At 50.7% G+C, this 69,792-nt stretch overlaps 2 protein-coding genes across 2 annotated transcripts; both read left to right on the forward strand.

Annotated features, from left to right (window-relative positions):
* Positions 1-349: 349 nt before the first annotated feature.
* Positions 350-18,480, forward strand: TSPAN15 (tetraspanin 15). Its single transcript, XM_086616381.1, has 8 exons — positions 350-445; positions 5,845-6,030; positions 8,200-8,274; positions 10,985-11,080; positions 12,644-12,760; positions 15,824-15,871; positions 17,264-17,380; positions 18,328-18,480. The coding sequence occupies exons 1-8, from the start codon at positions 350-352 to the stop codon at positions 18,478-18,480; spliced, it is 888 nt and encodes a 295-aa protein (XP_086472507.1).
* Positions 18,481-32,017: 13,537 nt separating this feature from the next.
* Positions 32,018-32,560, forward strand: NEUROG3 (neurogenin 3). Its single transcript, XM_086616836.1, has one exon. It carries the CDS (start codon positions 32,018-32,020, stop codon positions 32,558-32,560), a length of 543 nt encoding a protein of 180 aa, XP_086472962.1.
* The last annotated feature ends 37,232 nt before the right edge of the window (positions 32,561-69,792 follow it).

Raw genomic sequence — 69,792 nt, forward strand, 5'->3', positions numbered from 1 at the left:
GCAAAAAAAAAAAAAAACTGAAGAAAAGCCGCAGCCGGGAGCTTTTCATTTCGCTTATGACATTTTCTCGTGTCCCCCCCGCCCTCCCCGTGTTATTTGCGTTCCTCCGCCGTGCACCCACTCGCGTAAACCCCCCCCCGCTCCGCCCCCCCCCGCCTCGCCGCGCCGGTCCCGCTGCCGGAAGCGGCGGCGGTGGATGGGGGGGGCGGGTTGGAGGCGGGGGGCACCCCCGGACCCGCCCGGCGGGGCGGCCGCTCCCTGCCGAAGCCACGGGCCGCCGGGAAGCGGAGGGGAGGGGACGGGGAGGGGAGGCGGCCGCGGGCGGCGGCAGGTGCTGCGGGGCGGGAGGATGGCGGCGGGGGACGCGGAGCAAGTGCGGTACTGCGGGCGGCTCTCCTACTTCTGCCTCAAGCTCACCCTCATCACCTACTCCACCACCTTTTGGGTGAGGGGGGCGGCTGCCCACGCGTGGGGGGGGTGGGCTGCTCAGGCGTGGGCAAGCGTGCGGCCGCGCGTCGGCCGTCCCGGGGGCGTGCGGGAGGTCGCGGACCGGAGTCCCGCGTCTTCCCGGGAAGGGGAGTTGGAGGAGGGGGGGTGTGCGGGGGTCCCTCCTGCGCAAGGCGCCGCGGTTTTGCAATAATTAATGCTTCCGCTGCCAAGCCGGCGGCTGGCACACCTGTGTCTGTGGGTGCAGCTCCCCGGCTTTCCCCAGGGACTGACAAACTGGTTTTGGCGGATGGGGACTGGTAAGGGTTGAAAGTTTGGTGGGTAGAAATCGTTTATGCGTGTGATAAAAGTATCGCTTTTTTTCGCCCTAGGGGAGCTGGGCAAATAAAGCCTTTGCCCTGCAAAGTCAGTCGTCATCATAGTCAGAGGGTAGTTCCTGTTCGGAGCCTTGGCTGGGCGGTACGGTGATGCTTTAAAACTTAAAGGTGTGCCACACTCGCTGCCCTCAGCCAGGTGTCGGATAAAACCCATGCCCTGTCTCCTGAAAGTGATAAAAGTCGCAGCTTTTGGGTGCAGACGCCTCAAACGTGGCCAATTCACCCTGACCAGGCACCTCCCGGGCTGGAAGGAGCCATCGGGGCCCGTTGTAAGGACCGGGATTTTAAAAAGTGCTTTTTCAAGCTCTGGGATACTGGGGTACGCTACTTGGCTGTGCTGGCTCCAGCTTGTCCTGATGTATGAGATGCTTAGGCAGGGTTTCTTTCCGGCTCTTTCAGTTTAAACGCTGCTTCAGCTCTGGTTTTGGTGGTCTGCGTTTCTGTCTCAGTAGCCGTGGAATTTACGAGGTGGGAGCGTAAAGCTTTTGGCATGTTTTGTGGGAGAAGAGGTTTAGCTCCACCAGGTTTGATAGTAGGTGCCTGATTAAAGCTATGATTTAAGGACGAACAAAAACTGAAATGCAAAGCGTTTGGGTGTAATTTGGACTTTTTTTGAGATCCTGAATATCTTTTATCTGTCTTAGCAGACAGACTAACCAAGGAAAACTCTTGGGTTGAGACTCCTGAAGTTTCCTGTCTCACTCCACAGGTGTGATTTTCAGAAAACGGAAATTTGTTGCATTGTTTTTCACTCCCCCCTGCACGTCCTTCCCAAAGGACGGTGTGTGTTGTCTGCTCCACATTTTCGGTTGGCCTTGCTGGTGGGATGTAAAAATTAATCTGATCACAGAAGAAGGGCCCCTCTGAAACGTTCCTCTGAGCGTCCCTGGAGGACAAAGCCTCTTTCAAGCAGCCTGAGGATTTTTATTTACTCTTTGTAGTTGCTCGCCCTGGATTTTCGACGCTCTGCCCTTGTTTATAGCCAAGCTCTCCCATCTCGCCGCTCTGTCGAGGAGATGGTTTGCCCTGGGAGGGGGAGGGCGGCAGGCACGACGGGGGCTGCGGGAAGGGGACGGATGGGGGCTGGTGGTGTTTGGAAGGCTGGTGCTGGGCAGCGTGCTCCTGGCGCCCGGGCCCAACACACGCCGTATTGTGTGGGGTACGGCGTGTGGGTTTGTCTCTCCAAATTATCTTTTATTCTGGCTTAGTGAAGCAGATCTCATTAGCTGTAAATATCAGTGGTCTGATTATTTTTTCAGCTGTACTAGTCTTCCTGACTTGTTTTTTGTTTGTTTTTAATTGGTGTAAATGGGAGTAAAGTTTGGCTGTGGAGTATTGGCTTACTTAAATTTTAGGTGATTTGTGTTCTTTAGCTGCTTTTTGGGGCTTTGACATCCGGGATGCTGAGGCCATTCGGTTCCCTCCCTGCTGTTACTGTTCCTCCGGTACATTTGTGAGTGATGAACACCCGGATTCAAGTCCCCAGGGTTGCTTAAAATCAACAAGAACTAAACATCAGCCTTATCCAAAAGCAGAAAGGAAATGAAAGCATCGTGGGAGTGCCAGAGGGGATGTGTGCTACAGCCCTGTCGCTGCGGCGGCTTTCCATGTCACTCGGGGCTTTTTTAAAAAATAGCTATCGGTGTAACTTTTTCAGGCAGCTGGTTTGCTGGTGAACGAGGATGTAATGTAATTTTTCTCACCTGGCCGAAACAACATCCAGCATTTTAAACAGAAGGTGCTGTTGTTGAGCAGATGCTTTATTTAAGAACAAGGATTGTAAATACAGGGTTAAAACCATTACGCTAGAAATAAATGCTTTTCCTTTTTCTGAGGAAAGTAACTTCTGTGTGTGCAAAAGCCCCAAAGAAAGTCCCTGATACTTGCTGGTGGCTACTCATTTAATGCAAGTCAAGGCCAGTTAATTTTTCCTGCGGACACAGTGCGAATCGCCAAATAGGGAGCCGTTGTGAAGGATGCAGGATGTAAACAGTACGTATATTTGTGGGCTACCTACGTAAAAGTGGCATTTCCACCCCTGGTCACAGGAAGGGAGAGCACAGACCCGGAGAAGAGACATGGGTGGGATGATTGCTGAGTTCACACATCTGCTTGGCGTAAATAATTGCTGCGATCCATTTGGCTGTGTTAAAGGTTTAAACGGTTTTTGTTAAATGCTCCAAAAAATAGAAGATAATAAAGTCATAAATGCTGCTTGGAATGAATGAGGATTTTATTTGTGTGTTTAGGTGGGTTTTTTTTCCCCCATACTAGTTTTTTATGCTTCAAAATCTGTATAAAACTTGGAATACGTGAGCGTGTCTACTATACGATAGGTCAATTTGGGTTTGTTTTTTTTTTTTAACTTATTAGCTGATGAAGCCTTCCTGCCTCCCTGCAGCATGTGTCCCCTGCATGCCACGAGCTGCAGAACTCTTACTTTAGGATTGCTTGAAGGAGTTCTATTGTAGAGGTATTTTGTAGTCCTCTTCATTTGAGCGTATCCTGGAGCCTTCCAGAGCAGATGGCTTGGTGTGCTTCTGGAAGAGAGCAGAGGGGTGACGAGGAGCTCCCAGTGGATCACACGATAGCTTTAATCCCGTAATTTGTCTGGGATGTGATATCGGCCACCTTGGTCCTTGGGACGGTAAAAGCTGTAATGGGTGGGAGTTTGGGAGGAAGTGGAATTTTGGGGTTTTTTTTTTGGAGGCCAAGCTGGTTTTGAAAAATGGAAGATGAGACCAAAGCTTCTTATATACTTAAAGTGCCAGAAGTAGTCTTGGAGGTTGCGTGAGCAAAATGCAGATGGAAGGGGACAAAGATACATACATACATAAATATGTCTATATATCTTAAGCTTTTGAAGTGGGAACATATCTTGTATTTCTACTCACAGGCACCTTTGAATCTTTAAAGCTAAAGACCACCTTAAGTTGAATGTTTTGATGAGAAAACTACAGCGAAGAATGACGTTTCAGTAAATGTCTAGTAATTTCAGTAAATTTCTAGTCTTGAAACAACACACTTTGGAAATTCAGATAATCCCCATCAAGTTTTAATGCATATGTTTTATGTCCTATGGGATTTTTTTTTTCATGATTTCTAAACACAAAATCTTCTAGGCAAGCCTTGAGCTTGTTAATGGTGCTTTAGTGTTTGTCCATCTTTAAATTGTATTTTATCTGCTGCTTTCTGAGCAGGGTGAGTGCAGTCTGGATACAAAGGTATCAGGCTTTTAGATTTTGGGTTTTTTAAATATTTTTTAAAAAATAATAATAATAACAATAGAACTCCCAAATCACATATACATGTATAGTCACCGATTTTATAATCTGTAATTGTTTTGTATGGTTCTGAGACTCTTTCCTCATTTGTTAGAGCTGTATTTTAAAATTTCAAACTGATTTGTTTATGTTGTCTTCTGCTTGAAAAGAAATTTATGATTTATTACACAAATCATTGCATTTTTTTAAAGAATAAAGCTGACATTACAAATTGACCATTTAGTAATAAAAAAACTAATTACGGTTTTACAGTAGAAGTGTATAAATGGTGAATTTGGGTACCTGTTATTTGTCCACCTTGTTTTCTCTTTTGCCTTTCTTTAATCAGTACAATTTCTGAGTTTGTCAGAGGGAGGGTTACTCTGAATTCGGTCGTGTAAAATTTTAAGTTGCTTTTTAAATGGCTTCTGTATATTTATTTTTATGGGTGAACCCTTCTGAGATTTTTCTTTTTTGAGTGACAGCTTGGTGGCATTCCTCACATAACGTCCCTTGGGTTTTTTATTCTTGCCTGTAGAAAATCAAGAATTTCCAGTCAGTTGTTACTTATTTTAAGATATCCCATAATTAAAACAAAAAAAATCTTCAACTGTTGGGCTCACAATCTTGCGAAGTTTGTCGTGTGTCTGTGTAGACCTTTGTCTGGGACATACCATGGGAGATAAAGAAGCTTCATATATTTAAGAAACGTGCTGTCCTCATCGTTGGTGTGCAGGGAAAAGACTCGGGGTTCCTGCAGAAACATTGGGTCAGAAAAGGGGAATGCTGTTTATCAGATTGCCAAAACGATTGATTTGAATCTGAGCTCTTCCCTGAGGACGTGTCTGCTTGTTGGAGTTGGCAGTAAAGTTTTTCCACTGCAATTTTCATGATTGTTGTGGGCTTACAACAATAAAAATTTTTTCTGTTTTTTTTTTTTTCAAATTCAACATGATTCAAAGTGACTTGCAGCACGCTGTAGGTTTAATACCAAATGATTTTGACTTAGTAGTAATATCTTTACCTTGTTAAATGAAACGCATCCCTTCTTGTTTCACTTGTCAGCTTTATCTGATAATGCTCAAGCAAGTGGAGTAATTTCAAACTTGCAGGTTTTTAGTTTGGTGTTTTGTGATTGTTGGTTTGTTTTCTTTTTTTTTAATTTGGTGTATTTCTCCCGATGGTAGGAAGAGTGGAGGTATAGGATACACCTGGCCATATTTACTGAGCCTAATAAAATAGGAGGCGATAGGAAGGGATGTATAAGCTGTTGATTGCAGGCTGATTTAGAAATTGTGTTGTGTTAGGGGCATATATATATATACACACACACACACACAGGTGCACGCACACACACACATACATATGCACACAGAGAGGGAAGGACAGACAGACATGTGAAGGAGGGATATTAATGCCATGGCATTTGCTAGTGTATGTAATATATGTGATCTCAGATGAGTAATAAATTACATTTCAACCAGTGACGTATGTTTCAATTTGTTTAACTTCCAGAATGTTAAAACATTGTTAATCATATTTTTGAAAGCACCAAATCTCAGTTTTTTTCTAACTCGGCTTTTTTCTGCTTTAGTCTTGGAGGTGTTTTTTTTTAATCTGTACTTCTGATTTGAGTGTTTCATTGTTTATGATGAATTCTGAAGTGAGTAGTCACAGGTTCACATGTACTTGTGTACACTCATCTCTCTTACTGGGAGAAAGAGTAACGTCTGTGCTCTTCTCTTCTTCTATTGCAGGTGATCGGAGCCCTTGTCCTCGCTGTTGGGATTTATGCAGAAGTTGAAAGACAGAAGTACAAAACTCTAGAAAGTGCCTTTCTAGCCCCAGCAATTATTTTAATACTTTTGGGCATTATAATGTTCCTGGTATCTTTTGTGGGTGTACTGGCTTCTTTAAGAGACAATCTGTGCCTTCTTCAAGCAGTAAGTGGTTGAGGTTTTTTTATCCTTAATTTTTAAGGCTTGTTGCTTTTTTGTTTTCAGTGTCACCTGAATTGAAACCCATTAACTACGTCTGCACTGAAAAACATTTTAATGAAGTTGCTTTTTTGTTTTTAACTGCTGTCTGTGGATGTCCCTCCGTCAGGGAGCAGCAGTATTTCGTCTCGCCAGCGACAGGACAGGCGAGGGTCAGAGCCCGGTGCTGAGTAAACCAGCTTTCCAATAGGAAAATAGGTCTTTAAGGAAAGCAGCTAGGAATGGTATCAGCACGGCGGCGTGGATCTTGTGCAAACTCCACTGTTGACATACCATTTGACGCCAGCCTGGCACCGCGGTGCCCCGGCTCTTTCGCTGGTCCGGCCGTACCGTAGGCACGTGCCCTGCGTAGGCGAACGGTGTTGGAGAAGAGGAAATAGTGCTGCCCCTTGGCCGAAGGAACAGATGAAGTCTGGCTGCAGCTTCTCCCCATTGGTACAGGGGGATTTCCCAAATCAGAGAGATTTCCGATTTCAGATTCTCCGCAGAGACGAGTTGCGGTCTCTGGTGGTTCTCCAAACACTTCTCGTTTCAACCCGGAGGAAGCCACTAGAGAGAGAAACCCCAGCTCAGGCTGAGCATCCGTCAGGCTGCCGGCTGCTGGCATCTGTCTGCCTTTGTCTGGGAAGTGGAACGTGACGGGGGAGATGGAGAAATGTGTGTTGCTGTGTTAGCTGCCTAGCTTCGAGAGAAGAGCCCTAAGGGAGAAATGAGAGGGACAAAGTTTTTCTCTCCAGTGCCTCTGGAAGGGTAAATTTTAGGGAAATTCCTGTATAACGCTGTGGTTGCAGATGGAAGTTGCACATAAGACTAATTAAAAATGAAGCGCGGAAACATAATTTTCACCTGCATGTCAGTTCAGTCTAAAGAAATGCTAAATACGTGATACGTTACGTAGGACAAAGCAAGAAGTAACTGTGGATTTTGAAATTATGCTGGAATTTTACTGAGAGCCTATCCTTAGGCGGTGGTGGCTTCTTTCACTCTGAGCGGGGTGGTGCGTCCTCTTCTGAGGCCAAGGATGTTTTCTGGTCCCATTGTGGTAGCAAACTCGGTAGGAAATTTAGACGAAGAAAGTCTCTGATGTCTGTTTCTCAGGCTGATTCCAGATTTAGCAGGAGAGAAGGTATCTGTCCGGTGAATTCGTGACACTGGTGTTGAGAGCACAGAAATTAAACCAGCTTTTGGGGCGGAGCGTTAGTATTCCAGATTATTTTCAAATGAGAGATCGTATAACTTCTCTCCTGTTGAAGTTCGCTGTTAAGAAGCAAGGTGAAATTCGTGTAACAGCCATCTTTTACGCCTCAAGAATCGTTTGGGTTAGAATAACATTTCAAGTCCTGGCACGTGGCAGTTATCTCGTGGTGTTGCTATGGATTTCTTCGTGTTATTCATATTTTGCATGTGCTTTGATGAGTAGTCACAGATGCATGTGTCGTGGTCGCGTGCGAGTAGCGCGTTTGCGAGCATGGCACGCAACACAAATAAATAAATAGAGAGCTGGCAGATGCCATTTTTCTTGCCACTGGGCATAGTAAGTCTATCCTGTTGGTGCCCATCGTGCAGCATCGTGAGCTGATGCTGTACAGCCCAGTTCCCTCTTCCGAAGCAACACGCCAAAAGCCAGAATTTTGCTTTGATTAACACTGGCAATTCAGTATAAAATGGTTTGAGTTATCTTAAAGCGCTGCTTTACCCAAGAACTGAAAGCTAACAGGTAAGTACTGGTTTTTGTAGGCAGCGTTACACGTGGTGTTCGGTGTGGTTTGTAGCAGTCCGTTACTGTGCTTCCCTGGGATGCTGTTGTGGAGAGAAATATCTTGGCACGATAAATGCATCTATCGGTTTTGAGTCCATTAAAAGTGGAAAAACAACACGTTTGCCAATTGGGCAAAACCCAGAATGACTCAAGTGAGGGGAAAAAAGGCTTTCTTGGGATATGACCAGTTTTATAAGAATAAAACCATAATTTTATATCTTTTCTCTAAAATGACATCTCCTATGCGGAAAGCCAAGTATGTTGGCAATTGAACGTTACGGACATAGGCACACTAATTGAAGGAGTAATTGGAGTTTGTTCTGTTTGAGGTCTCACTTGCAATTGTTTTTCTGCAGTTCATGTACATTCTTGGTATCTGCTTGCTGATTGAGCTGACCGGTGGAGTGGTGGCTCTGATCTTCAGAAACCAGGTGAGCCGCTTGCGTTTAGGCTTTGATCACCGAGAACGTTGCTCACAGTCCATGAGGCTGTGGCTATGCTACTGAGCAAACAAAAGGTGTCAAAATTATCGCCTGAGCACTAATTGACAGAGGTCTGAAGGCAAGTCCAAACTTTTCAGGGCCATTCAGGTTTGGGAATGGGTGGGATTGGCCACCCGTTCTAGAGATAAATTCCAGATTAAAGAATTCTGAGAAAATCTGTTCACTAAGAATGCAAAATACGGACAAAAAAGTTTCCAGCTCTCCATGTATTACAAAGTGCTTTTTTCTCATTTGTTTTCTGGGTCTCAGACAGCTGATTTGGGAAGTTCCAGCTGGATTTGGAGACTTTGTTATTTAGTGGCCAAAATATTTTACTATGAATAAGGGACAGCTCTTGCCTGCCCACATCCATAAGCAGCATAACTGATTTCTGAAGGAGAAGCATCATTTACAAGAATGCTGTTACTATATAAAACCTTAACTTTTCTCAACAGAAAGCAGCAGACTATATTTTTTTCTGTTAGAAATGTTTTAAAACATAAATGTGTTCACTATGACAAGTACTAGATTTCTATGCTTTGATTTTTTATTTTTTCTGATCTGGCAAAACCATGAGCATTGAAAGGAGATGCTGAATAATAAGACCTCTTCCCTCTCCACCTCAATCCTACCAATCTCATTTCCACAAAAAGAAGTCATACGTACTATGTTACATACGTTATTAAAAAAAAAAGGCTTTAAAAAATTTTTTTTAAGAATAACAACAATTTGAAGTAGTATTATGTTTCCCTTGCTTGTGTTTTCTTCTTACTCTGTGCTTGACCAGAGTCATGAACTTGACTTGTGAGAGCAGAGGATGAGTTAACTTCATTTCTAGAAGCCATCGTTAGCTGTTGCCATAGGTGTCGCCTTGACACCGCACAAGGATTTATTCCGAATTGTGGTGGGAGCCCCAGGCTCATCCAGAGGGAGTGGATCAGCCTGCCTGGTGTAGGAGTGTGAACATCACAGGATGCAGAGAATTTGGTCAACAGAAAATTAAGTAGATGCCAAAGATGGTATTTGCTGAGAGGGTGAGGAAGGATTGCTGTTGACTTTCGGACAAAGAAAACGTGTTGTTAGGGTTTGATTCGTAGATTCATAGATTTCTAGGTTGGAAAAGACCTTATAGATCATCGAGTCCAACCATCCCTAATCCCTATTAAACCATATCCTCAAGTAGATCATCCACCCTATTCTTAAACACATCCAGGGATGGGGACTCAACCACCTCCCTGGGCAGCCTATTCCAGTGGCTGACAACCCTTTCAGAGAAGAAATACTTCCTAACATCCAACCTGAATCTCCCCTGACTAAGCTTATGCCCATTTCCTCTTGTCCTATCACCCATCACTAATGTAAAGAGCCCTTCCCCCAAAGGGATGTGCTAAGCCTTTTCCCAGCACGTGTATTGGCTGTCTGAGCAGGACAGCTGTGCTCAGGGGCACGTTGGCTGGTTTGGTTTATGAGGTTAAGGGAGAAGTTTGGGTTAGTATGGGGAGGAGAAGGAAGTATTTAATAAAAGCTTAGGGTAATAGCCTCCATTTAAATGCTGATTGTTTTGCATGTCTCATTGACTTTTCCCATTTCTTTATTTTCTTCTCAAATCTGTCGAGCCTGAGTGAGGTGATGCAGGTGGCGTGAGAGTAGTCAGTATTTGCTGCTGTTCGTTCTTGGCCAGTTAGGATAGTCCTGCAAAATCCCGTGTTATTTCTAATCACAGATGTGGTAATGATTTTTGTTTTGTTTTGAAGTGTTGCATTTTGTAATACCGAGAAAATGTGTAGGTGTATTTCAAGTTTCTTTCTGACCTGCAAGGATTTAGCTTTGATCATTTTAGCAGCTGTGTTGAAAGGGAAGTTGTTATATTCTGGTTATGTTTAGTCTCAATTTTTGCTATGCCATGATGGTCCTGGATGTTGAAAACTAAATACTCCTTTTTTTTTTTTTTTTTTTCCCCTCATCTTCTGAACTTTAAAAGGGTTTTTTTGTTGATTTAATTTCTAATATTCCAAGCTAAGGTGATACCATTTTACATCTGCCACCACTCTGCTGCTGTATTTCTCAAAACTGTGATAGTAAAAGATACAGATATGAGATCTTTTTCTGCTTTTTTCTGCTTGAAGGTGGAATAAAGCTCATTATCTGACAATTATGGACTCCTTGGAAAATAACATGGTGAAAATAAAATTCATGTTAGATGGTGAGCAGGGAGAGAGTCAGCTCTTGTCACCCAGGGGGTAGTGCAGACCCCGGTGCCAAGACTCACCACCCAAACCTGCTGTTCTGTCACCCAAAAGATGTCGGGGATTCCCAGGTCGCAGTGGGAGGGATCCTGCCTTCCCATTCTCAGCCTGGGAGACAGCGAGGCCATCTCTGGGAGACGCTTGGAGAGTCTCGGAAAAGCAGCACCTCGCACTGTTAGCAATTCCCAGCACAAAACCAGCAGTGAGGCTGCTTCTTTAAAAGAGAACGGAGGGTCAGTCCCTGCGGGACTGTGCTGTGCCTGATTTTTAACTGGTATTTGTTTTTTTCTTTAAAAAAAAAATAATTAACCTTCCCTCTTGTGTTCATCAATTACACTTGTTGCTTTAACCTGTTCTTTTATTTTTTTTCAACGTATGTAACCTGTGAATCTTGTTTTACTTCTGCCTTCTAGACAATCAAATTTTTGAACAATAATATAAGAAGAGGAATTGAGAATTACTACGACGATTTAGACTTCAAGAACATCATGGATTCTGTTCAAAAGCGGGTTTGTTGTTGTTTTATTTTTTTTTTCTGGGACTAACTCAGTGCTGAGGTGTGGTAGGGCCTCAGCAGCAGCTTTGAATTTTTTCCAGTGATGGGATAATCAAATTCTTATTGACGAGGGAGACGGGATCTCATGCGTCATCTGTTACGGCATCGCTGCGGTCAGGGCTGCTCCAGCATCCCAGCTGGCATTTGAAGCCCTCTAAATCACTGCAAGAAACGGGGAGCAAAATGGCATCTTTTGCCTTGGCAGGTGTGATTCAGATGCTCCAGGCCAGATCCTGCAAGCATGTAGGCTTACAGGGGCCCTACAGCCAAATTCAGAGAAACTCAGCCTAAATTCCGCCCAAGTTCTTGTGCTCAGCATTTCTGCTGGCTGGTCCAAGACATTCAAAAGCACCTCGTTAACAGGAGGCACTGGATAAAGAGAAATTAGGTGGCAATTAGGCTGTTTGAACCTGGACCGTTCTATTTTCACTCGAAGGCACGTAGCAAGCTCTTTAACAAGGTGGTTATTCAAAAGAAATGCCCGTGGAAGCATATATACCTGTAATTAAAATTCAGAAATTGTGTTGAGCCCAGCTGAGGATTACTTAATGGCACATGTAGTTGACTCATAGCCTTTTTTTTTTAAGCCTAGTGTGTTGAAATGTTTATTGGATTACTGAAGAGCTCTGCCATGCAGTTCAGAGACTATAGAAGAAGCAAAAAGTGTTCAGAAATGTGCTGCCAGGGCCCCTGTGATGTCAGTGACCATGCCAAAATAACGATTAAAAAAAAAAAAAGTTAACTTAGGAAGTGATATGTATATTTTATGACATAGTTATGGAGATGGCAGCTGGCTTTGAAAAACAGAGTTAGCATGGAAAGTCTGTCAAAAGCAAGCCATCCTGAGGAAATTTTGTCATTAAGGCTTCATAATGCTTTACAGTTTCCATGCACTGCCCAGAATTATGTGTATGTACAGCAGATATACATTTTAGTGATTAAATAAACTGTTCGTTTTCCCTTCATTTAAAATATAGAGTGAATATTTGTATTAAGTCAGTGTAGACTTACACTATTTGTTTGCCACATTCCAGTTCTACTAAATTACACCCAAAATGTTTTGGTGAGGTTTTTTTTTTGGTTTTTTTTATGCCTTATAGCAACACTTTTGTCTTTTAGACTTATTTAGAAATGTAGTCAAAATCCTTAAATAATGGAAGGGGTACATTACAGCTCAAGATGGAGTGAAAGTAAAAACATTGCTCAATGATGTCCAGACCTGAAAAGATAGTTTTTCGACTCAGAAAAGTTGGGAGGTGGAACTTAGCGTTAAATACTTTGCTCTGGCACCTTGGGCAATAGCACGATGAGTGACAGGGGAATGCTACTTATATATTTAATTCTTTTCAATTATATCTACCGTAGACATTCCTATATGCCTTGCTAATAAAATGACAGAATTGCTGGGTAACTCAGTGCTAAAATTGCTTTGATATTACTTTGTTTTCTAGTTATTGGAAGAGTTTCCATTAAGAGATGAGAGATCTTTTTTTGTCTTTTGTGTCGTTTTTTCCAGTTTAAGTGCTGCGGTGGGGAAGACTACAAAGATTGGTCGCAAAACGCGTACCACGACTGCGCGGCACCGGGACCGCTGGCCTGCGGGGTGCCCTACACTTGCTGTGTCAGGAATAAGGTAAGTCCCGGCGTCTTGGCATCGCTGCTCTCTGCCAGGTCGCCGGCGCTCGCTTAAAAGGGTGCCTGACTTTAGAAAGTCTAGGGAGTGGCAGCGATGCATACCAGCTGCTGCTTGATCGAAAAACCCAATGGAACGACCCCTGTCATCCAGAAAAATCAAAGCCATCCTTGAAAACTGCCCACCTTGCCACACTGTAAAATCCTCCCTGGAAGGCCACCCTGTCTGGACCAGTTTCTCAGTCTACGATGAACTGGTATTAACTGCTGCTGGCAGCACTAGGAGCAGCTGTTAAGTTCCATACCGATGATTTTGTGCAGACCCCGTGTTTTATATAAATATTAGTGGTTTTAATTCATCGCTCTTCATTTGAGGGGTGAAGGTGATGTTGAATCTGATGAAGAGCCAGTCCTCGGTTTAAAGCCGGAACGGGCCGTCCCTGCCTACCGGCGCCTGTTACGTGCTGCCCTTTCAACGCCTGCCTTGAGCGTGGCTGTTTAATTAACAAAAAGGAAAATAAATGCAACCGTTTTGTCAGTAATCCTGCTAGGTGTTGCTGAGAAATGCGTGTAAGAGGAAGGTGTTTCTTACGTGTGCTTGCAGACTTTTTGTGCGTGAGAGAGAGTCTGTTTAAATCTGCGCTGAGCTTTGATTTATTCTCCGAAATCAAAGCTAAACAGTTACTCTTTGAGTCTTATTAGGTGTTTGAGAATAAGAAGGTCGTGTATATGAAAATTCTATCTGCTGATCCACAGCTGCGCTGAGCGGAAGAGCTCAGGATTTTGCCCTCATTTGATGGTAAAGGAAGATGGAGCTGGCTAGGAAAGAGCAATCTGGCTTTTTCGCGGCTGTTCGGAATACCGCTCGCTTTCCTGTAGCTCTCATTTCTCTGTTGAAGTCTTGTTTTAAAAGTTTGGTTCGTGTGTGTGGAAATCCAGCAGTACTGTGATTAATATGTGATTAATAACGCCAGGCGCCTTTGCAGCTGAAGTAATGGGCGATTAGTAACACCAGGCGCCTTTGCAGCCGTGGCACAAATAATCAAACACGTCGTGGATTGCAGATGCGACCTGTCAGGCAGGAAAGCACTGAAGTAGGAACTTCTCCAGGGAAAACAGGGAGTATATTCTCTGTGTGCTGCGTTGGCCACTGGGGAGGGAGCGATGAGACTACTTGCAGCCTAAAGGTAGCCTGCAAAGTGTTAGGCTTAGGGAAGTTAATTGAATGGAGGGGAGAAGCCCCAAAATAACAAGCAAACGTCTTATTTAAGGATAGGCTGTCCAGCCAGGTGCTGCAGTACTTTAGGGCTTGTGGCTTTGCCACACCGGGATGCCATCCATGTGCCTTGTGAAGTCCAAGCGGCAGGATGACACTAACACCATGGCTGTGTGGTCGGCTGCCTTGGGAAGAAAAAAAAAAACCCCACACAACCAAAAGGTGCATAAATCTTCTATGTTTGACAAATGCTTCCAAATACAGGCTGGTTTCTGTCCTGGAAAGCTACAGATACGGCTTGTGATTACTCACTCGCTTTGTAGTCATGGAAAACTCCTGCTAATGTCGGAGGTTGGATCCTGATCCTCTTAAAGCGCCCTGTGCTAAGACAAGCCAGGCTCATGTTGAGGGGGCTCCGGAGGGATTATTTTCAAGACATTTATTAAAGACTTACGCTAGTGTAGCAGATAAAAATCAGCCCCCAAATGCATATAAACCCCTGTTTCTAATGCGTTTATCTCCGTTGCGTTCGTCTTCTTGTGCCACGATGTCCTGTCAGCGAATGCTGTGTTCAAGATTAAATGATGCGACCGTGTTCCTTGTGGTTGTGTGTCTCGGGGATGGCCGCGCGCTTGTCGGTTAGGCTCAAGCGTTTTGTAAACGTGAAACCACTACAGCAGACACAGCAACGCGGTGGTGCCTGGTGTTGCAGACTTTGGCTTCCAAGAGTATTCATCACCTGTGGTTGACAGATGAGTACCCCTCATGTTTTCCCAACAAATGTGAGAAATAAAGCTTTTTTTTTCTTAGGAACGCACCCAACCTTGTTTGTCAGCCAGTTGCATGTTCAAGGTGAGAGCCCGGCTTTTTGGGGGCTTAAAACACCTGGCTGGTGTTTCTGCCATTTTGTAAAATCCATCTTCCTTCCATCTTTTGCAAACATCGCTCTACCACCTTGGGGAGGTGACCTGGGAACCCCAGCCTACTGCTCAGAGGCCAGCAGCATTTAGAAACCTCATTTCTACATCTCGTTTTAAGTTCTAGGGAGGGTATGTCAATACCGTAGAGTTTGCTCTGCCTGATTTCCCTCATTCACATGTTCTCGTTTTCCTCCATGTCTTTGGCTTCGTCCGTTGCTTCGTTCAATGCTGGCAGCCTTTACATTGGCTGATTTGTAAGGCAGGATGGTATTTTCAGGTTAGCCCTGCCAGGCCAAGTAGAGCTTTAGGACCCATGTGAAATATTAAACGGCTACAGAAAACGTGTTAGTGTCTGTGATGAATGCAAACACTCAGTCTTCTCTTAAATACATGAAATTTATTTTCATATAGATAATGATATATAAAATAGATTATAATAAATCTGGTCTGGTAAAATGTTCATGTAAGCATGCGTAATGTTGGATGTTATTTGGGGTTTAGATATTTCTGAGCTTAAATTCGTCATTGTGATGGCATGATGGCTGTGTTAACCCCCCGTTTCCTTAATCAGATGTGTTAAGTTATTAAAGCCGTAAAATTAAAACCAGCTGTTGGTTCTGCAGAAGCAGCTGTGGCGTACAGCTCTGTTGTAGCTAGCTTTGCTTTCTGATGCCACGCTGGTTTTGCTGGATGGATACAGTTCGAATGTCTTGTGCCATGACACACTGGCAGAGTAATTTCTCTAAAATCATGTAGAGCTCTATTTAAATCTGGCCCTGGGGATGCTGGAAGAAACCGGTGTTGGTCTGCGGAGTAACCCTTTTTGTTCCTTTTATATGAGCTGGGTGAACACAAGAAGAGCAAAAACTACTTTTTTTTTTGTTTGTTTGTTTTCTGCTATAATTTACTTTTGTTGTTTTCTTTTCAGACAGACATTATCAACACTATGTGTGGATACAAAACCATTGACAAAGAGGTAACGTAACCAGTGTCCGCCCTGTCATGGCAAAGGGTGGTGCTTCTCTGCTGCTTTTTTTTTTTTTTGGTCAGTTATAAAATTGTCTTCTGCATGCTTAAATCTACCAGACAGTTAAATCAGCAATTAAAATGATTTTATCTGGAATACCTTTAATATAGAAAAAAAAAATCAATCTTGTTTGATTGTGGTATCTTCCCTTCTTTGTATCTTCCACAATTCCTTGTTTGACGTGCACGGAGCGTTCCTTCCCAAAGCGTGCTCCCTTTATGCTAATCGCACAATTAGTACAAGGAAAGATTCTTCAGTGCTTTTACGTAGTGACTTGAGTGTGGGAAAGCTTTCAATACTTAAAGCCAAAGTTTCTCACTGAGCAAAATCGTTTTTGGTAAAGCCAATTTAGCTGTTTCTAAGTATTTTATATCCCAGTAGTGGGTGTTTTATTTTTAAGCCTCTAATAGTTATTCCTGGAAGAGGAGCGAGACTTCCCAGGTTGTGTTGGCAGCCTGCTTCTCCTTCCAGGAGCGGGATGTGGCCTCCTCCTTTGGTTTTCCTTCTTGGGAATAGCTTCAGTGACTCCAGAGGAGAGGCTGCCTGCTCAAGGCACTAATTGCAGAGTGATTAAGAAGGGAAATCAGTAATTGGATCTGCCGCAAGTTCTCCACTCCTAGCTCTGGAGTGCTGGTGCAGAGGAGGGGCTTGGTCTAAAAAAGCCCCTCTCCCCGGCTCGTTTGAGGCACTTGGCGCACAATGCCAGCTTCAGTTGTTGGTTTTGGGGATTACCAGTTATCTTTACGTGTGACCTGTCTTCATTTAGGTTCATTTGATTTATGGCTTAATCACCTAAATGCCCCAGCCTGGCTCTAACGCCCAAAGCACTTAAGCATATGCTTAACTTTACCCCATTCATCTGCTTAGGACCCTTGGCAGCCTCAAGTGCTTTCTGTATTATGGGTTGGGGTCGCCGTGCAGCACAGCTTGCAGGACTGAATCTGAAATCCTCTTGTTCCTGCCCTTTTTAGAGTCTATTGCAAAGCACTCGGTCCGCAATTTATGTTTTTTCCACTGCTGTACTTTCAACTTGGAAGCGGAGATAAAAGCTAGAGAGAGACTCCTCTGCTTTCCAAGCGGTCTAAAATGAGAATTGGATGCATTTCTTTTAGGAAAGTAGTTGCAAAAAAAAAAAAAAAGTTTAAAAAAATAAAATTACTTGTTCAGGTGTGGAACAACTTAAAAACAGATGGAAGAATTAACAATGAAGTCTCTGTTAATTTCAGTGGATTTAAAGAGACGAGAAGGAGGACCAAATTTGCCTCCCTGAAATTTGAATTATGATGTGTGTCATATGCCCGTGCAACTGCCTGTTTGAACATCTGCTCTGTTTTTTTGCAGCGTTTGAGTATTCAGCATGTTATATATGTCCGCGGATGCACGAATGCGGTGCTTATTTGGTTTTTGGACAACTACAGCATCATGGCCGGCGTGCTGCTTGGCATATTGCTGCCCCAGGTAAGAAGGAGCCAGTGTGTTATCCGTTAAACAGACTGTCTGATTTCTTGCTACGGTGTGCAATATCGCATTTGACTATATTTAATTATCATTTTTTACTTAAATTTAACATAACTGATAAGCTGAGGTGTCATTCTGGTAATTTAGTAGCATTCCTGTGATATATTGCAGGATTCGGTGGGTGAATTTGGTTTTTCTGAGGTTTTATTTGGGTCCTCTTCTCCTGATAGCAGTGTCCAGTGAGACTTTCGAACGCTCCAAGGCACAGGGGTGGTAATTCCGCTGTATTAGCTCTTCAAGAAGGACGATGAGGTGCTGGAGCGGGTTCGGAGAAGAGCAACGAAACTAATGAAGGGTTTAGAGAACTTGTCCTATGAGGAGCAGCTGAGGGAGCTGGGACTGTTTGGTCTGGAGAAGAGGAGGCTCAGGGGGGACCTTATCGCTCTCTACAATTACCTGAAAGGAAGTTGTAGGGAGATGCGGGTCGGTCTCTTCTCCCATGTTATGAATGACAGCACAAGAGGGAATGGCCTCAAGTTACGCCAGGGGAAATTTAGGTTGGATATCAGGAAAAATTTCTTCACAGAGAGGGTTGTGAAGTATTGGAACAGGCTGCCCAGGGAGGTGGTGGAGTCCCCATCCCTGGAGGTGTTTAAAAACCGTGTAGATTTGGCATTGAGGAACATGGTTTAGGGACCCTGACAGTGCAGGGTGAATGGTTGGGCTCGATGATCTTGAGGGTCTCTTCCAACCAGATGATTCTATGATTCACAAAAACAATCCGTTTTTAGTGTATATGCAATGAAGAATAAAGATGTGAGTTTCTATGTATATACTGCAGACCTGCCCGTATGTCTGACGTGTACAGACGTGATTTGTAAAAGCTGTGTGAAGCCTTAGGCAAGCAGTATTTGCTCTCTGACTAGAGATGCCCCTTCCTTTCGCAGTTCCTGGGAGTGTTGTTATCCCTGCTTTACATCACTCGGGTGGAAGATATCATCACCGAGCACAAGCTGAGCGAAAGACTCTTTGAAGAAGCGCGGCAAAGTTCTGCCCCCGAGTTTACTGGAGCTGGCTGCTGCATGTGTTACCCAGGGTGACTTCAGAAACCTCAAATACAGTTTAAAAAAAAAAAAAAAAAAGGCAAATCCACCTGTTCTGGTTTGTGCGGGCTGTTACAGATTGTGGGTGTAACGAATCAGCCAGCAGAACGGCGGTGGGTCGGCGGCGCGCCGATACCTCCGTAGCCTCGTCGCTCTCGGTGTGTCTGCAACCAAAGGGCTTGTGGATCATTAAATCTTTTTTGAATGAGTGATAACGCAGCCAGGAAAACTGTCCTGGGAAGATTTGAAGGCAGATTCTTGGGAAGAGCCTTTGCGTCTTGGGATGTTGTATTTAAATGTTTGTCCTTTCCGACTTTATTTCATACTCCTTCCGAAAAAGATTTCTTGCCGAGCTACATGGTGGATGTTAAACATGCGTTTGATAAAGTTTTTATGCTAATCTTGATGAATTTACTGACCATAGTGGATGTGATGCTGAACACTTTCATTGCTCAGTCTTTTGTGCCTTTTAATAATGGGGCAAATGCCAGTGTCCAATCAGTCAGGTAATGCTTGATATATTTTTAATGCGATTTATTACTGCCTGGCTTTTGTATAAACTTATGGGATGTTTGAGTCTTGTATGTACTGTGGTTTTCCTCTTTAGTAAATTAACTAGGTGACTTATGATTTTCTTTTTTTTTTTTTTTTTTGGAGTTCTGTATGTTGAGATGTTTCTAAATTTTATTCTTCTTGTCAAAATAAAAACTAAGGTTTTTTTAAAAAAAATCCAAATATTTAGTTTGAAATGCTTTTTATTTTCTTATCTAAGTTAAGGCTGTCCCTCAAACGCTGAACCAAAAGGTAGAAATACCTTGAGCTGTGATTGTGGCTTGGGTGCTGACGTGCCTGGGGTTTTGGATGGAGTCACTGAAGATCTGTGCCTCGCTTGCTTCTCGTAGTGAATCGGAGACAATACTTGGGAAGTCACTGGGAGCTCTGGGGTTTTTGTTGTTGTTTCTTTGACCTGAGCATTTCTCTGCAGTCTTTCCAGCCCCAGTCAGGCTTGCAGGCAAAATGCAAAACCTAATTATCGTGGTGCTTGAAATAAACAAATTCAGGATGAGAATAAATTGGGTTTGGTTTATATCCTGTCTTTGCGAAGCTCTTCTTTTCTGACACTCCACAAAGCCACACAGAGGAATATCTGATAGTATTCTCTCCTTGCTGCTTTTATTCTGCTCTTTTTTTTTTTTTTCTTGATTTCCTTATCCTGGATGTGTTTTCTGCTTTCTTCGAAACTCAGTGTTTGCTGCTTAGCTCTCTGCCTTCGCCAAGGATTGCTGAGGAAGCTTCATGCGTTTCCAGGAGCCAGAAAAAAAATGACTCACCCGGTTCTTCAGTGTTTCCGATGGTGTCCAGAGAGATCCCGCTGCGTTATCAAGCCCATCATCCACAGCGGGAGGTTATTTCTTCCACAGCACACTCTAGTGTTGGGTCCTGCGCATCGTTATGTATTTAATTGCTTCGTATCATTGTCACCTAAATTTTCCTGGTCTCTCTCCTGAATAACGTATTTTGGGAAGTTCAGAAGCAAGGTGTGTTTTAAGGGTGGATGTATATACAAAGAGAGGAAGGGGAAAAGGTGGGTGATGCTTTGGAGGACCAAGCTGACGGCTGGTGATGGAGGAGGATCGAAGCCGAAATGGATTTGTTGTGGTGAGTGGGCTGGGAAGGTGGGAGCTGAAAGCATCAAGAGCTGCGGTGTTGCCAGAGGCAGAGCTGTGCCCTGGCCTTTGGCAAGAGGGGAATAACACTCGAATTTGAGATGGTAGGAAGGCTGTAGGGAATTGTGAAGGAAGGATGGGCAAAGGTAAAAATCTTTCTTTGATGACAAAGGTAATTTTTCTTGTTTTACTAATAGCATCTTGTGAATGTCATGGTGAAGTACAGGATAGCCCAGAAAGCAGGAGATGGTGGAAGCGTGGTTAAAAATTGGGTGGCTTAAATAGAACAGGGAGAGTATTTGGGGATACCAGGGAGCAGTTGTCCTTTGGCAAGGAAGTTTGAGGGCTGTACTGAATTTTCAGCCGTCCTCAGGGCTCTCTGTCATACGCAGTGTTTGGGGTGGGGGTGAGGGGGGTGGTTTACCTGACAATCACCAACTAAACATGTGTGACTTTGTTTAATAAACGATTGATTCAAATACTGCTGATCCTTCCCATTCCCTCAGATCTGAGGAAATTAACTCTTTGCTTCACAGGCCCGTGGTGACCGGAGGGAAGGATGATGCCGATCGGGAAGTGGCTGGAGGAGAGGGAGGCAGCAGGTTTCTGCTCAGCTGCCTCTGTGCACCTGAGCTGTGGGAGATGACGGGGAGACCACGACGGGGATGTGAATTTGCTCGTAAGCATGAGGCTTCTCAGTGTGCCATGCACCTGTGCTGTTAGTAGACAGATTTTGGAATGGGTTTGTGGCTTGCATGAGATGTTCTGTGTGCTTACGAGTAGCTGGTTTTGTCCTGAGCCTCTGAGCCTGCACAGATGTGCTCTGTCCTGCCCAGTTCATCCGCACGAGCCAGATCTGGAGGGGACGTGGCGTGAAAAAGAAATAAAAAATACTTCTTTTTAAATGTGCACATCCCTGTGTCGATGAGCAAATCAGCTGGAAGTGTGTGAAGGGCCAGACTCAAAATGTCCTGGTCTGATTTTTGCATTTGGCTGTAAGTGAAAACCATTGTGGCCACACTAGCAAAGATCATCTGGACTTTTCCAGACAGCTGATGTGAAAGCTGATTTTAAAACAGGTGACGAGCGCTGATCTAATCCAATCGCTGTCTTCCTGGCAGGAGCAGCCACAGCTGGACCACTCCTCGCATCCTTAAACCTGCTTTTCGAAGTGCTCCTTGCCTGCTGTTTCAAAGACTGAGGCAACTCTGCAAAATCCCAGAACCATTACGGGATTTTTTTTTGTGTGTGTGTGTTATATTACAACGCTCTGACAACTGTGAGCTTCTCATGGTTTGTCCTCCTGCTTTCCCCATGCCTCCAAACACCCTGCCCTCTGCAGATGTTGGGCAGCTGTTTGCCCTCCCTGCCTGCAAAAATCACCCCCCGCCAGTCCTTGCTGCCTGACCCCTGCCTTGCCTCTCTCCTGCCTGCATCCTGGAGCTTCCTTGCCTGTTGTGGGATGACTGTGGAAAGACCAGGAAACCGAAGGGTTGCGACGACTCCTCAGAGCCGGCTGCCTGCTGAGCTACTGGGCAGCAGTACCTAATTTAACCGCTCTCCATCCCCTGTGGGTTCAGAGAACAGGGTCACTGATACGCTTTGGTGATGCCAGCGGGGTTTCCCACTGAGAATCGTGCACTGTTCAGCTAGAAATAGACATTTCCCCTTATATTGGAGATAATTACGGGCTGTCCAGGCAGAGTCTTGGCGCAGCGCTTGGGCGATGCGCGCTGAGGGCCTGGCTGGAGCGTCACGCACCATGTGTGCTGTACGATGATGTGAGGGGATAAAAATCTGTAATTAGGCCGAGCAGCTCTCCCTCTGGTGGTGCGGGCATGCCATATCGCAAGGCGCTAATTAAATCTCTGCTCCCTGTAAATTATAATCTCCGCTCAGCGTGTCCGTACGGCACTGGGCTTGCTCCAGTGGCCCCGTCCCCTGCCCTGCTTCAAGAAGCCCCCTTGTGCGGGCACAGCTTCCACGGGCTTCTTCCCCCCCTCCCGAAGCTGGAAGCCCCTCGTTAGCCCCGAACCTCTGCAGTGATTAACATCCATTCTTGAGGCAGAGAGAGAAACTCGGGATACAGCTCCTCATTCCAACTTGACCTGGAAAACCAGCCTTGGAGGCGGGATGAGCTAATTTCCTCCTGATGAGGAAAAAAAAACAACAGTGTTTAAGATCTAAAAACCATTTAGCTAAAAGTTGTTTTGCAGATTTGTATTCCTGAGGCCCTTTTATTCGCTGCAACTTCCTGGTGCTCCTGAGTTTCAGTACAAGCTGATTATTCAAAGGTGCCTGCGTGGGTTCAGGAACTGCTTTTTTGGTAAGAAATAACCTGGTGGGTGTTCAGCTGCAGAGTGCAGGTGCTCCCGCTCCCTGGGATCCGCTGGGCTCCGCTCGACCCTGAGCACATTGGTGGCCCGTGAAGTTGCTTTGGGTTTGCATCCTCATTTGATGTCTACACCTTTCTGGGGAGCAGGGGGAATGGGCAGCATCTTCATCTGTGGTGGCGAGAGCAACGCTGATGTTTAACTCGTCAAAATTACATTCGGTCTGTCATGCTTCTTAAAACCGAATCATGGAAAGTCATTTTTTTCCGTGGTGAAGAGGTAGAGGTAGATGAAAGCTGCCATCCTGGAGAGGAGAGAAGGAGACTCGATCTGCCTGGGATGCACACAACAGCAGAAAGCTGCCTTGTGCTCCTGGGCGTTGGGTACCGGTTTGCAGATCACAGCCTGTCACGGTGCTCAGTCCTCACTGGAGATTTCCTGTGGGTCAGCATCACGCGTGGGGGTGTCACTGCCTGCAGCAGGTGTTGGGGATCATAGAATCATAGAATGGTTAGGGCTGGAAGGGACCTTCAAAGGTCATCTAGTCCAACCCCCCTGCAAGGAACAGGGATATCTCCAACTAGATCAGGTTGCTCAGGGCCTTGTCCAACCTGGCCTTGAAATGGGGATGGGGAGGCTTTGCCTGGGGAAGCACAAGGAGCTGCCAGCACTGGCTGAGTATCAGTCACTGCAGTGCTTCTGGGATGCTTGGTGACCCTATGGTGGGAACGGCGCAGGGCTGATCCCTTGGCTGGGGCAAAGAGCAGTACTATCTCCTCTTGCTCAAGGCTGCAGCTTGCTGGGCTAAAATATGTGTAATGGCACCTTGTGGGGGTTGGATGGTGCTGGGACACACATGCTGGCTGCAGGGCAAGAGCTGGGGGGTGCATGGGCTGGGGCTCTGTGGGTGGATGTGGGTGGCAGGTGCCTGATGAGGGAAGGAGCTCTTTGTGAGGTCCCCAGAGCTATGTGCAGACTCTGGCAAAGCAGTTGAGCTACTGGAGAGTATTGGCTCTTGGAGAAGTTTGCATGCAGGGCTTTGAAGTTTTAGGTTTTATTTTTTCAAATGTAACTGGGTTTTGCTGAGAGGGACAGCTGCCCCCTCCCCATCTTTCCCAGCGCAAGTGTTGAACACTCACCAGTCCCATGTAGCTTCTTTGCTGGGATGGGTAAGTGGGAATTCAAAGGGCTTCATCCCAGTGGTGGGAAAGGTACCTGTGCCAGAGGAGTGGTGCAGACGATGCCCAAAGCTCGGCTGCAGGGAGTTGGGGAACACGGTCCTCTGGGAGAATGGCCAAGCCTATGGTGGAAGGGGAGAAGGTGCAGGTAAGGAATGTTAAGTGTGAGATCTGAAAGCCTCGACCTTTCTGATCGCAAGAGTGGGGAGCCTGCGATGAGCTGTCCCTCAGCCCGAGACCTTTGCTGTGGGTGCTCACAGTGAGTTTGACAGCCGTCAGGCTGGAATCGGGCATGTGCAATGCTGCTGTTGGGATGTGCCTTTGCCTCTCTTGGGCCTTCTCCTTGCCCTTCTCTCCTTGGTGAGGGGCTGTGCAGCTGCAAGCCCTCTCAGTTCATCTCAGGGCGTATGGGATGATGGTGATGATTTTCAGTCCCTTGGCTTGCCACAGCATCAGGCGAATCCCAGGCTTGTTGTAGCTTTGCTGGCTCACTTTCCTTGTAAAATGGCATCACTAAAGGTGTAACTGAACAGGACTGCTGCTGCTAATGGTGCTCACAGCCCTCCCGGGGTCCCTCTCCCTGCTTGTGGGGCTGGGAGATGCTCAGAAGCAGCTTTGGGAAGGTTTCTGTCCCAGCAAAGGGGACAGACACTGGTGCTGCGTCCATGCTTGCTCGAGCTGAGACCAAGGCTCAAGTAAAAGTGGTCCATGCCCTGATGGTCCTCATCTTCCTGGCATTTGGTGTCTCCTAAAATAGTATTCATCCTTTAGGAAAGGGAACTGAAACATCCAAGCCTCCCAAAACAGTTCCCTCTCTGGGCTTAGTATAGTTTGCAGCCAGCTGTTAGCTCATTTCCGTATAAAATGTATTGGTGCCATCGAAAGCACCTGATTCACCTGAGGAAATGGGCTTCGTAAGAAATACTCTCTATTCCAGGGGGATGTGTGTGTGTCAGTGGTTCATCCCACAGCCCCCATCCTGGGACTGGGGACAAAGGAACCGGGACAGATGGGATGCTCCTTTTGAGCATCCCACAGTGAATGGTCCCATTGCCCAGCAGTGGAAGGAGATGCTGGGGGTGCCCACGGGGCGGCTGGACCACCCCTGCCCCACCTTGCTCTGCCTTCTCAACCCCGGTGCCCCGGGAACGGGGCAGGATGCGGCCCTGCCACCCCCAGCCCAGTGGCAGCGGCACACCGGCCCCCCGCCCCGATTATTGTTGATGTCGAAAAAGACGTTGAAAAGCAAGGAGGAGAGCTGTGAAGAGGGTCACTTTAGTGGCTCTTTCTCTCTTCTTCTATTTTTCTTCCCCGGAGAAGGAAGTTAGAAAAGCAGAGCCCTCAAAGCCGCATTGAAAGGGTGACAGAGACGGGATAATGCGTAAGACGGAGGGAAGGAATCTCAGAGCACTCGCCACGGTGTCTTAATGATCTGTTAACAATTACCCCTTTCAGGGGAGAACATATGGTAGATGGTTTGCTTTTAAAAAAAAAAAAAAAGCACGAAAAGAAAAAAGAAATTACTTCAGAAACTTAAATGATGGTGGAAAATGGTGGGGATTGCGGTGAAGAGCTGGGGGAGGGAGGTGTAGCCCTGCGATGAGGGGATGTCGGATGAGGAAGGGATGTCAGATGATGTGTCCCTGAGCACACAGGGGCTTTGCTGAAGCCAGAGACCCCCCCAAAGGTGCCAGTACCTGGAAGCTGCTGGAGGTGGCTGGGCCAGGGTGCCCGAGGGAGCTGGAGTAGGTATGAAGAAATGTGGTAATGAAGGAAACTGATAAGGGTGCTGATAAATCCCAGGAAGCTGCTGGGACCCCGGGACCCTGTGTGCACGTGGGGGAGGCAGCCCCGTGCCCCCCAGGTCTCCAGTGCCTCAGACTCATGGCAGGGTCAGGACCCAGCTCAGATCCTCACACGGCTTCAGAGGATTTGGCAGCACTTCACAAGGCAGCTCGGGACCGTCTCTGTCCCCGAGGGATTTTGTGGGTGGAAGCCCCCATCCCTGCAGGCTGCACTTTGGGCTGTGGGCTGGAGCATCCACCCCAGCTTGGGCACAAGCCCGGCCGAATGGGCATGGCCAGCAACGAGCCAGTTCTCCCCTCCCTGTGATTAGGGGCTGGCGTAGCCAAAAGAATCACTAAAATGCTCTGGAGGCACCCAGGTGGGTGAGTGCTTTGAGGTTTCTCTGCTGTTTACCTGCCATGAGATTGCTGCCTTTCTCCCACTGATGCAACCTGTTGGCATGAGTTTTGGTTGTGGCTCCCTAAAATTGTATCACCAAGGACTGATACAGATTGGTTGCAACCCGTCTTGCAGAGCCAGGCTCCAGCTAAAACTCTGCGTTACCATTGCACGGTGGTTTGTGTGAAAATATCCAGAGATCTTTTTTCCTTTTTATTGCAAATACATCATTTCTCATTGAGATGCACAAACCGGGCTGGCTGCTCACCTTCCCAGAGGTCCTGGCACGAGCTGGCAGGAGGGTCTGTGCCATGTGTGAGCTCCCCATGTTCATTATACACCTCAACTCGGTGAAGAAACTGATCCATTCTGAATATAAACTTGTCTTCTCAGCACTGCAGTAGCTCAGGGCAGGAGAAGGCTCCGATTCAAAGGTCAGGGTCTCAGCAGATGGACCCCAATGCTGGGTGAAGGGTTGGGAGAGGGGTACCAAAATTGGGAGCCGGGGTGAGGTGTTCTTAGAGGCAGAGATAGCTGGGGAAAGCTGGGACGGGGCACCGAAGCTGCCCGGTGAGGACATCAGCGCAAGGTGTGCCAGGAGAGGGGCACAAAGATGCGGGGATGGGAAGGAGGGGACAGTGAGGCTGAGGCAGAGGAAGGTGGGTGAGGAAGGATGCTTCTTCCTGGGACTGGAAGGAGGGAGGAGATGGGAAGATACGGGGCTGGTAGAGGGATGGTGGGGGAAGGGATGGGGTCATGCGTTGGGGGTGTGGGCAGGTGAGCTACAGTAGCTTGGACTGGTGTGGGGGCTACGACCGCATTCAACCCCCTGGGACAATTGGTACCAGGACTGTCGTTGCAGCACTGTGGGCTGCCAGATGTGTATGACACAGCTGGGAACGGCACTAGGAGGAGTGTGAGCTGGTCCTTGACACGTCACGGGCCAGTGGGCAAAACGTCCACTTCACACCTTTACAGGTCACATCCCTCCTGCCAGCAGTGGTTGGGCTTGAGCAGTGGCCCCCACTCCATGCTGGGCACATCGCTCAGCCATGCCAGTGATGTGGCAGTGATGGCCGTTTGCGAAGGAAGGGTCAAAGCCCCCATATCTCACTCTGTCTCATGTCAAGGGCTTCGCTGAAGCTCTGGAGATGGGTTGGTAGTGTGTGAGTCCCTCAGGGCACCTCTGTCCTTGTTTCCAGACCATGCGGGGAATTTCCTTCCAGACTCCTATCTTTTAGCAACTTTTTCACTTCTCAAAAGCCAGCTCTGGTGCCTTGTGGCACCAGAGTTCAAAGTTTGACCAGTGGAGCCTCTAAATCAGAGAGGAAAGCACATCTTTAACTATTTTTGGAGCTCAGGAAGCACTGTCTGTCTGTTTGACGGGCAGCTGGGGAGTGGGAAGTTTCAGAGTAAGCCAATATGTCCAGTCCACACCAGTTATAAGCTCACCATGCCTCAAAATGCCAGGAGTTAGATTTTCTGCCCTTACAGGAGAAAAGTGATGATTAGGAAGATGGAATCTGAGATCAGCTAGGTCTGTGACTATTTATTGGTGGCCAATGGAGAGTTGATGCAAATGAATATTGAAGCCCGTGTTGTTCAACAGTGCTTGAATGCCTGTTAAGCTCCATTATGTTTCTTTCAACCATCACAGGAATGTTGTGATGGTGATGGCTTCTGTGGGATCTCACCAGAAACTTATTGTAAAGCTTAAAGCACTTGGAAAACCTGAATGAGAGAAAGTGCTGGATGTGTAACCCATTCCGTCTGGCCAGGCTGTCGTCAGGGCAGAGGAGAAACCCTCTTTCTGGCAGGTGAAACAGGCTGGGGCAAGGAACCCCTTGCCACAAGTGGAGAGGGGAACAAGCTTGGCAGAACTGGAAATTATGGGAGGTGACCGACTCTGAGAGGTGAGGACCATCTTTCCTTACCTAGGCAGTTACTCGGAAGGTTGGGTAAACACTTTAAGATAACAGGTTTCACAGCACCCCCCTGTAGGCATCACAACCCAGTATCCACCTGACCCTTTTGTACTTGGTATTTGTCTCCTGCCTTTCCTTTTCATGGTGTTTCTTTTCCTTCCCCCTCTCCTATCCAGAGATAATCCAAGTTTTTCCTGTGCTTGAGATTATTGCATTCTGATATGTTTCTGTCAGAACAGCTGTCTACTCTTGCAGCCTTATGAAGCCATCTCCTGTCTGGTGGGGTTTTAAGGGCACATAAGCATGGAGAGAAGTTTCTTTTGGAACCTCTTTCTTTATTTTCTCTCGAGTTTTCTTTTCCTGTGTGCTACCAGGGCTTCTCCTCTTCTGGTGAGGTGACAGCCTGTCTCACCCCAGGGCTCTGTTGGGTTATTCCTGCCCTTGAGCAGCCTCAGCTGCAAGCTCTTGTTAAGTTGGAGCCTGTGAGGTGCAGAGCCCAGCTCCCAGTGGGGATAGAGGAAAACCCGTCAGCTCTGGCGTGGATCAGGCCCTTGCGGGAAATTTCTGCAGCACGGAGAGGGCGAGGGTTGCCGGATGGCCATGGAGGGGATCGGTATTTGCAGGTGGTGGGATTTGTGCCGGTGCTATCCAGGGCAGGGAAGGGGCACTGACCTCAGGCAGATGTCACTCCTTGCACAGCCCCTTCTGCCTTGGGTAGAGGTCACTTGGCCTCCGCGGAGAGGGACATCCAAGCTGGGGACACATCCTCTCCAGTGGCCCTGGCCCATACCGGTGACACCTGCCGCCAGCCCAGCCCTCGGTGCGCGCACCAGTTGCTCAAGACTCTTGTGCCGGACCGCGGCTACAAAAGGCACCGTTCGCAGTCGGGAAGATTTACGGTGGCGAAACGGGCTTTGCCGTCCTTTTCCCAAGCAGCCTTTGCCGCTCTGCCCGTTCCCGGCCCCGGGGGCCGCTTGCTCAGCGCTGGCCGGGTGATTAACCATTTCCCGGGGAGGCTCCTTTCGTCCCGGCGGGCACCCCTGGCCCCTGCCAGTCCTGGCCGGCCGCCTCCCCGGGGCTGCGGCGGGGTGTCCCCGCGGTGCTGCGCTTTCCCTACCCGGGACCGGCTCCTTCCCCGGGGCCGCGGCGCTGCGCCCGGCCGTGCGCCCCGTCGGGCGGCTCCAGAGGACGCGCTCCCGGCGCCGCTTGCCGGGGCTTTCCTTTCTTCTTTTCTTCTCCTATTTTATTTCTTTTTTTTTTTTTTTTCTTTCCCTCTTTTTATTTTTTTTTTTTGTGTGCTCCTTCTCCTCTCCCTCTTGTAGGAAGAGGAAGGAGGGGGGAGAAAGGGAGAAATATTGTTTGAATTCACAAAGGGGGGCATCTGGTGCACCTTGCGCCTGGCATCTGTGCTCCTTGTGTCCCGAGCAGCGCGCTCGCACCGGGGCGAGGGGCAGGAGGGGCAGGCGTGCATCTGTTGGGCCCCACAATAAAGTCACAAAACAGAGGCTCGGAGCCGGCCTAGCCGCTCTGCCCTCTCAAAGGGGGGACGCGGGGCTGCGGCTCCCAGGTATTATGCGCCGGGTAGGTAGGGCCGGGGCAGCAGCTGCTCCGGCTCTGAAGGGCTGCGTTCCGCCGAGCCGCTCGACATATGGCACCGCAAATCACGGTACCCTCCAGAGCAGCCCCGGCCGGGGGGGAGCGGGGGGAAGGAAGAGAAGAGGCGGCCCCGCCGCAGGTGCCTCCGCCGTGCGTCCCCCGCCGCCGCCGCGGCCCCGCGGGGAGGAGGCGCGGGAGCGCACCGGCGGCCCCGGAGCGGGCAGAGGGCGCGGAGCGGCCAGCGGACCCCCGGCCCTGGGGGAGAGGGGTCGGGAGCGGGCCCGGCTTTATCTGCCCTCTCCTCTCCCGAGCAAACAGCTCCCGGCGGGCAGGCGGGCAGCGGTCGAGCCCCGGCTCGCAAAACGTCCCCGACGCCTGGCAGGCGAGAGATGCGCCGGCGCTGGGCTGGTTACCATATGTTTTCAATAAAATAAGACAAATAGGGCCGGGAGATAGGGATTGCAGTAAACCTGTTATAAAGCAGCATAAACTAGGCCAATGTAAACGGCAGAAGGGCCCCTCCTGGAAGGACCGTTGGGTGCCAGCTCCGCGCCGGGGCGGCCCGGCCAGGTGTGAGCGGGAGCCCGCCGCGGTGCCCCCGGAGATTTTTATCACGTTTGTGGTAATATGGTGCTTGTTATGCTAACTATGAGTAAACATACCCGGCCGGGCTTTGTGGCGACGGGAGGGAGTTATCGGAAAGTGGCAGTGGGAAGGTGACTTAACAATAAAGTTGTCTTGTTTGCCAGCAGGTGATGTCTGCCCCCAGCCCCATGATTAATGCTTCCCAAAGCACTCCACTTTACAATCTCTTGTAATTATTTATTAAACGAAATCTATTTATTATTATTTTAGCAAACAGCGGTACCAGGTGGGGCTTTCTTTTCCTCTTCAGCTTTTGTTTGAAGGACGTTTGAAGTGGGCAGTCTGAGGCTTGGAAACTCGCTCGCCAGATTTTTTTGTCATCCAATTGCACAGGCACAAAAAAAACCCCACAACCCGCCGGGCCCTTCCTATTCATCCTCCTCTGCCCTCCGAGCCGCCCCTCGAGAAGGGGCGCCCGAGCCGCCGCGGTGGCCGGCCCCCCTCGGCCCCGCTCCCCCGCCCTCCGAGCGCCGCCGCCGCGGGGGAGCGGGGCTGCCCGCCCGCCGCGCCGCGCCACCGGAGAGGCAGCGCGCACCGCTCTGCACCGACCCGCACGGCCCCGGCCGCGGCCGCCCCGCGGGGCCGGGGACCAGGTTGGGCCGGGGGAGCTGCCCCCGCACCGCCGCGGCCCGGCCGGGCCGGGCTGACCGCTCCCGGCGCCGGTATTCCCGGCCGGGATCCGCCGCGCCGCTTTGGTGAAGGAGCGGGGGGCTCCCGCCCCGCCGGGGCTGCGCCCTCCCGGCGGCCCTGCCCGCACCCCCGGGGGAGCCGGGCCGTGCAGGGGGAGCCTGACCCCGCTGCCCGCGGCCCCCCGCCCTCCGCCGGGGAAAGGTTCCCCCGGGCCCGGCCCGGTCCCCGCCGCCCGCCGCAGCCGGTGCGCAAAAGTCCCCGGCACGTTTTGCGCACAGAGCACCGACGGCAGAACAGTCGTCCCCGCGCCCATCGCCGGGCTGGCGGGGCGGGGGTAGCCAGGGGCTGCGGAAGGGCCCTTCCTCCGGGGGATCCAGCCCCCGTTTCCCCGGGGGGAGCAAAGTTACTGCGCGGAGAGGGGGGGGGCGGGAGAGCGGCGTCCCCCTCCCGGTGCCAGCGCTCGCCGCCCGCAGGGCAGCGCCCGCAGCTCCGCCGGTCGGTGCCCCGGGGGCGCGGGGCCGTCCCTGACTTTTCAGGGGCGACGAGAGGGGTCGTGGGAGGCGGCGGGGTCCCCTTGCTCCCCTCCGGGGGCGGAGGGGGGTTCCCGGGAGCGGCAGGAGGCGGGAGATGGCTGTGCCTCTGCCGAGGGGAGCGGAGTCAAAGCGGGGCTGGGGTGACCCCCAGGGCTGGCACTGGGGGGGGACAGCGCCTGGACCGGCGGTGCGTTCGCGGGCACCTTGTGGCGAGGGGCCCGGCGCTGCTCCGCTTTGCGCAGCCAGGTCCCCGGGAGCCCCCCTGTCCCCGCCGGGACCCTGGGCTGGGGCCGCCCTCCCCGCGGAGCCCCGGCGTGCGCAGCCGCCCCGGCCGAAGTGCAGCCCCCTCGCCCGGGGTCCGCGGCTCGGGTGTCCCGTCCCGGGGGAGGGCGGGCGGGGGCCGAGCCACGGAGAGAAGGGGGCGGGCGGGGGGGGTCCCGGCGCGGCGTGGGAGCCGGCGGGGTCTCGCGTGGCGGTGCCGGGGCGGCGGGCGGTGCCGGACCCGGCACGCTCCCGCCGGGCTGATAAGATAAAAGCGTGCCAAGGGGTGGGTGCGGGCGGGGGGGGCGCACACGCCGCCCGACCGGGAAATCCCCATTGTCTGCAGGCCCTATATATATAGGGGCTTAACGGCAGTCGTGTGCCGGCCGCGCAACCTTTCCTGCCCGCACTCGAGGGAAATCGGGGAGGCGGGGGGAGCGGAGGGGGAAGCGAAGCGAGAGCCGCTCTCCCGCCCCGCAGCCTCGGCCGGGCTCAGCAGGTAGAGCCGCGGGGGGAGAGGGCTCCCCCGGGCCGTCCGCAGCGCCGCTCCCCGCCTGCTAAACGCGGGCTCGGCTTTGCAGGATGGCCCCGCAGAGCGACCGCTCGCCGGGCGAAGGGCAGCCCTATTTCGGCAGCGCCGAGGACGCCCCCTCCGCCCCCGGCGGCGGCTCCGCGGGCAGCCGGGGCGCCTCGCCGGCCCGCACCGCCCTGGCCCCGCGGGAGGCAGCGACCCGCAGGAAGGGGAAGGGTCGGCGGGGCCGCGGCAAGGCGCGGAGCGAGGGGCTTCTCAGCAAGCAGAAGAGGAGCCGGCGCATGAAGGCCAACGACCGGGAGAGGAACCGCATGCACCACCTCAACTCCGCCCTGGACGCGCTCCGCAGCGTCCTGCCCACCTTCCCCGACGACGCCAAGCTCACCAAGATCGAGACGCTCCGCTTCGCCCACAACTACATCTGGGCGCTCACCCAGAGCCTCCGCCTGGCTGAGCAGGGCCTGCCCGAGCCCCCCCCTCCGCCGCCCCCCGTCGCCGCCGCCTCCCCCGGGCCCTGGGACTCTCCTTGCCCCGCAGCCCCGCCGCCCGCCGCCCTGCGCCGCGGCCCCGCCGCCTTCCCCGCTTTCCTCTGAGCCCGCCGCCCGGCTGCTCCCCCCTCACTTTTGGCCTTCAAAAATAGCCGGCGGAGCGGAGGGGGGGGCTCCCCGCGCTGCGCGCCGGGGGGCGGCGGGCGCCCCTCTCCCTCCTACCCCGTCCCGCTTGGCTGAAGCGCAGCGGGAGCGGGCGGACAAAAACAAATCACGGTTTTGTACACGGAAACGGTAAATTATATTAATTTGTCGCTATCGGTATTTATTGATTATATTTCGTAACAAATATATATTTTGTATATAAGAGTATTTTTGGCAGCGGTGGTCCGGCTGTTTGTAGCGGGGAAGGGAAGCCGCGGCTGCATTTTGCTTTTTTCGAAGAAGAAGAAGAGGAGAATAAAGTGTGTGGAAGTCAGACCTGTGCAACGCCGTGTTTTTTCCTCCGAGGGCTCCCCGGAGGTTTCAAAATCGCACGTAGCCCGAGGCCGGGGAGGGCAGCGCCGGCGCTGCGGAGGCTTGAGCGGAGGCCCCGGGCGATGTGCCCGGTGCTAGGGACGGTGTGCCCGGTGCCAGGGACGGTGTGCCCAGTGCGGGGACAAGGAGCGATGGAGAGCGGCTCAGCGGGGTCCTGCGCCTGTGCGCACGCTGGTGTGCGCCCGTCGGGGCCCGGGCGCGCGTTTACAAGCGGCTTCTCTTTGCAGACGCCCGTTCTCCGCAGGGCTGCAGCCGCTCCGTGTGAGACCCCGGCCCTCCGGGCATCAGCCCCGCTCCGCCCGCCGCGTTCCGGCAAGGTGCACCCGCATTTTCCGCGCCCAGCTTGTCCCTGGGGCTAATTTGGGTACGTACCCGGGGCACAGCGCTCCAGCTCCCCGAGTGGTGCGGGTCACTGGGGCAGCTTTGGCCCAGGCCGACGTCATCCTCCCCGGGGGAGAGTTTAGCCCGGTCAGGCGCGGGGCTCTGGGGGCAGCGGCCGCAGTCGGCCCCTGAGCGGGGACTGGAGGGGAGGGGGTGAGCGTCAGGCCGGTTAAAAACGCAGGAGGTGGGAAACGCAATACCTCCCACGCCACGGCGGGAAGAGAAGCTGCATGAATCCCGTGAGCCCTTCCCGGCCCTCTCCTCCCAGGGACTCAATTTGTAGCTGGTAGATTTACGGCCGGGCCACCTCCCCTCTCCGCGCTGCCCCAGCGGGGCGGCAGTCGCTAGACAAAGCGGCCCGCGAGGCCAAAAGCCCATTGTGATGCTAATTGTTCTCAGCTGAGCCCGTTTGCCCGCGGCAAGGAGACGCTATTGAGGCAATTTGTAGAACAAAAGAAATTTGGTTACTGGAAACAAAGACGCACGCACAAACCTACCTCCCCCCACCCCCCGCCGGTCCCTCACCACCTCCCTCCCGCACCGCAACAAAAGAGGCGAGAGTGAAACCTTACTGGGTACGGGATCCCGGGACGGTGGAGGCATCCCCATCCATCTCCCGTTCCCCGGGGGAGGCTGGGGTGGGGGAGACACGCTGGCGCGGGGAGGGGTTGGGGACAGCGGGAGCGCGGAGCGCCCCCCGCGCCCCGTCCCGCACCGGCGCCGCGGGCTCTGGCCATGGTGCTGAAGGCGGCGGCCGGGCCCGCGCCGGGCCGGGCTCCCCCCAGCCCCGGACCCCCGCGCACCGCTGCCTCCCGTCACCGAGGCTCAGCTCTTCGGGGTCTGCCCTGGCCGGGCACGGGGTTCTGGGCGATCCCTCCTGCTGGGGACCTCGGCCCGGTGCGTCTCTCCTCGGACTTGCGAGACTCAGCCCAGCAGCAGGCTAGGTGTGGAGTGCTGGGTGGTTGGGTGGGATGTGGGCAACATCGCCCAGTCCTGCGGCAAAGGGAGAGGACAGCTCGGTTCTGGTGCTAACCAGACATTTTGCAGCTCAGGAAACACAGGAGGCTTGGTGGACTTTGGAGAAGCAATGATTTGTCCTTATGCACTTGATCCAGTCTTGGTTGATGAACCGTCCTACAGAGAGGAGCTGCAGGTGCTCCATACACCAGGGAGAAAGGAGTGAAGGCACCATGGTGCCAATGCTGACAAGTGAGGTGAGCAGCTCACGCTTTCTACTTGAGCTTTTTTGAAGATCTGCTCTTTCTGCTGCCTCCTGGGATGCACTCCTCCATGCAGAGCCCCACTACTTTGCCTATTCATTGCTTTGAGAAGCAATAGCCGCATTGCTGAAGAAACACAGGCCATGGGGCAAGGTTGGGGACTAGGAAAAGGCAGTGTGTGCCTAGCTCTGTGTGTACTGTTATAGTCCTGAACGTGATCTATCTGCGTCGTAGATCAGATAGGCAGAATGAAAGACCTAATAGTATTCCTCCCCCTTCCCCCCTTTCTGGCTGAATTGCGTATTGTTTTCATACTCTAACAGTCTGCAAGTGCTCCAAGGCCTCCGTGTGTGGCCACAAGTGAAACACCGTGATTATCTGGGTGATAAAATCATTTAATGTTTTCCCTGCTAGTCCAGCTCCACTCTGATATCTCCCTACGGGAGGTATCACCTTTCCTGTGCTATCTGTGTGTGCCGCGGGACTGAGGAGGATGACAACACACTCACTTAGCCTGCAAAAGTAGTATTTTTGAAAAAAAAATTTGCAAACGGGAGCTCAGGGTCTATATGGGCAAGAAAAGGGGCAAAAAGAGCCTGAGACCTCCATGAAGAGCAGATACTACAAAAGTTCCAAAAGTCATCTCTACAGTTATATTTTCAGAAAGTGGTCGTTTTAGTGGGTTTTACTGCATTGCAGATTCTTTTCTCTGGAGGCTTAGGATGCTTCTGGTCTTCCAGCCGTGGAGCTATATGTTGGGGGGGTGGGGAGGGGGGAGCGGGTGGATTTACTACCTCTGGAGAACTAGTGACTTCTTTAGGGGTTTGAATGCATTTTTTTTTTCTTTGCCTCCACATTATTAGGTTAATCATTGCTTGAACTGGTTGCTATGGTTTTGGCAAACCCATGGAAACTTGATAATGAAGACTGAAAGACTCCTTTTCCATTTATCTTTTCTCTATGTTTAGTGCATGATGGTCTCATTTCTCTTGACGGGGCTGTCCCAGTGCCTGTGCCTGGCCTTTATAACCACGGCTGCTGTAAAGGCCTCCGGACTTTTTGATGTGGAAGAAACAGGTGGCCACTGGGACAGCGAGCGTTTCAGAGATGCAGGCTTGTGCCCTTGCATACTTACAGGCGACAGGTTGCAAACACACTTAGCCTGGGCGCTGCCAGGGTTGGTTGCCGAAATCCCATGCAAGGAGGACTCAGCTTTTATTTTTGCAGCCAGGGGAGACCCCCTTGCCACAAGCTGATGTTTTCATGCCTCCAACACTCAGTTTTAGGTCTGTTTAGACAAGAAAAATTTTGAATATGTAATATTATCCTCTATTACAGAAATCAGGAGGCTTTAAACCTGTCTCCTCCTGAACCTTCCCTCTGTTCCGTAGCTGCATTTTACTGTAGGGATATTCAGCAAACTGTGGCCATGCCTCCAAAGTGAAGTCTCCTGCAACTGCCTCACCAGTGCTCTGTTCTGCTCAAGGTTAAAATGAGGGATTGAGGATAACAAAAAGTTGAAAACAGAGCCTGTAAATTATTTGCATGGCTCAGAGAGGCCACGCTCATTGCCAGGGCCAGGGAAGGGGAAACACCCGGGTCCTTTCCTCAGCATCAGACTCAGCCCCCTCCTCCTTGCTCCCGGCCAGCTCCCTCGTGTCTGAAGGCTGTCGAGAAAATGAAGGTGATTCCCATAATTCCAGGGCAATTCCTTTGACCTCAGGCCTCCGCTCTGTGCTCTAAATATGGCTTTGAGTCGCCTCCTGCCCTCTCACATTGTCTGGCTCTGACATTGCACTCAGGTTTCCTGGTGGAGGAGGCAGCCAGGGCTGCGAACCACTGCCTGTCCCCTCCATGCTGCTGGAATCACTGGGGGCTCCTGCAAACAGAGCAGACCCTCTCGCCTCTTCCAACGTGCATTGGGGTGCCCTGGTGTCCCTGGAGGTGCTCCTGTGCCGGGGCTGTGGCAGGATGCTCAGCTGTCGCTGCATGTCCGTCCTCCCGCACCGCTCGCACGTTTCGGTGTAGCCGTGCTTGCCAGTGGAGAAAAGGCGAAGAATCAGGATTCTTTCACATGGTCAGCCCTCAAAAGTCTGCCTTTCCCCCCCTCCTCCCAGCTATAATGACAATCCAAAGAGTTCCTGATAGGGTTTTAAAAGATGCTTATTCATTCACCGTCCACCAAGCATGAAAATCCAGCTCATTTGTTCATTTGTTGCCATTCTTCGCCCAAACGACCCCACAGGGGCTGAAGCCTGTTGCCGAAAACTTGTCACTCACACTTTTAACTTCTTTTTGTTGTACTTCTCTTTATTTCATTCTTCTGGGTCCCCACCTCCGCCACCACCCCACCCTCTCCTCCGGTCACAAAGGCAAGTCTGGGAAGCTCTTTAAAGCTGCAGTGCCCCCTTTTAAAAATCAATACAAAAAAAGCAATAGCTGAAAGGAGATCCCAAGTTTGTGTAAGGAAGGGGGGAAACTCCATCCCGTCTGGTCCGTGGGCTGCACACGCTGCGCAGCACAGACGGGGAGGGTGGGAGGGGGGCCGGTGCTGGGTGCCAGTGCCCCCAAACCCTGCCTGGGGTTCACGTGTCACCCTCATCAAAAGAGTTGGGCCTTTCTGCATCAAAGGAGACATAACTTGAGGGTTTGAGTGTTTTTTAAGGAGAGGGCAAAAGCATTGGCCAAGCAGTGAGCTCCTCGAGGAGCAGCCACCGGCGTGGCCTCTGTCCCTGCAGTGTCCTCTGCTCCGCTCGGAGGCTTTGCAGCACACGACCGATGTGGTAGCCCTGCTTTCTAACGAGACCGACCCGGTGTGCATCAGACCTTTGGAGCTGTGGGCTTCACAGTGCAGAAGAAAAGGATAAATCAATGTGTGTTTGTATTTGGAACTGGGCTCGGCCATGCTAACTAACCTCTGCGCAGGTCCTGTCTGCTCATGGATCCAGATCCCTGGCTGGAAAGTTAGACTCTTCCCAGCTTAGACTATTTAGTGATGCCCTCCCTTCCTCCCTGGAGGAGGAGGAGGGTGATAACACCCACAGCATCTTTCTTCGTTCCTGGACACACAGTGTCCTTGGGTGGGTTTTATTGCAGAAGCTCAGTGTTAGCTTTGCTTGGGTCATCCTGGTTCTTCTCTGGCCAGGGATGCCCCTGGAAAACCCATGCTGAGGCAAGCAAGCAGGAGACATGAGTTTTTCCACTGGGTGGTTGCTGGCCCCTCCACAACTCTGTGTGCCCTCGTAGCGGGGTGAGGGCAGTGTGGTAGGGATGAGACATTTAGAACCACCTCAGCCCCTCCCATCATCATGGGGGCTCCTGCCCTGGTTAAAGGATGGAGCTTCCCTCCCTGAGGGACAGGAATAGATTTTGTGTTTAATTGTCCCGATGGACATTTCTGACTGCATTTTACCCCTGCAGCTAGTTGTGCAGTCACACCTGTGAAGAATTGCTGCCTTTTGCTTTCGTTTCAGACAGAACTGCAAGGTTTTACCTTGTTTTCCTGGGGCCTCAGCTGTGATTTTTTGCCTGGACTTGGTGCAGCAGGAGAGAGCTCTGGTGTGAGGAATCACATCTCCATCACCCTGAAGGATGTGAGTGAAGCGTGGGCTCCTCACGCAGGTTCAGCTCATGATTTCAGACAGCAATTGCAGAGAATTGCACATCCCCAAGTCGTCAGTACCTAAATTTCAGTGGAAAACGCTGCCACCAATATACCCAGTTATAAAGGCACCTGCCTGCCCACACTCCCCTACCCAGGGCAGGGGTGATAGCAGGAGCTAAAGAGAAAAAGAAAATCCCTCTCCCTGTCACCTCCCAGGTACCAATCCATCATCCCCAGACCCTGGGCACCAGCGGCCCAAGCCCTCCCACCCCCTCTCTGCACAGGTTGTTTCAATCACCAAGAGCTCGCGCCTGCAGGACAGGGGGATGATTAATGGGGCAGGTGCTGGTACCCGGGGCTGGCTCTTGCCCTGATAAGGTGGGAGCTGAGATAGCACTGGGTCAATACTCAGCGGTGGCCACCTGGACCTGTGGCTGGAGCCACCTGAGGGGTTCCAGGGAGGAGAGGATGCAGGGTCTCCTGCTACTGGTGTGGGCCAGCTGTGTCCCATGGGAGATACAGCCACTGTAACCCATCACAGCCCCCTGTGCTGTGCCGGCAGGGACCCCCTGCTCCCGGTTGGACCCCTGGCCTCCCTTGGCCATCTGCTCCCCCTGCCCACTCCCGCCCATTGGCTTTCACCACGCAGCCCAGCTCCCAGGGCAAAGCCAAGGTTTCAGCCTCCCCCGCTGTTAATAATTCCCGAGGGAGCGCGCGGCGTTCCCATTTATCACCCTTCCTTTAAAACCCAGCTGTTATTTATGTACATGCCCCCCCCCCCCATCATCTTTCCCAGTGCCCTGCTCTGCCCTTGCTGCATCCTGCGATGACCCAACATCCCCACATTTGGGAAGGAGGGGGTTTTGCATGCGTGGGCATCCCACCATTGATCCCCCCCTGCTTTAGGTGCCAGAGCTTGGAGACAAATGGTACCACTGGCTGCACACGTTAAAACTACGGACGGGCATCTGTTACTGGGCAAAAATGCAACCCAGGGTTAGCTGAAATCTTTTGTGGTTTGAAACTGCTCCTCTGGTAACAAACCTTGATGTGGTTCATCCTCACCTGCTCCTGGAATGGAGTTTTGTCGAATACTTGGTGGTGGTTGGGTATCCCGGAAGGAATCTGCCAAATTTTATTAGTATTTTCTTTCAGGAGCAGCATGTTCCTGGCTGGAAGTGATTTACCTCCACTGCCCTTGGACTCTGCACCTGGGAGATGTCCCTGCCCTGCCCGGCTCGCTTCGGGCCACTTTAGCTTTATCTCCAGTGACCTGCCAGACTTACGGATGTGACCCTGGGGGTGCAAATGGAGTCTTTATAACTCCATTTTTCGGGTGCACTTCAGCAGCCTTGCCATCCTGCATCTTGGCCTTTGCAAGATCACAAGAGGACTTTTCTCAGAGTGTTTTCTTGTTTTCCCATCGTCTGTCCCTGCTCTCCCGCGGGATGCCGCGCCGTCCTGGCTGCCCCGCGCCGGGCTGCACGGCCGATTAGGGACCCCCTTTGTCACCTAATTGGATTTTTCTCCCCTTGTTAGCCCGCAATGAAAATGTCAGGGGCGGCAGGGAGGTGCCCATTCATCTCGAATTAAATTCGGTCGCTTCTGGGGCGAACCGCGCCGCTATTCACCCTGCAGCAGGCAGCTGCCGCTCGCCGGGGGTTGCAACTGGGGGTCTGGTGCCTGCAGCCATTCTGGGGAAAGGGGAAAATATCTGGGCTTGGACAGACATGAGAGGGGCTGGGGTCCGAGGGCCCCCAGTTTCTCTCGCCGGGTGATCATCATGACTCGGCAGGATTTTTGGCCGCAGCCGGTGCGTGGGCTGTGCACAGCGGTGCTCTGCCAGGAGGTGGTGCTGGGATCCTGTGCCCTTGGCCTTGGCTGGGCAGGGGCCAGGATGTCGGCCTTCGGGCACGCTGTGTTTTCCAGGGAGCCATCGGTGATGGGAGGCTGCGAGGGGAGAGGGGAGGTGATGCTGGGCCACGGCTGGCAAGGCAGGAGCCCTCTGCAAGGTCCTCATGGAAAATCAGGGAGCCACGCACGGATCAGACCGGGAAGGATCTTTCCCCAGGAGCAGCATGCCGGGGAAGTTGTTGAGAAGGACAGATCACAACTTATGCCTAAAGAGCACTATTCTGGGGAGGTTTTCAGTCTCTCGCTGATCTGACATTGCCTAAACCTGCCTGTGAACCCCCAAATCCCACTGTGGTGCAGGGGGGGATCCCCCAGGCAAAACCTGCTGCAACCAGTATGGGTTAGAGATGGTTTCTCAGCTGAGCTTTTGCTCTCCGGGCTGTTTCATAAAAAGCAATTAAAGAGCTGTTAGCCCCATAAACGCAGCCACGGAGGGGCAGCTCAGCTCTCAAAGCGGGGCTCGGATCAGACCTTCTTGGCCAAAAAGGTGTTGGGAGCAAGAAAGCAACTTAGAGGTGATGTGAAGTGGGCTCTGCCGTGGAGTCGGTCTGAGCTGAGCCCTCAGGGCCGGCTAGGGGTGAGCCCAGCTACGTAGGTGCTACGTAGTCCCCAGTATGTGATGTTAAATAAGAGCAAGCAGGGGTTTTTTTGAATGCACCATATGACCAGAGAAGGTGAAATTATTTACAGCAAACAATGGTGTTGATAAGTTTTTCCGTTCTTCGCTTTCCTGCGAGTAAACATCTATTCTTTTTACTTTTATAAAAGCATTCAGCATGGGAGTGTGAAGCAGCCAGGATTGTTTCTGTCCTGACTGGATGTCTCCCAACCGGGGAAAGAGCTTTCCTGTTGCCTGCCCAAATTTGTCCTCAGCGATCTGCTAAAACCCAGTGCAGCTTTGCCTTTTGCTGACCGCGCTTGCACCCGAAAACCTCCCGAACCTAAACTTAGTGAAAAGCAGATAAAAGAGCTCCAGGGCTCCCCAGGGAGAATTAATGATCTGAAAACAGATGGATACTCGCAAAATGGTTTTTCTTGCTCTCCTCCCCTCTCTGCTGCTGACATATATGTTTGGAGAGATGCTCGGAAAAACGCGGCTCTGGGCGTAGGGTCCCCAGGGGAGCTTTCGGAGTTTGCAGGGGCTCACCGCTGCTGCAAGCAGGAGATGGGCAGGGAGGAGGAGGAGAAAGGGGTCCATGGGAGCATCGAGAAGGGAAGGCCGTTAATTTCCATACTCAAATAGCTTCTGCCAATGCTGCCTAGGAACTGGGATCCCCAAAAACCACCCCACGGGAAAGCAAAGCCAAGGAAAGGAGCTGAGCTCCCCGCTGCCTTGGCCCGCAACCCGATTGCGTCAGTGGTCGAGCTGTGAAGCCGGGGCTCCCACTCCAAGATATTTTTATTGCCTGGGAACCAGGCTGAGGAAAGGTGTGGCCTGGTCTTTTTTTTTTTTTTCCTGCCCCCACTCCCTTACTTGGCCGAATCCAGGAAAACGCAGGGGACGGCTTACACTTTGGAGTAGCGCGGAGGGCTCTGCTCTGCAGACTGCTCCGTGCAATTCACAGGGCCACAGAGATGCTGCTCATCATCCTCTTCCCCACCCCAAATTGTTATTTTTCACATCCCCCTATGGTGCTAAAAATGAATGCCTCTGGTTCCCCTGGAGCAGAAGGTGAGGGAGCCCTGGGGAGCCCCGGGGAGGGTCACGCTTCCCGGCTTCTTGCAGGAAGGAGCTGCTGCCGGCAGCCTAAAAACAGGCTGGTGCGTCACAGCCAGTGGTTTCTTGGCACACTCTGGGAAACCCCGAATATGCTATGGGACAATACATCAAGAGGACAAGGGAAAACAATAACGTCTCAGGAAGCAGCCTGGGATACTGGTGGGGAGAAGCCCAATTTAGACCGTTTCCTGGCCTGACAGTCCGTGCCATGACATGGTCGTGGCTGTCCTGGATGTACCCGTTCGAGTGAGACCGCTTGCAACTCCCTGCACCTTTCTTAAGCTACTTATTTGCCAGTTATTTCTTATTTCAGTGAGTTGCTTGTTTGTTTTTTTTTTGCATTCGTGCTGTTCCCAAGCAGCCTGGCCCATGCAGAAATGAGCTCTGCTACTGGGGAGGGGGGGATGCTGAAGGAGGTGCTGGGGAGGGGGTGGAAAATATGCATTTCTCATAGCAATGGCCAAATTTGCCTCCCATGGCTGCTCACTCAAGCTCGTTCCCTGACGATGCTGCCACTTGTCCTTCTATCCCTCCTGGCTTTGGCACAGAGGCTCCCACGGGAGGGCAGCATGTCTGGCCCCTCACCTGCTCTTCTCCTTAAAGATTGCAGAAAACCAGGAGAAGACGACTTTATGGTCAGCCTTTTTACAAGCTTTTACTTTCACCTGCAAATGCCGCATGGGCAACCAGCAACGGGGCCACAGTGGTCCGCGCCCCCCCCTGCCATGGGGCACATCTGCCGCCAACTCTTCACCGACTCTCATCTCTCGTTATCGCACTGGCCCCATTTAGACCATGGCAATGACCTGGCTTTGGTGTAGAAGCAGAGATTTGCAGAAAGCAAATTAAAACTCCGAGCAGGTGGGACGGGAAGGGGCTGCGCTGCCTTCCCTGCTGCTTCCCCTGTACTTTTCATCCCGGCAAGGTCAGCCCCGTAAAACATAGATGGGGGATCCCTGTGGCTTCTTGATTACTGTTGGTGTAACCCCTTGCAGGAAAATGTCCCTAGTGGAAACGGGGTTTGGCAAGACCCAAAGTAGGGTGGGGAGCAGTGTCTATAGGGGTTTTTGGGCTAGCTGGCAGTGCAGGGTTTTAAAGCCTTCATGGACTAGAAAAAAAAATTAGTAAGACAAGTATACTTCAGACAACAATGCACACTTTTGATCTAATATTTATTTTAAAACAGAAGTTAAAGAGCCCTTTCTCAACTCATACTACTCTTTATATGGCTTTCTTGACTTTATTAACTCCAGCCAGCATTCCTAAGTGGCTTTTTTTTCCTTATTTTTCAGCAGAAGAATGTTTTTACCTGGACTAAATGGCTCTGCTCCTACTCTGTGGGAGTCTAGGGGCTTGTAAAGGCTCTGACAAGCCAGTGGGCTGGGTTTTGGGGCTGAGCAGCCTATGCCAAGCAACTGCCAGGGGCTCCTCCCTATACCTCTGCCTTGAGTCTGTGTGGAGGTGCTTTGCCATCTCCCCAAAAGGCTGAGAAATGCCTATCAGCCAGCCAGAGACTTTTCCTGCCTCACTGAGATGAGACGGAAGCTCCTTTCCCGCACGGGGGATGCTCCTGGAGGGGCACCGCGCATTCCAGTAATTCCCTCCAATTACTTTAATTTCCCTCCCCACCCTTTTTCTGTAACTCTGCTGTGGCGTTTGCGACGATGAAAGGTATTTTAATTCTCAAAGAAAAAAACAGACTCTGGAAATCAAAGTCTCTTTTTAGAGCTTCTCGGAATCGGAGTGGCCAGGGGCTAATAAAATCCTGAGTTACGAAGTGCCGTGGAGGCTGAAACTCTCCCGCTCGTCCCACAACAAGGGCGAAACAGGGACCCATTCATTGCGGGGCCATCTCCTATGGAAAAGCCAAGAGGGGAGTCTGGTGACATTCACAGCACCGGTGGAAAGGCAAGGAACAGGCTGGGCTTTGTCGGAGGTGCTGCAACCCAGGCTGGGTGGAGAGCTGGCTTTGGGGATGCTGGGATGTGCTGGACCTGGCTGGCACTGGGCTTTGGTTCCGCTGCATCAGCAGAGGCTGAGGGAAGAACTGGTGGCCCAGCAGTCATGCCAGGGAATCCTGCAGCAGGAATTGTGGCCAGAGCAGCTTCTTTCCCTGTGCATCTGGACTTGGCTTGTACCTGAGCTGAGCTCCATTTGCCCTGACGGGGCAAATAAAGAGGCTTTTTACTGAGTCCCTGCCCTGCAGCTACTGCAACGGGCTCAGCCTGGCAGCAAATGCACTGCGGTGCAGGGATGAGTTTTGGTCTATGCTTTGGGGACAGGAAAAGAAAGGCTGTGTGCACTGATCCTGCACTGGATTTAACTGCCCGGTGGGGCTGGGCACAGGATTAACCAGGGCACGGTGAAATACAGTGCGATGGGTATGGCGGATGGTACCATGAGACCCCCAAGGACAAGCCCCAGCAGGGACAGGACCCCTGAATTAGTTATTAGTTGCATCTCCCTGTGTTGAGCCTGGAGGACACTAATTTGCCTTAATGGTGCTGAGCAGCCTCACCTGGGGACTCCCACGTCCTTGGGCTGGCTCTATTTAAGCCCAGCCTATGGCCATCAGCTCTTCCTTGCCTTCAGCTTGGTGTGGGAGGCTGTGAGTTTGGAGAGAGCTGAGCAGTCCCTCAATCCTGCTCTGTAGAGGTGGGTCAACTGCTATGCCAAAGGGCTGTTCCATGAGATCCCTCTGCCTCCTATACCAAGGCTGTTTTGAAGATTAAAGCCCCTTCCTGGATCCTTGGCAGCTATCTGATGGAGGAGCAGCTTTTGGGTAGGAAGCGGATGAATGGGGAAAAGCCATTGTAGGGCTGGGGAGGAGAAGGTTTCATTCAGCAAATGTGTTTTTGGGAATGGTGAGCTGTGCCTGACGTGAGGCCAATGGCAAGGGGAAGTGGGCAGGTGGGACACTCCGCCTGGATCTTCTCCCTGCTCCTGGCTGTGGCTGTGCAGACAAAACTCTGGGATGAGGGTGTGAGGTCCAGGCTTGAGGCTTTGTGTCTGCTAGCCCTACTCAGCGAGAAAAAAAAAAAAACTCTCTTTTCCATTCCCTCCCCAACCCTGGTTGGAGTCCCTCCTCCGTGCTTAGCAAAGGGCTCTCCTGCCCCTCACACCCAGAGGAACAGGTGTGGGTCCTGTCTTTGGCTGTGGCAGTTTGCAGCCCTAAATGATGAAGGTCCCTGGGGAGCCTTCTCTGGGGCAAAGAGCTGGGTAGCCAGGCTGGGCAGCCCTTCTCCAACCTGATCTGCTGTGCTGCTGTGTTTCCACCATGGTCAGTGGAGATGGGAAAGCCCTTCTGGAGAATGGGCAGGGTCTCCAGGTGTTCCCCCGAGAAGCAGTATTGCCAAAACACTGCTTGTCTGGTTACCTCCAGGTTCCCCTTTGTTTCCTGCCCTCTCTATGAATATCCAGGAGAGATTTCCAGCAGCTTCTCCCTCTGTTCTTGGTGTTCTCCTGTGGGTCTTGCCTGGTGTGTGAGGAGCTGTGCTTTGGAGGCAGGATGTAGAGGTAAAATAAGGTAACATCACGTCAGCTGGGTACACATGATGATCATTCAGTTGCTAAATTACTGTGGGTTATGATATCCCACTTAATGCAGGAGATTTACAGCGCATCAGTTCATATGACTGCCTTTCCAGAGCCTTCCCCATCCACCCCTCCTCGGAGCCACGCGGTGCATATATGGGAATGGATTTGCTTGGGAAAAATGTTTTGTTCTATTGAGAGCCCCTGGGGGTATTTATTTTAATTTTTTAATTTTAGGACATGATATTTTTCTACATTCTGTTTTTGGTTTTTCGGAAATTTGGCATTGGCCAAGGAACATCTCCTGGCTGTGCTTTGCAAGGCTGAGTGTGCCTCTCCTGGCACTGGGCTGCTTTCTACGGCGCGGCCGATGCTGGACAAATCTGTTAAGCAGAAGGTGCCGGAGGAGGAATTAACCTTTAAAACACGCACAACGGGCACGCAAAATATTCCTCCCTAACGCAGCGCTTGGGATCTGGGCAAATTACAATAGCAGAGTGGTGGGGCTGTGTGGGATGCACGGCCAGCCCGACCTGCCTGCAGCAATGCTCCAGCAGATGCAGGCAGGGCTGGGGAGCTGCTGGCAGCCACCGAGCAAACGGGGAGAGTTTGTAAAACTTACTATATTGGCCAATGTGTCTCTGGTTTTCCTGCATGGGTGCCCTGGGTCTTAGGTGTTCCCCTATGGCTGAGCTGGATATAAGGATTTCATGAGCAAAAAGCTGGATTTATGGCTTTTTTTTTATTTTCTCTCCCCTACTTATTGCACTTAAAATACATTTTTGTTAGCAAGTGGGGATCCCTGCCTGACTGAGCAGGGGTTGCTCTGTGATGTGCTCACCACCAGCAAAAAACCTATCTGGCAGAGAATATTGGGGGAAAAATTAACCATGACAACACACATGTACGAAGCTTCACCTTGCAGGTGGACTCAGCCCCTGCCAGACAGGCAGCTCCCATCGGGAACTGTGACTCGAGTGGCATTCGGATCCGGTGACAAGGATGGGAATCTGGGAGCTGCTCTTGTGAGGGGCTGTGGGGCAGGTGCAGAGGAGAAGCACCATATGTTAAACAGCCCCAAGGAAGCTTTCAAGCCTCTGTTGTAAAAAATCCCCCGTCTTTCTCCCTGTGTTTAATGCATCTTTGTACGGACGCTAATTCCTCAAGTATCCACGCCAAGGGTTGACTTTTAGTATGTTTGTCCAGGCAGGCTGCCAGCGAGCGGTTCCTACAAGGCTCCCAAGCTCTGACATTTGTTAACGCCGCAGTAAATCACAGCGGCTCTTTGGGCAAGGTTGTTCTTGACAAAACGGCGGAGGCGAGAAAAAGAGAGAAGAGACCACAACAAAACGCAAAGGGCTTATTTAAGCTGGAGAAGAGTAACCATCCTGAATGAAGCAGATGGGGGACAATGAGGGGAACCTCCAGCTCCATGGTCTCTGCTCCCCTCGTCTCCCTTATTCATCGGTGGGCAATAACTGAAAGGGGAAAAAGCCTGAGGTTGGTACTCTTGGCTGAGGAAGGTGATGAGGGAAGCCCAGCTGGCCAGTTTGGTCATGGAGAAACCTGCTGAGATGTATAAGTCTTGAGGAGGAAGTGTCAAACTGAGCAGGAGTTTTGGTAACGGTGGGATTATAACCCTAAAATCCCCTGTACTAAGCCCCTTTGGGTACTACTGTCCCCTCAGTGTGTTTTGGGGGAGGATGTGTGACGTGGCCCCTTCAGCAGCTGGCCAGGGGTTTGGGTGGGAAGATGATTTTGAGCGGGAAGACAGCTCACTCAGTGCTATTGAACTGGGAGCTCTCACCCCAAAGCAGCCACCTCTGTGACAGCAGCTCCATCCCAATGTGGGCTGCATCCTGTCCCGGTGCTGCAGCCCCTCTCCCAGTGTCTCCCCCAGCCCTGCTGCTGTGTGAGTATTTATTTATCCCTGCCAGCCTTCTGTCTTCCCTATTTTCCCCAGCTTATTTATGGCCTTTGCCTTTCAGCTCCTGGCCACTGCAGGCTGAACTTGGCCATTATGTGCAGCTCGTTGCGGAGGCCATCAATCTGTGGGGCCAGCGTGCGGCCTGATGGACTTCCCTCATCACCATCAATTTTCCCTGCCGTGCTGGTGCATCCCTTCGGATCTGGGGCAGCTGCACATGTGCTGCTGGTGGCCTCTTGCGCTCCCACCCTGGATGACAGTCTCATCCTCACAGAAGCCTTTTGTCCTGGGATGCTCATAGGCATCAGGTGGGTCTGCTTGGTCCAGATGTCCAAGCAGGGCTTGGGGTGGCTTCAAAGTGGTGACTGGAGTGTGTTGCACAGAAAAAAATCACATTGTTTCACTCTAAATAAGCACTGTGGAGTCCTGCTTAGCCAGCCTGACACTTGAGCAAATTCTCTATATAAATTTGGCAGGAAAGTTGTTCCTATTCTATATCTTGGGTGCAGGCAGAGGTAGGCTTTACTGTCTTTGAGGACTGATGCATTGAAAGGGGCTGTGGAGCTGAAGCTGCTGCATTTCTTGACCTGGGAAGGACTCCCAGGGTGTTTCGCCTATCGCACCATGTGTGGGTGCTGTTGGAGCATCACACCCTGAAATACACGTGGGGCCAGGTTGGGAGGTGACAACTCTTTAACAGCAAATGATGAAACTCCCCTCTGCTTTCAGATTGATGCTGGGGAGTATTGTGTGGGTGCCACTGGCCGCAGGGATGTGTTTCAGAGAGGTGGCAAGGGACACAGCTGAGCTCTCCCTGCCTGGTGCCAGCAATGCAGTAACAGCCCTTGGATCGTGCTAGCTTTTGGGAGGTGCAAATCTCTCAGAGAAATGGCTCAGGCTGCAGGGAGAGGACACCCAGCTCAGCCCTCCTATGTGGCCCCAAGGCTGTGGGACATTGGGATATCTAATGCCTCCCTGAAGTGTCCCAGCCAACCCCTCCTGCTTGTTAGGGGCAGGAAAGCAGGTGGGAACTTGAAGGTAATTCTCAGTGGCTGGATGGTTTCATCATGATTTATCCAGAATGAGTCAGATCTTGAAATAAAGCACTGTTCAATTACAAATAATTAGGATTGCTGCTCCAGTCAGGCTGTGACTGGGGCCCTGTGGTTTGCTGGGTGCACTTGTCTGGGGCTGAGGGATACTTTTCGTGGCTGGACATTGATGCAAACTGGCACGGGGCCATGGGCAGCTTTGCTCTGCGTGGGAGCAGTGCTCCCATGGGAGATGCTGCAGCCTCCTCTCTCTACCAGGGAGCGGAGGCTGCAGCTTTTGGGGGGAGCCAGCGAGATGCCTGGAGTTGTTTGCCAGAGGGATCAAAGTTGCTTGGACTAAAGCAACACAGGGCTGGCTGCTGATCAGACAGAAGCGTCGCAGGAGCTTCATTTCATTAAGAGCATGGGTCCTGTGGATGCCGAGAACAGCTCCTGGGACATCAGCCTCTGCCCACAGCCAGTCTGAGTGTGTTATCGTGGCTCTGCTGCTGCCTTGTGCCAGTGACACTGGGCTCTTGCCTTCCGACCCACGTGGGGAGGTGAGAAAGCCCAGGCTGGGTCTCACTCAGCTGCTTGAAGATGTTGCCTCATTCGAAAATAACCGTGTGGCCACGGTGGCCTGGCTGGGGGGGTGAGCGGCTGGTGGCGTGCCTCTCCTTCCTGCTGGTATTTTTAGGGGTGGTGTTTAGACTTGGCGTGGGGACAAACAGCTGGAAAATGCATGGCATTTCCTCTTCCCGACAGGCAATCCGGGGAGAGGCTGGATGATGCCCCTGGTCCTGCTGTGCTGGCTGCCCGCAGGTGACTGGTATGAAAAGCAAGGGCACTGAAATAATGTCACCCTCCAGCCCTGCTGCCCAAGGAGGCATTGGAGTTTGAGGTTGGTGCTTGTGGGTCTGGCTGAAATGGGGTATCAGGATGTTGCATAGTACCTGCCATGCCTCTTCCCCTTAAAATGCTGCTTATTTCCTGTGTGGGCTATTGCATCAAAACACCAAAATATTGCTGGTTTGCACAAGGAACTGGTTTTCTAGGGGGCAGCTCTAGCTGCTGGGTGTTATGATGGGGATTTTTGCTGTTGGTCTGGTACGAGCCGGGAACTCAGAGCTTGAGCAGGGTTTGTGCCCCCCTGTGGAGCCTGACATCTTCTGATGCCATCACAGTCTAAGCAGGAGTAGCAGCCTGGCCTCCCACTGGCCCCTCTGCCTGATGCATTTGATGTGAGCAGAAAAATGTGACCTGCAGTCTTACCCTTACCCATCTCCCCTCCTCTCCTTCCCTCCTCCTCTCTCACCTGGAAAAAAAATCCAATGTTGGAGACCCATCTGGAGAAGTCTTTTAGGAGAGGAAGCCCATAAATTTCCCTTTGGCTCCCCGACCTTTGGTTTCCCATGGGAAGTGGGTGGAGGGAGAAGGAAGTGTTCTCCCCATGGCAGTGACACAGAAGACAGGGGTCTCCCCTTGTTGAGCCAGATGTTATATAGATCTGCAAACCCAGGCTGTTGGTGGGGAAAGGTGCCCAGAGCTTTGCCTTGAAGTCAAGGAGAAGGATGCTAGAAAGCGGGCTACAAAAGCTTTGCTCTGCACTACTGGGGACAGTAATGGGGGAAACAAAGCCCCCAGCTTCACCCAGCAACACGTACCCCCAGCAAGTGTGCAGGAGGAGTGGTGGAGGTGAACCTGATCTCAGTATTTCCATTTGATACACTATAAAGTGCTTCGTTAATCTTTGAAGCGATGCAAAAATCGGAAGCGCTGTTCTCTGGAGCCTGGTGGGGAGGAAACCTGTGGCCCTTTTATCAGCCCGGGCTGTCACAGCAGTCTGTTCTACAGCACACACGTTTGGGTTTCAGCGCAGATGCTCCCTGTAGCGTACCTGAGCCCAAGGCTGAACAATACCCGCTTTCTTCCCCAGGAGCGGAGCCAGGCTGCCCTGCTTTTCCAAAGGGGAGATTTATGAGGTGCTTGACTGCAGAGGATGCAGACACCCATCGCCTCTGCTCCTCCCCTGCTCGGGAAGAAAGGGAAGGAAAAGGGTTTATTTTCAGTAAAGGCTGAATAGCAGTTGTCACAGAGGCACCTGTGACACCAGGCTTTATCCTGGTCTGGGGTGATACAGTATGGTGCAGCACTGGGTAATGCCTCTACCTGGAAAAGATGGGTTTCAAAGCTAAACGTGGCTTTGATTTCTAGTGACAAAGTGTTAATGCTGGAGCGATTAACCCAAGGCTTCCTGTCTCCTTCCCGTGAAAACCAGGCATGTCCTAAAGCAAGCTTAGGAGCTTGGAGCCTGGCTTAAGCCAGAAGCTCCAACTTAAATCTGCTCAGGTCCTTGCTGCCCCAGGCCAGGCCAGCTGGAGGTGCTGGGGTATTATAGTGTTAATCCTAACATCACCTTCCACCTGTTTTAAGGAAAAGTGAGGAGTGGGCAGCCAGCTGTGGACCTGAAGTCATCACATGGTGTTTCCCCTGATGTGTTATTTGGCTGGACGGGGCTGGGAGTTGTCCCCAAACGCAGTCTGAATAGTGGCACTTCTGACCTGCCTGGTGAGGACACTTCACTCTTGCTCCAGCTGATTTGAGGCTATAAAGCTACTGGTGTCTTCCTGCTGTCCCTTAATTTTACCTGAGGAAAGTCAGGGTCGAGTTCATATCTGGTTAGATGGTGATGCTCTGCCTGGGGTGAGGGCAAAAAAACCACCCACCCTGGGCCATGCTTCTCTTTCCATTTGCTGGAGGATACTGTGGCTCCACTCCAGGTTGTAAAAGAAGATTTCTTTATGGGTCCTCCAAGGAAATGTGCCAACTGACCTACTCTTAAGGAAGAAGATGGGGAGTTCTCAGAGGATCTCTAGCGGGCAGAGCCTGGTCTGTGTCCAGAAGAGTTGCTTTTCTCTGAAGGAGACATCCCCACCTCCCCGTGGAGGACTGAAAGATGTACTGCAGCACATCCTTGCTGTGACTTCAAGCTGACAAACAAGGTAAGAGCCACAGTCCAAGCCCAGCATACACCACAAATTACCTTTCTGCAGCCCCACAGCTGTGAATGCTGCTCCGGGCACCTTTGGGAGAGCAGCTCCTGCTATGGCTGACTTTATCCATGACTTTGGCACTCAGTGGGGGTTTAAAAGGTCCGGCTCTGTCCTCCTGCGTGCGCGTCCATGCTGGCATACACAACAGCGAGGCTCGGGGGGAATGTTTCTGGCCACTGTTTCGCAGACAACTCTGCACCTGTTTCTCCCCAATGGTTTAAAGCATAATAAAAGGATAAAAATACCGCGGTGACGCGCACGCGGGTGGCGTGCAGCCCGCGGCGGGGCCATCAGCTGTGCCTCGGCGGGCGCCGCTGTTCAGGGAAGGCAATTTGAACCCCTCGGTCTTGCGGCAACAGGGAGAGATGGTTAAGATTTCTTTTTTTTCCTGGGGGAAAAAAAAATCCACCTCAGTCTTGTTTGATAGGTATGTTTATGAAAATGTGTATTGGTGCCAGAGAGAGACTGCTGGGACTGCAGGTTATCTCTGTGTGGAGCTACGGCAGTGGCAGGTTATGTTTTGGGTAGCTGCAGATGAAAGGAGAGCTGAGGGGTTGCAATGATTTTCTCCCCACCTCACCAGCCTTCTGATGGTGATGGGGTCCTGGTGCCCAGCGCGGGGAAGCTGTTCTGCACAGTTTCCTTCCAGAAAAGGCTTTGGTTTTGCAATCAGGAGGGGGAGAAAGTGGCCTCAGTGCCCAAGTGTTGGTTAAAAGGTGTTGGGAAGGAGCGTGCTCCTGCCCATGGGAAGCCTGCACTGAAATCAAGGCTGGCCCCAGACCTCATCCCCACGAACCCCACCTGCTCTCTGCAGGGCAAGCCTGTCATTCTGTCTTCTGACATCACCCTCGGTCATCAGGGTGACAGGTATGACATCTCAGGGTAGGATTAGGCCATCCCTGGAGCAGCAGGTGCAGGTGGCCGCAGGTCCCCTCTGGCACACGTCCCGGTGGCCCCTGTATGCTCTCGCCTCTCTCCAGGGAAGGAGCCTCTTTCCAGGAGATGGCAGCAGCTTTTCAGAGCTGGGACTGCGTTTCCAGCCTGTTTGAGGACGGGCAGCCGGGAGGCCGGAGGAGTAATGGGGACAGAAGACCCGGCTGGGTGCTTGGGGAGCCACTTGTGACAGTGGGCATCTGGGCTGATGGCGAACCTGTCCCCAGCGATGCTCCTGGGGTGTAAAGTGTCCTTTCAAGCCTTCCTTGTCTCACAGGAAACATCACTAAAGCTTGTGGGTTTTTTTTCTGCCTGAGCTGAACCTTCTTACAGGACAATTTTGCTTTTGTGCACATGAAGTATTTGGAAACTTTACAGGGCAGCAATTTTCTGTGTAACAGAAAGTGCCACCTGAGAGCTCCTTATGGGCCCCCATGGCACATAAGCACCTTTATAAATATGTAGGTCAGAGCAGAGGGATGGATGCACTGATCTTACCAAGCTGTCACACGGCTGTTAAGGGAGGAATAGAGTTATAGCTCTTCTTCTAGCTTTGGAAAAGCATGTTTACAGGAGAGCTGTCAGCCCCCAGGTCTGCTGGGAGGATGGTACTTGAACTTTGCCTAAAAACTAGCCCAGAGGTGGGAGAGGGAGCCCTGTTATGAGGCATCCTCCTCAGAGAGCTCAGCAAACCCAGGATTTGGGGCAAATTGAGTTGCTAAAAAGAGCTGAAATGCAAAGCTTCTACAACAAACAAATTTTTCCCAAATTCCAGGGAAAACATTAAGACAATAGCATAAATTGAACAAGGATTGCATTTTACAGTGATTTCTTTTTAGCTTTTGGTGCCACCAAGCAAATCTGTCTGAAAGCAGAAGGCAAGGCTTGCTTCCTTCATTCCTATGAGCCCTTCTGTGCCAGAGGAGCCATGATTTAGGAAACAATGTGACACTCAAAGCTTCACCAGTGCTTTGAATTAACTTGAAGTAATGAAGTGAATGCCCCATCTAGACCCCAGGTGCACACAAAGCCTCTGATGCTGCCCCAGAGCCTTCCAGCACAAGGCAAAGGGATTTGAGGAAAGCAAATGGAAAATGCTTTGGAAATTGGTCGTAGTGGCTGGAGCTTGCTGTTCTCCTGGCAGGAGGGATTTGCTCAGCCCTGGGATGGATGTGGCCTCAGTTAAATAAGGAGATCTCATACATGGCCAACAACTCAGTCATGTTTCAGGGTGCAGGGCGGTCTGAGATGGTTTGTAACAGCACTGTGGTCTTCACAGGCTGTTGTGGAGGTGAGGTTTGCTCGTCTTGAAGCCTCTACTCCCTGATTTTAAGTTCATTTGCTGTGTATAACCTAGCCAAGTCACCTCCCTCCATGAAAACTGTCTGCCTTCAGGGGCAGAGGTGTCCCTTCTGCAAAACAGCTGGTGCCTACAAGTAGTTGCTGGGACATGGTCTACAGAACCCATTTGTGCGAGTCTCTTGTTCTGAATACCATGGTGTCTGCAGGCTTTTGCTCTCCCTGAACCTTCTGTGAGGTCACCCCTCTTCCTTCATCCATCCCTGCCACTGTGGTGGGGTCATGCATCTCTGGTGGACCATTGCCTTCCCTTCACTAGGGCTGGAGAGCCCAGCTTTGCTTTGTTCCTGCCTGCTCCCTGCTCTGGCTGCTTTGTTTTTTGCTTTTTTGTGACAAGCAGGTGTCAACAGCCCTGTTGCTTCCCATGGCTGCCCTCTTCTTCCTCCTGTTTTCCCACCAGTTGACTGTGCAACAAGATCCAGGGAGTGGGGGCTCCCCCAGCCCCAGCTGACACTTTCTGGCCTGATGGCTTTGTGAGTGGCTCCAGAGACAGCTGGAGGCTCCCTCAGCAGCTCATGCACTGCTCATAAATAAACTCCATCCATCAGTTCTGCTGCCTGGTTATCTGTCTGCCACCCTGTCCCCCAGAGTGGGGAAAAATGGGGATTAACAGAGGGTTGGTTCCCAGCAGGGTGCCTGGAGCATCCTTGCTTGGGTGCACCATGGTCCTTCCTTGGGACATGTCCCCATGTGGGCCTGGGCTCCTGTATCACTGCGGGCCTCCTGTGTGGGGAGATGGTCTCACCAGTCACTGCTCAGGGACCAGTATTCTCTTGCAGCTGCTGGACCACCCTTTCTGGCCTTGCTTTACAGCTTTTGTCACACCCCAGAGGTGGTCCAGGAGGAGGTGTGGCCCTGAGCTCCCCTGCCCTCAGGCACATCCTCAAGTGGAGGGTCAGGAGCTCCTTGGATTTGTTTGCACCAGAACAAGGAGGGCTTGTGGTGCTGCCCGTGGTGGCTTTGGAAAGACCTGGGGGGAGATGTGTGCTTCTATTCTTTCTACCCTACATCTGTAGGAGGAGAAGGCCTTGTGGGGAGATGGTTTAATGGGAATTTTTTTCTGGATTGATCTCACAGTTGGTGCATGTGGTTTGTTTTTTGGAGGTCCTTGCAGATGTGAACAGAATAAACCTCAAATGCTGACTGGGAGGGAGGTATGTGCTATGTGCATCCACAGGTTGGTCATTGCTGTCCTGATGTTCGTGAAGTCTTTTTTAGGTGTAGATGTGCAGTCATTTAATTCCTCTGTGCCTCTCTTTTCCCTTTTGTAAACTGAGGCTAATGATATGGAAATTCTTCTGAAGGGCTTTGAGATCTGAGGCTGTATAAGCAGGGACTGCTACAGTTTGTTGTGATGAATCTTATTCAACTTCTGCATGCTGGGAACAAAATGAAGGTAATGCTTTGGATCTTGGGATCATTGGCAAATCCTCATGCCTTTGATAAGAGGAGTGCAACCCTGCCTTTTAACTAAACAGTGCAATCAGGGTGCCTTATGATCCTTTTTTTAAAATAAAAGTGAGTGAGAAGTGAGCAGCCTCCCAAGCAGTGGCAGGGGTGCAATGGGGCTGCCAGGAGACAGTTTGCAAAGCGAGGAGAGATAAGATGCCAAGTGACAGCCGCTAGCAAGCTGCTTCCAGAGGGCAGGGTATAAATAGACAACAAAGAGATTTGGTGTCAGAGCAGTGCTCGCACCTTCCTGCTGCCCAGCCGGGCAAGTGCGAGTGGGGAAATGCAGCTGGGGAGCTGCGCTGAGCTGGCAAAATGTGCTCTGGGATTTAAGTGCATGTGGATAACGTAATGACAAGATAAGGCATTTATCAGCCTGTTATGGACCTCTCTTCATCTGCAGTGGGCTTGCTTTGTGATGTTGACTGGCCATAGCAGGTGGCACTTGGATGGACCTGATATCTGCTAACCCCCCAGCCGGAGCCTGGAGCCACTGGCTCCTGCCTTGACTGCCCGAACTTCTCCTACACAAGACTGTTACTGTCCTAAAAAGGTGCCCTGCTTGTCCCTGCTTTATCCCTGGTAATTTATGGTGACACCTGCCATGTGCTGTCCCAGGTCCAGGCTTATCTAGTCCTAGCCACTGCTCCTGCAGGGTGCCTGGGCTCTTTGTGAGGGGGTCAGCTTGTCCTCCTGCCCGCTGGTCATGCTGGGCAGCCTCACTTGGGCTTTTCCTTCCCTGTGTGTCCCCCCTGACTGGGCTGTGCTTCCCCCTGAGGTGCTGTGATTCCCAGATGCTTCATTTCTACCTCATTTCCCACTTTCTCTCAGGGAGAGAATAAAACCACCAGCCTAACGATGGTATGGACGTGATGGGTTGTTGCCATAATATTGTTTTGCTGTAGCAGCACAATGGTATAGGGATACTGTTTCTTAAAATACTCAGGGTGGTGCATCAGTAGGCAGTAAGCCCTCTCCAGGTCTGCTGGCTATTTTCAAAACCACCATAATTTTCATAGCATTGCCCGTGGCAGAACTTTGCTGATGCTTTTTAGGCAGCTTTGTGCCTTTCTGGGTTTGTTTCATAGTTTGCTGCCGGGGTTGGCAGGTTTCGACTCCCATGACGTGCATGTCCTGCCCCAAGCAGCTTGCAGGGATGCTATAACACGCCACCATAAAGACTACAACGACTTGGTGAAAATGGGGTGAAAAGAACAGATTTAGGCTGAGGAAGGAAAATGAGTGGAAAGACCCATCACAAAAATCTGTGATGGAAAATCAGCCCAGCCTGCAAGAAAAGCCCAGGTTTGTATATGCTGGTATAAATCCATGCTGGCTTTCTCTGCAGCAGGATATGGGGAGAAGCATCTGCAGGGGCATATATGGGGCTGCTGAGGCTTGCAGGGAGCTCAGCTGCGAGGATGCTGCAGTGCCAGGGAGGGACAGACAGGCTGACAGCAGTATTTGGGGCCAGGAGCACAAAGCAGGGCTGCTCCCCTGTCTGTCGGCCATGTGAAATTCCTGGGATATGGAGGGCCTTTTGTGTGGGGATCAGCTGTCGGCTGGCTGCTTATTTTTAGGGTGGCAGATCCCGTGCTATGTGATGGCAAAGCTGATGGTGAGAGGTGTGTGGGGAGGCTTGTGTGTGCCTCTAGGCAGACCTCACCTGCAGTCTTACACCACAGGTAGTGTTTTCCACTGTCGTTTATACCGCTCCATGCCTGGATGTAGATGCAAAATTGAGCAGGGGCTCAGTATTTCTGCACAGTTGTGTCTGCTGATGGGGTTTGGCCAGCTTCTTGCAGAAACAAAGCGTGATGTGATAGCAGTGCTTCTGTGCACAGGCCTCTGATGTGTCCTCCTAGCTGGCCGTCTTTGACCTGAGCTAAGGACACAGAGGCAGAAACCTCTGGGGGTTTTGAATTTTTCTCAGGGTTTGGGGAAAAATCTGTGGCCTTGCAAAAAGATTGAAAAAAATGAAAGGGATCTTTCCATGTTCTACTTGAGGGGAAGGCTGTGTGTGAGCACAGCTTGTATCAGACACCAGAGAGGCCAAGCCAGATGTCTGAGGATGTAGCAAATGGGGTTTCATAAACTCTGCTGCTCCACAGCTGTGTATGACAGCATGTATCTTCCTCTGCCAGTGGCTCTGTTCTGCATAGATGGACTTGTTCTTTTAGGACCAGGTGTATGGACGAGTGTACATGTGTACCAATACAGCTTTTTGGGATTTGTTTGTTTGTCTCCAGGTGTGACCTGAAAGCTTTGCTTAAATGTAGCTGAAGATAAGCCATTCATTGAGCAAAACTAGTCTTTGCGTAATTTTTTTTAGCTAATGTATAACATAATGGTTTTTTTCCACCGACTTGGCTCATGGATTCGTCATCCACACTGCCGATGCTGAGGGAGAAGAAAAGAGCCCATAGCTGCTCTTTTTAATAAGAAAGCCTTGCAAATGCTCTGATGGAGAAATGTCTCTACCAGCAGCACACACGCTCTCTTTACATGTGCTAAACTGCTTGAGATGCAGCTGAATTTCTTTAAACAAAAGGCATTTGTTTAAAAACATTTTGACAAAAGTGTTGCAAGTGGATTTTTTTTTTTCCATAGGAAGCAAACACTTATGGTAGTGTCTTTATGTGAAGTGGCGTTTTCAGTTACGTGAAACAGAAATGTATGTGTTCCTTTCTTTTCCATTTTTCTTACAAAAATGTTTGGGTTTGTTTTGTCATTAAAAAAAAAAATCTATCTTTTCTTTTTTGTCCTCTTTTCAGTGGATAAAAAGAGAAAATGAGTACAAAGGAAAATCCTGCAACAATTCACCTGCCTCCCCAACTTGTTGCTGAAGGCCATTTTGAAGGCCCTTTCCTGTGGAAGGATGCTTTCTTCTGTGCCCAGCACTGATTAGAAATCGGTATTCTTGAAAAGGATTTCCTAAAAAGGAAGACAATTGCTGTGTCTCCTAATACTTCTCTAAAAATACACAATCAAAGGTCCAGGCTGACCAAAGCGTAAATGTGCAGCAACATGCTGTTGCGCTGCAGTTTGGAGAGCTGCTTGGTGCAACCCAGCACAAAGGCAAGGAGGACTGCAATGGCTTTCATTTGCTAATTACATTTATTGCCTATAAAGGAAAAATACAAAAAAAAAGAAATCCTTTGCTCTCAGGCTGCAGTAATTCCTGCAAGAAGTGAGCCCTTGGTTCTTACCTGGTGTAAAGGGTTGTTTGTCAAAGGAATGAGAAATGCCTGTAATGCTGGATTGCAGCTGTGTTATCTTGACTGCCAAAGCTCTGTGGGATACAGCTCCCTGCTCTCCTGCTCTGGGTGGCACCGCCTGCTGTCAGCGCTCTGCGGTGTTATGGGTCTTCAAGGAAATCCTCCAGATTTGTGGAATGATGGTGGAGGCATGCTCGCGGAAAGCTGCACTGTGAAGCTTGTGTGCCTGTATGTCTACCTGCTGCCGGCTGGTGGGAGAGCAGCACTAATGGTGCAGTGTCCCAGAAGCTCCTGAGCACCAGTGGGGTGGCCTCAGCCTCATGTCGGTTTTATTTTCTTGCTGGTTTGTGCCTCCATCCTGGAATAAACTTAAACATGTGTACAAGCCTGGAAAGAGAAAGCAGGCTCTACACCTGAAACCTCTCCTGCACTGAGCCAGGAGCTTCTGGCATGCATGTTTTCAAGGAGATTTCTGCAAGAAATGGGACTACCTGAGTGCCCCTTCCAAGCGTGCGCAGGTTAGCAGTGATGCGCAGCACGCTTCGGTAGCCTACGCTGAAGTCCTGACATATGGGGATGTGATGGTCCTGGATTACAGAGCCCCTCTGAATAATGCCAGCAATTGAAAACAATAACGGGGGGAATAAGAACTTCAGGATGGCAGCTGCTCCTCTTTAAAAAAAAAAACCAAACAAAACAAGAAAAAAAACAACTAAAAAAATCCCCAAACCCCAACCTTGGTCTGGGCAGAGAAAGAGTGAGGACTTGCCAGCACTAGTGGCTTGCAGCAAAGTCTTGGCGTTTGCAGAGCGGTGGCCAGGGTGTTACGTTTTTGACTCTAAATGAGGTTAATGGAAGTTACATGCACTCAAATCCCTGTGCACTACTTTGAAAATGCAGGAGCTAACAGCGGTTATTTATTGATTTCATTTTGTCCCTCTGGCTCATGTGGGAGGCTGAAAGTAAGAGAGCAGCCGCCTGCGTGCACGTGTGTATGAGGAGAAGGGGGATACAGCGTGTGTGTGGATACGGAGAACACAGGGCTGGCGCTTCAGGAGGTTTGCAATGCCCAGGTTTGGGGATTTTTCCAAGCACCGGTTCAGACGGTCCACAGGGGGCCCTGCCTCTGTGCCCATCCATCCTCCACCACGCGGCTGTCCTGGGCAGCTCGCTCTGCTTCGCCTGCAAGCTGCCCAGGGTTGCAAAAATTGGCAGGGCAAGGAGGAGCAGAGAGCCCCACTGGGTCAGCTTTGCTCCACAGGGACACTAGGTCAAAAACCCAGGGAAAAAGTAAACTTGAGTCAACTTAAAAGGTTGATTTTTTTTTTTCTTCCTTTTTCTTCTTTGTAGTTTTTCAGAATCTCAGCCCATGAAACTTGGCGGTTCCTCAGGATAAACGAGGGTGGCTTCTGGTTCACATGCAGCAGTCGGTACCCAACATGCCCAAAACATCTGTCATTGGTGGAAATGAGCATCGCTCTGGCAAGGCTCTTGTTTCTTTGCAGTAAAGAACAAGAAAATTTGCTTATTTGTGGTTAATGCTTGTTCCAGATGGCCAGAAATAATACATGACACACAGCCCCACTGTTGCCCAAACTATTGAAGTGCTGTGGAACATGTTTGCAGCACAAAGACAAGCTGGGGAGATTGTTTAACTTACTGGTCTCCAGTTTGGAGCAATTCCTTCAGCCACAATATAAATGCAGCCTCCTAGCAAGACTAAACTTTCTCATAGAGGAGAGCAAAATTTGCAGAGGAGAGCTGTGCTCCCCTGTCTTTCTCCACTGAGATGAGGGCCTTCATGCTATCATCGTGATGGCCACTTTGAGGCCAGCGTTTGCCATTGAAGCAGATGCAGACTCTCCACTTGCCACCGCAGACCATGGTTTGCCTCTTGTGTTGATGCTGTGAAGAGGTGGCTTATATGCACTTTGTATGTCATACCTATATGCCACAAGTATACAGGAATTTTTGCGTGGACTAGATGCTCTTAGCAAAGCTGGGTCAGCTCTTCCACCCATGCTGCTGCTAAAACTCATGGGAATAGGGAGGACTTCCCATCTCAACACCCCAATGCTGGTTTGATTTACCGCATCCCTTGCTAACTCAAGGTGTGTTTTTTGGGGTGCAGACAAAGCTCCAACCTGGCAAAACGTTTCTCTGAGTTTTACAGGACTCGAGTAGAGGTCTCCAAAGGAGAAAGTCTGCCTTCCTGCTCTTCAGTTTGCCTGGCAGATCTGTTATGAGGTGAGAGACCTTTTCCTGCACTGTGAACCACCTTTCTGGTGGTGGTGATGTGGTGTGAATAGTCTCAGCCAGCCCGTGGGGAACAGGGGGCCTCTGGATGTGCACCCCTGGCCTGCCATGCCTGCCTTGCTATGGAAACGGGTCAGCGGCTTTTCTGGCTCTTGTGCCTAGTGCAAGTCTCCTCTCTCCTGCCCTGGAAAAAGTGCCCCAGAGAGAGGTGTGATGTTTCAAAAGGGGCTGGGAGGAAAGAGAATGGGGCAAAGCTAAATATCATCAGTGTCTTATGCCTGCAGAGTGACAGACATGTATGATGACTCCCACCCTGTACCCCAACATCTGTAAAATACAATTATCCTCTGGGGCGTCCTTAAATGAGCAAACATTTTCCTGGGCAAGCCCTACCCTTCATGCCCTGGCCCTGCACCGTGCTAACCAGGGGTGATGTCCAGCCATGCTGCCTGTGGCAGCTTCCAGAAACCTATTTCTGATGTCAACCTCACGCGCAGCCCCCTTGCAGGCAAAGGGTTACTTGCTAAGATGCAGCTCTGCCTAATTAAGAGTAACAGCATCTTCCTCTGTGGTGAGATTTGTTTTTTGAGAGTTTATCACTCAGGAGCGTGACCCCAAAATAACTGCCTGGGCTGGATTTGGGACCCCATGCATTAACCCTTTGCTTCAGTCCAGCCTCTGAGACCTGTCTCTTTTTGCTCTCAGCTGAGTCCTACCCTGTGCTGTGATTCAGGCGACTGCTGGCAGTGGGATGCAGCCAGATGTGCTTTCAGGTGGGAGCAAAAATTAGGTGAAGCCTTTGTGTGTCTTATAGTTTTGACCCCAAGCAACATGCTGATGGTGTAAATTAGGAGTTGGCTCAGGCTCACTTGAAGCTCAGCCCAGGTTTGCTTGAAACTCAGCCTAATTTTTCCTGATAGCAGAGCTGAGTGGGAGAGGAGTGCTGGGTCAGGGAGGAGGTGCTCAGCAGGTCACAGCAGCCTGAAGAGCTGCAGTTTGTCAGCTCACAAAACCAGGACTACCTGTATTTCCAACTTCTTGCCCATACAGAGCCATGCAGATGATGGGCAAACATGTTCTTGGCAGGTTGGAGTGAACTGGGGGTCGTCACCAGTGAGGATCCTGGATGCCACGGATCTGAACACAGGCACCTAAACATCCTCCCTGATCAATCCCCCTGGGAAAAATCTTAATTTCCCTTATTGCTGCCTTTCCATGCAGGTGCTATGTGTGTCAGCTGGTGTCTGCATCAGCTCCTTTCATTTTTGTGCTCCGAGAGAGGCAGGGAGCTGCGTGGACCCTCATTTCCCAGAAATGGAGAAGAAAAATGATGGAAAAAATTGGGAGAGGGGCTTGCTGCTCTCATAGTTAAGCAGCTGGGCCCTAAAATGGGCTGTAATTTGGAGAGTCAGTCTGTGTCTCTGTGACAAGAGCAAGCAGCCAAGCTGGGGGAAAACTTGCAAGCTGAAAAATTGAGCTGAGCTGGTAGGTCTCCCTGTGTCCATGGGCTCAGGCTGTTTAGCCCCATTGGGCTGGAGGCTTCCAAATGGAGGCAGATGGAAATGCACAGGTGGGAGCGCACCCACAGAAATGGGGGAGCTGGGCTCATACCATTCCAGTGCAGGGAATGGGGCACCCGCTGCTGTGTGAAGGGTGCTAATTGGGATGGGGGCTGCTGGGTGCCTGGGGCAGAGGGGTCCAATGGTGTCTTTTGGCAGCTCTCGCCCCAGCAAAGCCCTTTTGAATTCCAGGCGAGCTGTTTCCACGGCCTGCTTTCTGCAGTAATTTTGGTTTTATTGCCTTGGGGAGAGGGTTCCTGCAAATGAGTGAAATGCAGGCAGGGGTGATAAAAGGTGCAAATTGAACTGGCCTCATGCAGTCCCTGGGAAGCTGCAGTGGATGAAGAGACTTCCCACTCTTTTACAGATCTCTCCTCTTTGTAGTAAATTGGGCTTGAGGTGTTACTGCAAGGAAAACAATATTTTTCTGATGGCTCCATTACAGTTGTGACCGTTCCCTGCGGAGAGCCCTATGGACTGGTGTTTTCTGTTCATTACACCTCGCTTTGCTAAGACCTGGTTTCCTGCTGGCAGTCTCATATCCTCCATCTTTGTTTTCTTTTATTTCCCTAAAAAAATAAGAAGCTAATTATTCTTTTCTTGCACCCCTGCTTATCTCCCAAACCGCACTTTCCTTGCCAATGGAGAGGTGCAAATGTGGAGTGGGCAGCAAGGCGTCCTTGAGCTCTCACCCCGGTGCCTACAAGCCCCTCAGATCTAGTCTTTCCCTTTTTTCTGGAGGAAGATTTTGGAAAGGAGGAGGGAAGGAAAGAGAGGACCCCCTACCCATCCCTGCCCTGGAGACCCAGGATCTGATGCTGCACCACATCTCTGGTAGGAACCATAGTCCTGATGGGGCATCTCTCCCCGCTTGCCTTTGGCTTCTGTTCAGCTTGGGGTCCCAGCAGATGCTTTGCAGACTTTCCACAAATGTTTGTGAAGAGAAGCCAAAGTTAGGCCCTTCTGGCAGCGTTTCCACAACAAATCCCTGGCTCCCAGGGAAGACGGACGTTATTAACCCAAGCTGAGTCCATGGGAGGTCCCCAGGCTGGTGCCAAGGGCTGCTGCTGGGGGCTCGCCTCCAGCTGGCAGTGTAAACTGGAGAGGAGATAAAGGCAGCTCCCTCATCCTTGCCAGCTCTGGTTGTCCATGCAGAGCTGAAATCCTGGCTGTTCAGATGATGAAACAGAGTAGCAGGAGCTCCCCTCCCTTCACGGCTACCTGCCTTGCATTTGACCAGATTAAGGTCTGACTGTCCATCCCTGCTTGGCATTTGTCTGGCCTTCCCTGATTTGGCAGTGCTCCTTATTTCTTATTTCTCCTCTTTGAAGGTCTGTGCTCCACCCTTGACAGGAGGCTCCTGGTTTTGGAGGCGAGAGTGTCCTTACTGAGCCGTGTCCAGGCTGCGACACTAACATTAGACAACGGGGAGGTGACTCAGCCCTCTCAGTACATGTTTCCATGTTCCCAGCTGCTGTCAGAAATGAACAGTGAGTGGCTAACATCAATAGTAAGACACATATAGAAGAAAATATTGTCCTAACAACATTAGATCTATGGTTTAAATTCATCAATGGCAGGAAATTTGGAATTAAGGACGGATGCTTGTCTCACACTTCTCCATTTGCCTTGGGAAATAAAAATAATTCAGACACAAAGTGAACGAAATGGCACTGGAAATGCCATATTACTGCATTTCCTGCCTTTTATGGCAGGGAATGGAGAAGGAAGAATAAATGAGGTCTTTTGTGTCCTTCAGTTCAAAGTGGTGTCAACAAAATCCATCCAGGTCTCTGGAGTCAACAGAGACTGAGACCAGTTTTACTCAGTTTTATCATTGTGTTGTGTAGCCAAGACACTGGAGAGGTTCTTCCTTTGGGGACAATTATTTTTGTTCTTCCAGTAGAACAATTTATTGGGCTTTTTTTGGTTTGGCTCCACTGGGACGACTTGGATGCCAGAGAACAGGTTCAGTTTGAAAAAAAAACTCACATTTACCAACCTACAGAGACTTTTGAAGGTTAGAAATATTTCTAGGTCAAAACCCAAAGCAAAGCTGTTGGAAGTCCATCACTTGTGGGCGCTGTCTGGGCAGAAGGTCTGAAACTCTTGCACTATGCTAACGGGTAAGTCACATGTGTTCCTCCTGATGTTCCTGTTGATGGCAAGGAACGGTTATTCAATGATCAGGTTCATGGATGTCAGTGGAACTGCTGTAGAATGACAGGATAAGGCCAATAAAGTCAACTGAATGACTGAAAGATTTTGCATCCTTTAGCTGTCAGGAGATGGTTCTGTGTTTCTGGAAAAAGGCACTGGTCCAGAGCTGTTAAGCAATTCCGTTGACGAAAAGGTAACTTCTGTAGACTGGAAGTGGCTTATTTGTCTTCAGTTCAACAGCTAACCTGAGAGATTTCTATGAATAGCCTGGTTTGGTGTGTGTTTAGGTTGGCTCCCAAAACCCAAGACAGGGAATAATCAGGTTTGAAAAGGATGTTGGCTGAGTCCTGGGTCAGGGATGTTGTTTTCTCCCTATGTGTTTCAGAATGGAGGAGGAGTTGTCAAGACTGGAACAGAGATAGACACAAATACCAGAAAGGCCTTCAGGCTGGAAATGTGGTGGGCATGTTACATTGTTTGCTCTTTAATCCTCTGTTTTGAAGAGCAGTTTGTGGGCATTTGGAGATTATACTGTTAGCCGAATGAACAAAAGATTAATGTTGGGCTGGTTCATTCTTCCATCCTCCACCCGCCTTGGAATTTGTTACCGCCCTGCCACTAGCTGAAATAACGTGGGCACCAGCCATGCACAGCACTGCTTCCTCCTAATTTCCCCATAGCATGCCCCATGTCAGATTTGTCCACAGAGACCCCACGCACATGCATGCATATGGGAAGAGGGAAGAAGGAGCTAGACTTCCCAAAAGCAGGTTTTCTTCTAAGGCAGCTTGGCCACACCAGGATTGCAAAACATAAGGCTAGCATCCCTCATAATTCCTTTTTAACAGAATCAAGAAGGGCTGAGGAATGCTAATTTTATGCTTGCCTGTATGTATGTTCGCCTGCATGTGTTTAAATGTGTGCACACATTTGTCTGTATGTCTGTGGGAAAGGTCTGAGCTTGGTCTTGTCTGACTTTAGGGCACGGTGTCAGTTGAGTTATTTCAACCGACAGTCCTGATAAGAGCCCTTCTGGGACCTGCTGTCCTTCCTGCCACGGTCAATCAGAGGAGCTTGAGGAGCCGCCCTTGAGGCTCCTCTGTTTTGCCACCACACATTGGAGGTACCAGCCTGAACAGAGGCACATGATGGAAGAGTAGAGGTACATCTCCAGATGCCAGGAAGGATGAAGCCAAACCTTCCTGTGACCAGGAAGCAGCTGGTTTCCCTGAAAGTGCTACAGAGGATCTAGCCTGTCTTGAACATCCCTCTGGATATCCCATAGGTGATAAACCCGTGACTGAGTTTCAGTGATGTCTGCTGGCAGGGAGCACTGCACTCTGCCTTTGTGCGTGGGGTGGCAGATAGGAGGTGATGCTTGAGGCTATGGATGTCCAGTGACATAACTCTAGGGAGCGCATGGAGATGCTCATCTCTGTCTGCTATCAGTGGTAAGAAAGTGGGGTCCTACGTGAGCTGAATCACTCAGCAGTCTGCCAGAAGCCCAAGAAGATCCTCAATGTGTGGATAACACACTTTTTTTTTTAATGTGTAACACCAACTTTCCCCTGTGCTGACCCTACCTGCAGCTGAGCAGGGTTGTGGCCAACAAGGTGGTGAGGTCCTGGAGAGCAAAGCCAGCACCTGGCTCCTGCACTGGCATGCCATGAGGGCATGTTACACCCCTCTCCAGCACCCAGGGCTGACATATCCTTCCTGTGCAGGTCACCGGTGTGGAGATTTTGGTATGTGACTTGCCGGGGTCTTGGAATTTGGCTGTTCCTGGACCACGGTGTCTGAAGTGCAGGTCTGAACAATCGGTGTGCGTGCACTCCGTGGCTGCTTGGAAAATGCTGCCGATGGAGCCAAATTCCTTCCTCCAACTTGCATGCAAACAAGCCACTAATTTCACCAGCAGTCGAATGCACATATCTGAGGGCAAAATTTGGCCAAGAAGCCTTTGGGCAGAAGTTTTTACACAATCACTCAGAAAAGGGGGAAAAAAAAAAAGGGGAATTGCAAGTGGCATTTTGTAGAGAAAGAAGAGGAGGGAAATAAATAGAAATCAAAGCATTTAAAAGCTTTCCACTAACAAAACTCTGAGTTCTTTAAACAGCACAATGGCTATTGATGGATAAAAAATAAAACAGGACAGCACATCCTCTTGGATTTATTCTGGTCCCAATGGGCAGCCCCTGGCATTATTTTTGGAAGAAACTCTTGAGTAAACATGTTGTCCAAAGTGGAAAGACACATAGCATGTCATAAAAATCATTTGTAATATGTTCTGGGAGACACACCAGTGCTGTCAGGGCTGGGGAGCTGCTTAGCTTCACTTTGATTTACAGATAAATACAGTGTGTCTGGGGCTCCCAGTTGCTGACTGTGCGGGCGAGCTCCCGATTACGTGCTGTGCTTTAACTCTGTGGGATTAATTGGGACCACCTGGAAGCACAGCAGCAAGAGTGACCTTCCTGATTGCGTGCAGTTGTAAAAGCTGAGGAGGAGCGGTTGGGTAAAGAGGTGGGGCTCAGCTTCTCCCATCATGGGACTGGGGACATAGAATCACCTGAAAGGTAAAGAGGATATTGTAAAATTAGGATTTTCTGGATACTCCCACACAAGACAGAGCTGTGAGAGCTGAACATGGCTGTATCTGCCTGCATTTTGACTGTGATGTTCTTTTGGGGTTTTCTGTGGGCTATCAAGGTGAGGAACAAAAGCAGGTGCCCAGTTGAGATATTCTGATGAAACCTGTGTGAGGGCATTTGCTGTTCAAGCCCACGGCACGGCAATGTAAATGTGGGGGTGGTGTGGCCTGGAAGGAGAGGAGACAGGGTTTTGTGGAAATAACATAGCAGCAGGTGATTACATTTTGGGCAATATAGCAGTTCACGCTGGCCCTGGAAACTTTATGACTTTGCTGGCTTCTGTGCAAAGGTCACGGGTACACAATGATTAGCTGGGGCTCTGATAGTCATTAATTACTTGGCTTTCCCTCTGGAAATGGCAGGCACTTTTCACAATGCTGCTGTGCTTCGACTTAGGGACTGGGACACAGCAGGAGTGTGTTTCAAGTGTAAATAAACGTTTGTTTTTGGTACAAGGTGGATTTGGGAGAAAAGCTGGGATTGTGGAAAGGAGTAGGGAAGCTTGGGGGATGTGCCATGGTGAACAGCTTTGTGTCATTTTTTTTTTTAACATATCCTAGGAAGGATATATTACAAGTGGATCTTCTGGAAGAGTTATAATATTGAAGAGAAAACCTCATGTCCTGCAGAAGGAAAGAGAGGAAAATAAGTGCTCTCTGTGTGTGCAGAGAATGGGTGTGAGGCGAAACTAGCTTGTAAGAGCAAGAGCTGCTTACAGGCCATGTTTCGCCATGCTGTCTTCTATCGTTGACATGGTGGAGGTCAGCTCTGCTCAGGAACGTGATGGCATGAGCCCTTGCTAACAAAGAGGAGCGGTCGAATTTTTGGCCAGGGCTTGGTTTCTGAGCCCAGCTCCAAGCGCTCCCTGACATGCATGCAGCAGATTTGGATCCTGATCTCCACTTTGCTGTGGTCTCTGATTTTTCCAGACCGATCTTCAGCCTGTCACTCCTGTCTCCTACTCCTAGTTTTGACTGGGGAGGTCAATCCTTGGCCCTGCACCTTGCATGCGCATGCACAGCAGCGGGGACGTACGTGGTGCCTCTGTATGCAGGAGTGTTGTGCTGAGGCTGGCATGGTGTTTGCTAACGTTACAGTTTCTGGTTTGGCTTCTGTGCTGGTATCTGCTGTGGCAGTTCTGGGAGGGATTCTCCTTGTTTGATTTCAGGCAAGGAAACATACGAGTGAAGACAAGGATCTTTTTCTCAATATCCAGAAGCGAACGGAGATCCCCGGGTGAAATACGCAAATAAAGCCATGATAGAATCACCTCCCACCCCTTGCTGCTTGTGATGCCGCAGGTTCTACAGACCTAAAGCAGGAGGATGTCAGTCAGGAGGAGGCATTTCAGGGGAAGCTTCAGGTTTCCAGGGCTTGGAAAGCAGTGCGTGAAAGTGCTCTCTGTCCCGTCTCCCATTCCGTTGTCCCACCCCCCCCAAAAAGAGCAAACCTTTGAAACCATCCCGCCCCTTTGGCAAAGCCTTGGGCAAAGCTTTCTTTCATGCCAAGCCAGCTGCCCGCCAGCTTTGCTTGCTGTCCCCTAACAGCTGTGCGGATGGAAGAGTGGAGAGCTGGTGCTCAGCCATCCCGGCTGTGCTGCCCTGGAGTTAACAGCCCTCGACGCGAGGGGCTATAAGGGACGGTGGAGCAGGAGGGGGCTAGCTTCCAAAATGCAAGGGGCAACCAAAGTGCTTCTGCATGAAACTGCTGTGGCCACAGCTACGGGGGCTGAAGGTCTGGGTTTGGGCTCCTTTTTTTTTTCCCTTGGCATTTCCATTTCTTGCAATTGGGAATCTTGGAGAGATTTGTCAGTAGGTTGCTGTTCCAGACAAGTTTCTGCAAAGTCACTCCGCCTCTTATGAAGCTCCTTCGAGCCCAGCCGTGGGCACCTTCCCTGGCGAGGCAGGCTGCGGCTTGGAACAGGGCACGCGGGATGTCAGTGGGACCTGAGGGAACTGCCTTCACCATGGCTGTCCGTAGCATCATCCACGTGAAAAACAGAGCAATAACACCTTATCTCCCCCTTTCCTCTGTTTTTTTTTTCCTCCAAAGGGCTCAAAGAGCGTGTCCCTTCCAAGGGTCTCTCCTCTCCACCAGCTTTACCTCCCTCCCTGCCCTCAATGGAAGACAGCTGCCAGGAAATATTTCTGCTGTTTGGCTGAAGTGAAAACATATGGAGGTGTGTGTGGGGGGAAGAAAGCACAGCATTTACAACTTAATTACTGTCATCTCTGGAAACTCGGGTCGAGGTGGGGAGAGCGGGGTGTGGAGCACAGGGGCGCGTGTGCACACGGGGTGGCGAGACCCTCGGGAATGGCGGGTTGTGGCCGGAGGCAAAGCGCTGCAGCCCTCGGGTGGTCCCTGTGAGGAAACGGAGGCTCATCCTGGGTTATCCCAGGTGTCCGGACCACTGAGGTTGGGCAGGTGCCCATGGCCGGGGTGGGTGCCTGTGCCCGGGGGCGGCTGAGGGGTCTCTGTGAGGAGAGGCGGGAGCTGCCCCGAGCATGGCTGGTTCTGGCCGGTTCTGGCGGCAGCGCGCAGCCCGGCCCCTCGGCTCTGCTGGTGTGATGCCTCGGGGAGATGGAGGTAAGCGAGGGGGAAAACCCTGGAAAAAGGAGAGGAATGTGGGAAAGAAGTGAGGAAGAGCCCTGTGAGCGCGGGGCCAGGGTGGGGGGGTGTGTGCTCCAGGCGCAGGGGCTCCGCGCTGCCTGAGGAGACACCATGGCGGGGCAGGCGCGCACGGCGGTGCGTGTGGGAAAGGGGTTTAATTTTGCCTTTGCTTCTCACCATCCAAATCTACTTTAATTGGCAATAAGCTCAATTAATTTTCC

Source organism: Tauraco erythrolophus, chromosome 9, assembly GCF_009769465.1.
Source record: "Tauraco erythrolophus isolate bTauEry1 chromosome 9, bTauEry1.pri, whole genome shotgun sequence".
Taxonomy (NCBI): Eukaryota; Metazoa; Chordata; class Aves; order Musophagiformes; family Musophagidae; genus Tauraco; species Tauraco erythrolophus.

What these genes read in the sequence shown, in the direction of transcription:
- TSPAN15 (XM_086616381.1), top strand. Translation starts at nt 350, where the DNA reads ATGGCGGCGGGGGACGCGGAGCAAGTGCGGTACTGCGGGCGGCTCTCC. An exon ending in ATCTGTGCCTTCTTCAAGCA is followed by an intron (nt 6,031 to 8,199) that starts GTAAGTGGTTGA and finishes GTTTTTCTGCAG; the next exon opens with TTCATGTACATTCTTGGTAT. An exon ending in CTTGCTGTGTCAGGAATAAG is followed by an intron (nt 12,761 to 15,823) that starts GTAAGTCCCGGC and finishes TTTTCTTTTCAG; the next exon opens with ACAGACATTATCAACACTAT.
- NEUROG3 (XM_086616836.1), top strand. Translation starts at nt 32,018, where the DNA reads ATGGCCCCGCAGAGCGACCGCTCGCCGGGCGAAGGGCAGCCCTATTTC.